This window comes from Suncus etruscus, chromosome 1 (genome assembly GCF_024139225.1).
Source record: "Suncus etruscus isolate mSunEtr1 chromosome 1, mSunEtr1.pri.cur, whole genome shotgun sequence".
NCBI lineage: Eukaryota > Metazoa > Chordata > Mammalia > Eulipotyphla > Soricidae > Suncus > Suncus etruscus.
The window spans coordinates 195,101,469-195,170,970 of NC_064848.1; the positions used below are offsets into that span (position 1 = coordinate 195,101,469).

Genomic DNA, 69,502 nt, shown 5'->3' on the forward strand with positions numbered 1-69,502 from the left:
GCATAGATCCAGGAGTAACCCCTGAGCTCAGTGTGACCCAAACAAACAAACAAACAAACAAAATAAACCAGGAGTGCAGCACCTGTGATTCAAGGACAGTTGGTTTTCCTCACAGATACCTTTGAGGCACAATGCCCAAAGCAGAGCTGATGAAAGAAATGCCAACAGGGGAGGAGAAGGTGAATTGAAAAGATGATCAGGAGGTGAAAAAAACTAAACCAAGGGTCTGGATGACTTGCTCTCTGCCTATTAAGTTCTTCCCTGTGTAAATCTCACTCAACTTGACCTTAGACTGACTTTCCATTAGAAAATGTCTTCTTGAATCCTGGTGAAACAGAAGACTTAGCAGCCTAACTTGGTTAAATGGATCGTTCAGTGGAGCATATTCACATTGGTGTGTGGCCAATCTCCAGCGCCATGACTGTGACTATGTGACGGGGTAGTCTGTGGTTTCATCTTGTAAAACCGAAACTGTTTCCACTTAATAACAACTCCCACCCCTGGCAACCACCATCCTACTTTCAGTCTCTGAATCTGACTACTCTCCGGACCTCTTAGGAGTGAGTAGGCATGAGCGGAATCAAGTACTTAGCTACTTAGCTTTTTGTTGTAGGCTTATGGGAAGGACATTTTTGTTTGTCTGCTTTGAGTTGTTTTGTTTGGTTTTTTTGGAGGGGTCACACCTGACTGGGCTCAGGGGTGAGTCCAGGAGGTGCTCAGGGGACCATGCGGTGCTAGGATTGAACCCTGGGCTCCCCTATGCAAAGCATGTGCTCCAGCCCTTTGCGTCACAACCCCCCCTCCCCAGAGCTTGCTTTAATGCCTCTGAATTAGAAATGGACCCACATTTAATCTCCTTTTGCTTCTCTTTTCACTGAGAGCTGTGAACACTTGTATTTCAGTCTTTGTAGTCACTAACTCAGTGGGGTTCTCAGATTTTACCTTAGGATCTTTTAACATATGCCAGGCTCCCACTCCAGACTAATGCAATCAGAAGTCTGGGGCCCTCAGGATGTGGCTCAAAGGTAGAGTGCCTGACTTGCAAGTGTGAGGCCATGAGTTTGACCCCAACACCACCTCATGTGGTTAGTGTCTCAATAGGCCTGATACGGGTGTTGCCCAGCAGAACACATAGCAAGCACCAAGACCAAGCTTGGATCCCCAAGCAGTGCAACAGCTGAAATGAATGGAAAAAAAAAAAAAAGCCAGAATCTTCATAAGTAAAAGTTACCCCAAGTTGATGAAATACCCCTCCCAGGTATTTCTCATCTGCAGTGAAGGTGATCACTGTTGATCACTTTCTATGAAGGTGAAAGAAGAGTTGAAACAGTGGATTACCCAAAGAATTTAGGGTCCAGAGAGATAGTACAGGGATGAGGCACTTATCTTGAATACAGCCTACCCAGATTCCAAGATCACATATGGTCTCCATAGCATGATCAGGAGTGATCCTTGAGCACAGAGCCAGGAGTAAGCCCTCAGCTCCCCTGGGTATGGCCCAAAACAAACATAAAAAAGGCAAAAAAGGCAAAAAAAAAAAAATGAGGATGACTTAAGTTGGTGTTTCTCAGTCTTTTCCTCTTTTTTTTTTTTATTTATTTATTTGGGCCACACCCGGTGACACTCAGGGGTTACTCCTGGCTATGCTCTCAGAACTTGCTCCTGTCTTGGGGGACTATATGGGACACCAGAGGATCGAACAGTCCTTCCTGGGTCAGTCGTGTGCAAGGCAAATGCCCTACCTCTGTGCCATCACTCTGGCTCCTTTTCCTAACTCTTGTTGCCTGTTTATAACCCCTCTGTCCTGCCAGTTGGCACTCTAGTCTCAAGCCACGATGCCTCCCCCACCCACACATTGACAAGATTTTCACTTGTGGTCCCCTTGGAATATTCTGGGACTCTCTGAACGTTTCAGAAAGATTAGGAGTTAATGCCTCGCATCGTCAAAAAATTAGTGATTTCCTCAAATCCTATTGGAAGAATAGTTACTTGGAGCAACTAAGTATTGATTTACAGATCAATGTTAATCAGGATGATTGGATATGAAAGCTAATGCATCAATTACCATCCTTTTCAATTGACTTGGAAAGAGAAAAAGATTTGAGATGGCATTGGGAAAGCAGCCTGTGTTGTGGAAACAAGTATCCAAACATCCCATCAGAAAACATGAAAGCCCCACGCTTCAGTGCAAAAACAGCTGCAGTTTGGTGAAGGCTGAGTGATGCCAATCACTTCCTTTTACTGCATCTCACCTAAGCCTGGAAAGAGGATTAGCTATAATTTCCATTTCACCAATGAGGAAGCTCATTGAATCATGAGCATAATCAAGTCACAATTTTTCTGATTCTTTCCCTCACTTTTTCTTAACCTGTCTCTTAGATCAAATTGCTCCCTGACCTCTGAAAAGCCCAGAGTGTTTGTTTGGATATGTTTGTATAGGATCTGCTTGAGGCCATGCGTTTGATCCTGATGCCATCCACGGTTCCAGGTGCCCCCCACATATGCCAAGGACAGTTTCAGGAGTTCAGGGACATCATGGGTTTCACCAATATGCGTTTTCAGGGCACAACCAGGTGGGTGTGAGCTCTGCCACTTAAAATGTGATGCTGTGTGTGTGTGTGTGTGTGTGTGAGAGAGAGAGAGAGAGAGAGAGAGACAGAGAGACAGAGAGACAGAGAGACAGAGAGAGACAGAGAGACAGAGAGAGACAGAGAGAGAGAGAGAGAGAGGTCCCTGCCTCCACTCTCAGTGTGAGCACTACATTGGCTACAACCAGATTGTGCCCGAGCCTTGTAGAACACGTGGGCAGACACTGCCACGAATGCTGGCCACCCTGTGGTGACCACTCTGCTGCCCCAGAGAGGCAGGAAAAGGGAGAAAGTGCCTGCAGGAAGGTCGCTCTGTTTTCTCTCACGTCTCTCTCGCTTGTGGGGGTTCTGCCTCTGCTCTAAATAGCCTGGCTGGCTTTCATTTCTTTCACCCTTGGGGGCCAGGTTGGGTGTGAGGGTGTTGACGGGGGAGGGAGCAAAGCCTCAGGTGCTGTATCAGGGTGCCCTGAACTAGAACTGCTTTGTGATCTGGAACCACAGTGGTGGGGGTGGATTCGGGGTGCCGAAGAGAGGCTGCATTCCAGAACGTCCTGCATTCCAGAATCCAGAGAGCCGGCTCAGTTATCTACCACTCTGAGACCCAAAGGATCCCTGGGACCCCCCCTCATTGTCTGCCAACCTAGTCCCGGCCCTGGCCTTCTCCCTGTGCCCCATAATAGAATTATTTTTCACAGACCATCTGATGCAATTTCTTTTTATTAGGAGCAGGACAGTAGCCCTTGAGGGGGTCAGGGGAGGCCTGGGGTACAGGTGGGGCACAGCAAGGCCAGACTAGAAGGTGCAGCTGCTCTCCACGAAGCGGCGGCACTTCATGACCCTCAGGTAGGTCTCGGCCTTGTGCAGGTCCTTCTTGAAGCAGGACAGCAGCCCATAGTTCTTGAGCAGAGCATCGTCACTGCGCAGGTTGGTGTCAAACTTGTCATAGGTTTGCTTGAGGATCTGGCCAGGCCGGGGGCTGCCGTCCTCCAGCTCCTGCAGAAAGGGAGAGAGGAAGAAGGAATGAGTCCTAGGGAGCTGTCTCACCTCTGCACCCACTTTGCCCTTCCAAGGGGGGTCCCTCAGGTACGGGGAGGTAGATCACCCACCCGCATCAGGGCCTGAATGCCCTCCTCCAGGTCCTTGAGCTTCTCGTAGAAGCGATCAGAGGTGCCAAAGGCCAGACTGTTGGTGAAGATTCGGCCGAGGAACTGCACGGGCCCCAGCCAGGACTGGATGAGCATCAGGGAGAAGCGGAGCAGCTCCATGTCCTGCGGGCAGCAGGAAGCCATGGGTAGTGGACAGCTGATGGCCTCTTCCCTGACACCCCCCAAAGAAGAGGGTGACCCTCTGAGAAAGACAGGGGCATTGATCCCCAACTCACGGATCGTTGCTGGGCTTCGTCCTTGCCTGTGGGGGCTGGGATGGTCTCCGAGAAACAGAAGGAAGCTTGAGCATTCTGGAGGGAGTATCTCTGGCCTTCGGGGATGTATGCACGCTCCTGGGGAGGGGATCAACACCCCTTTACTTGCAAGTCCTCCCATTCCTGACGATGCCCATCTGGCTTCCCTACCTGTGTTTGTCTCCTCTCACTGTGTCCCAATGAGGGGACCCTCCCTCACTCGTTTCATCTCTCCTGGCAAGCATCATGGCACTTACAAACTCTTTGCAGGTGTCGGATGCCAGCTGGTGCAGGTGCTGGGCTCTGAGCACGGCGTTGGCAAACAGGCTGGACAAGGGCATGGCCGGGAAGGCAGCCACCTCTTGAGGCCATGGCAGGCAGAGCAGGGTGCAAGCCAGGAGCACAGAGGTGCGCAAGCCTGGGGAGAGATAGGGATGGGGGTGATGTTGGGGAGCAACAGAGTTAGGCTGAGGAGCCTGTATCTCCCACTGCCAGAACCCCCCTCATTTGCCCACAGAGAGCTTCCCCTCCCTCTGTAGTCCGCCACCCTGCATCACCTAGAGAGTTTTAGGGGCGCTCACCTGAAGCCATTGCAGCAGGGTGAGCTGTCCACGGGACCCGGAGTGGCTCAGGGGAGCTGGGTCCTGGGATCCTGGAATTGGTCCCTTGTGGGGCCCTTTTTATACCCTGTCCCCTCCCTGCCCCCTCTGTCACCTTCGTGTCCCCTCTACATTTATGCACAGGGACCACTGCTGATGGGTAATTCAGAGCCTCCTCCCACTCAGCTGCCCTCACTGAGCTCCCCCAGGCTCGTCCCCTCCCCTCTGTTCCCAGCACTGTGCTGTACAGAGAAACCACCCCTGGGGACAGCCAGACCCAGAAGCTCTCTGGCAAGGTGGCCACTAGTGTGGGGGGCTAGTCTGACCCCCCCAAAGAGGGCCCTGCAGTAGCTACCCCTGAGAGCTGTGCACCCCTTGTTTCCTGCCTTTTCCCTTTCTGCCCCAGCTGTCCCCTCTAACCCCAGATTCTCCGATTGCCTCCCTCACTGCCCCCCACCCAGCGAGAGGCCATGCTGATGCTGCCTGCCCCTACACCACCTGTAAATGTAGCAATGTAGCCCCCCGGGGGACAAAGGGCTCACACTGGAGGTCCTTGGACAGGCCACTGAGATGTGACCAAATGGATAGAAACCCCAAGACTATGTGGGACCACTTTGATTCCTCCTGTGATCCAGAAACTTGGGGCACAGCACCCCAAAGGACATGCTATGTAGATATTGTCTTCTCCTTCACATTTGCCTAGACGTGTCAGTGTACATGGAGCACATTTAAGGTCCAGCAATGAATTATAGCAGCGTTTCTTACCAGGGGCCACATGGTCCCTGATGAGCCCCCCAAGATTTTTCCAAGGGGACAATAGATAAAAATTGCATAAATGGGGGCCGGAGAGATAGCATGGAGGTAAGGCGTTTGCCTTGCATGCAGAAGGACGGTGGTTCGAATCCCGGCATCCCATATGGTCCCCTGAGACTGCCAGAACTGACCCCTGAGCACTGCCAGGTATGACCCAAAAAAAAAAAAAAAAAAAAAAAGAACACAAAATTGCATAAATGGGGGCCTTAAACCATAGAAGAAAGTAAGAAGTGGAGAAAAGAAATAAGTGGCCAGGAAGAGAGTCAGGGAAAGTTTGAGAAAACACTGGTTCGGAGAACCTGCCTTGCAAGTGTATAGTCATGAGTTTGAACCCTGGGTGTCTCACATACATACAATCTGGCTGCCCAGCTCTTTCTTTATACTCCCTGGGGCCATGAGTGACTTCCAGCTGCATGGACACCTCAACTATAACTGTGTATCCATTTGTGAGGGGTGAGCCCCAGAGAGCCAGGGAGCAAGCACCCCAATGAAAGGAATACAAGACCACAGTGAGACACCCCCAAGTCTTCTTCATGGCTAAAAATAATGTTCAGGTACCACATCCAGGTGTGAGTGTGGGCTTGGGCATCTTCACCATCACCAAAAAAGCAGTGGGAAGGGATTGTAAACATTCAGTGCTTTTTTTTTTTTTTAATATGATGAAGGGGCCAGAGCAATAGCACAGTGGGTAGGGCATTTGCCTTGAGCACATGGCTAACCAGGGTTGGATCCCTGGCATCCCATACAGTCCCTGAGCCCTCCAGGAGTGATTTCTGAATGCAAAGCCAGAAGTAACCACTGAGCCTGCAAACAAAGATGAAGAGGCTTTTTCTTTCTCAAGCCCACTGTCTTCCTGGAACTCTTTCTCTCTCTCTCTCTTTCTGCCTTTTTCCAGTCTGGAAAAGCATATGTTCTCTCTTAAAACTTAATCCTCTTATTCCCTTTCACTATTTTTTGGGGGGGGAGGGGGTCACACCCGGCAGCTCCTAGGGGTTACTCCTGCTCTATGCTCAGAAATTGCTCCTGGCAGGCTTGAGGGACTATATGGGATTCTGATGTTCAAACCACCATCCTTCTGCATGCAAAGCAAACGCCCTACCTCCACACTATCTCTCTGGTTTTTACCCTTTTCCTAAGTAAACTTTAATTCAATAAAAATGATCTTGCATCACTAGTCAAAAATAGGATACAGCAAAGAGCATGCCTAGGTGGGCTCTGGGGCAGCCTCCCCTAGGTCTGGTGCAGGGCTCTCTCTCTGCTAGAGGGAAGGAATGCACTTTCTCCTTGGTCACTGAGATGCACCCAGACCCCAGCCCTTCCCAGCACTGCCTACCATGAGGCCAAAGCTGAGATCACCCCAATACACTTCCAGTTGGCTCAGGCATTGGGCCAAGTCCCATTCTGTGGGGATTCCCTCAGAGAGGAGCATTTCTCAGCATCCTCAGGGAGCCAGTCTGTGAGACCCCACTTCTACCAAGGATCCTCACACTCAGACAAAGGGGCTGTTTGCCCATGGTCACTCAGCTTCTGGATAGCAGCTGCTACTGTCCACTGGAGCTCTTCAGAAGCTTCTAGAAGGCAGTGGTGCTGCTGAGGAAAAGGTTATTTCCTGACTGCAGGCAGGGAGCAGAGACCTACTGAAAAGAGAGTTCATGGAGGTTGTGATGTTGGCATTTGATCCCCAGGAGAAGACCCACAGGCCCCCCAAAAAGTGCCTCCAATCTTCTTTGTGTGAATAAAGCAGCTACATCAACCCCCTATCTGGGACCCCCCCCCCACTTCATTTCATGTCTGTGACCTTTATGTCTGTGACTCTACATCTATGACCCCCCACATCACCTCATGTTTATGACCCCCCATATCTGTGATACACATCACCTCATGCCTGTGACCCCATGTCTGTGACCCTATATCTGTGACCCCCACATCACCTTGAAAAATGTGACCCCCCCCATCTGTGACTCTATGTCACCTTATGTCTGTAACCCTACATTTGAGACCCCAATACCTATGAACCCTCACATCTATGACCCCCACCTCTATGTCCATGTTTCAGTCTTTCACTTCCCGTCTCTCCTCAGACCCTAGAGTTGACCAGAGGTTTCTAACACAGGGAAGGACATTGAGGGGTGGGGTGCCGTGTGCTGGGGGTGCCTGCCCAGTGAAGACATGTGAGCAATCTGGAGGGCAAAGTAGTCCAGGGAGATGGGCATGCAGACCTAATTGTGATAGGAAGTTGAGGGGCATTCCTGGAGGTGTCCTCAGCTGGAAACGACCCCTCTCTCAGCCCCTGATAGGAATGGAGACTCTGAGGCTGGATTCTCAACTCTCTCTGCTCTCCCCTCTTCCTGTACTTATCTTGTGTGTTGTTGGGGGGGGGGCATGAGGAGGGATTCTGTGGTGGAGCATTTGCCTTGCATGTGGGAGGTGCCAGGTTCCAAGTTCCATCCCGGTAGTGCCAAAGAGGGTTGGGAAGAGAGACCACTACTTTGTCGGGCTCACCCCATGATGCAGAGCTGACAGATGGGTGTACAGTACGCTTTTGAGTGTTAGAGAGCAGTGGGGACTGCCTTGGCAAGGATGGGGCTCACCTTTGTCCCCCAATAACCTCCTCCCTGCCTCCCTCACTTATTCCCCTCATCATGCAGAATGGAGTCGACTCTGCACCTAGGACTGCTGCCTTCTCATGCCAACCTGTTCCCTGCAGGTGGGCGGATCTAGATGAGCCAAAGCAGCAGGGGTGTGCCTCTCTTCTGCATCACCCCACAAGGGGGAAGAGAGACAAGAACAAAGTGACCAGGACAGTATGGTGACATAAATATAACTAGAGCCTTCACTTTGCAAGAGCTGTCCTGGAGGATGGGCTGGAAGCCAGAGAGGCTGGCAGGAAGAGGGAAAACTAACAGCAAAACCCGGTCCGGTCCTGGGTCCGAAAACTCAATGAGCCTCTGCCAAGAGGGCTGAAGGCTGGAGGAGGGCGCTGGCTGGAGAGGACGAGGCAGCTGCTCTTTCTGTCTGTGCTCCTCCTGGGATATCCAGTTTAAAACAATATTCATGGGGCCCAAGAGAGGATAGCAGGGAAGAAGACACTTGCTTTGCATGCAATTCACCCATGTTCCATCTTTGGCAAGGCATTGGATTCCCTGAGCACCGCTAGGAGTGATCCTTGAGTGAGTAAACTAGGAGTAAGCCCTGAGCACTGTGTGGGCTCCCCCCTACCAAAAAAAAAAAATTCCACAGACATCTTCAGGGGTCAGGGAATGAGCAAGTACCATGTCTGATTATCATTGAGAAGGGTCTACATGTTGTTGAGGCAGGCAGTCTCCAAAGTCAAAAGCCAAACAATATTCAGGGGTTGGGAGGCTATGATAGTGGAATTCAAGCATGGCTATGGGGTCCATCACTGAACCCACAAGCCCCAGGCCTCATCACTGCTAGCCATAGCCCCTGTACAACAACACAGAATGGATCAAAATGATAGCACAGTGGGGAGTGTTGGGCTATATCTTATTTTACCTAAAAAAAATTTATTTTTTGGTTCACACCTGGCAGCGCTCAGGGGGTTACTCCTGGCAGGCTCGGGGGAGCATATGGGATGCCAGGATTCGAACCACCATCCTTCTGCATGAAAGGCAAACGCCTTACCTCCATACTATCTCTTCGGCCCTACCTAAAACAGTTTTTATATACAGTCTTTGTACCTGTTTGTTTTCAACTTGGTTTACCCAAAACAAAGTTTGTCTTGTAAACCTGGGTGGGTTTACTGCCCCACCCAGGGGTGATTTCTGCATTCAATAAAAAATGGTAGTTCTAGCAGGCAGCCAGGGCCATACTAGGTAGAAGACTGCCAGATTACATGTGTTTCACTTTCAGCTTAGTCTGGATTGTTTCTCGTGCGACCCTGATACAAATTCGTTCACCTGGGGCTGGAGATACGGTGTGTGGGGTGATTTTACAGGGAGGGCATTTGCCTTGCATGAGGCTGATGTGGGTTCGATTCTCATCATCCTAGATGGTCCCCCAAGCCCACCAGGAATGCTTCCTGAATGTAGAGCCAGAAAATAACCCTTGAGCACCTCTGGGTGTGGCCCCCAATCCAAAAACCAACCAACCAAACAAACAAACAAACAAAAAACACAGAAAAAGGACATGTTCCAGAAAATAAGAGGAAATTTTTTTTGTTTGTTTTTTTGGGTCACACCTGGCAGCGCTCAGGGGCTACTCTTGGCTCTATGTTCAGAAATTGCCCCCCGCAGGCTCGGGGGGGCCATATGGGATGTCGATTCAAACCACCGTACTTCTGCATGCAAGGCAAATGCCCTACTGCTGTGCTATCTCTCCGGTCCCAAGAGAAAACTTCTTTCTTTTTTTTTTTTTTTTTTTTTTTGGTTTTTGGGTCACACCCGGCGATGCTCAGGGGTTACTCCTGGCTGTCTGCTCAGAAATAGCTCCTGGCAGGCACGGGGGACCATATGGGACACGGGGATTCGAACCAATCACCTTTGGTCCTGGATTGGCTGCTTGCAAGGCAAACGCTGCTGTGCTATCTCTCCGGGCCCAAGAGAAAACTTCTAAGCTTAGCCATGAACACATTAACAAAGCAGACTAGAGAAGAGGAAAGGAAGGTGGCACAGCCATAGATGCTCTGAGCACACACAAGCTCACAAATCACACCCCTACACACACACACACACACACACACACACACACACACACACACACACACTATTACACACTGCATATATTCAATCTTCTATGACTGAAAGAGCCCCAGTCCTTGGTGGGACGTCCCACTGGAGAGAGACAGGAAAAGCAGGACCCAAAAGAAAAGACTTTTTTTTTTTTTAAATTAAAAATTTGAAAACTGGGGCTGGAGTGACACAGTGGTAGGGCATTTGCCTCACAAACGGACAATCCGAGACAGACCCAGGTTCAATCCCTGGCATCTCATATGGTCCCCTGAGCCTGCCAGGAGCGATTTATGAGCACAGAGCCAGGAGTAACCCCTGAGTGCTGTCAGCTGTGGCCCCCCCCAAAAAAAACAAAAATAAACAAACAAAAAAAAAAAAAACAAAAAAGAAAACGGAGAACAGCATACAGGTATTTGGACACTCTCTGCTCAAGATCCTGAATTCCACTGGTTCCCCTTTGCTCTCTGCTTACCTGTGGCAGCTTCTAGGAGGGGCTTTTTTTTTTTTTTTTTTTTTTTTAGTTTTTGGGTCACACCTAGCGGTGCTCAGGGGTTACTCCTGGCTGTCTGCTCAGAAATAGCTCCTGGCAGGCACGGGGGACCATATGGGACACCGGGATTCGAACCAACCACCTTTGGTCCTGGATTGGCTGCTTGCAAGGCAAACGCCGCTGTGCCATCTCTCCGGGCCCCTAGGAGGGGCTTTGGGCAGACATGAGTACCTGGCAATACTTAGGGCTTTCACCTGGCTCTTGCTTAGGGCTCCAGGGATGGAAGCCAGGTTAGGGGTGCACAAGGCAAATGCTCCGTACTACTGCTCTTGCCCCAGACACAGCTTTTACTTATCTTCTTTTCTCTCTCTCTCTCCTCTCTGATTCTGCTGGAAAAACACCCAAAGCCTGGGGAGCCACCAGGCTGAGCAGCACCTGCAGCTGGGGAACCGGAAGTAAAGCTTGAGCAGAGGAGGAAGCAGCCTGGGCCCCAGGGACCTGCTGGACTCCCCCAGGGGGCAGTGGGGCATGTGTCTGCCCAGGGTCCCAGCAGCTGCCTGGGGAGGGGCGAGCCCCAGGCCAGGAGCTGGGGAGGCTTCCAGGAGGGATTGCAGGTCTGAAAACAATGGGGGCAGTGTTCCCAGAATTCCCCCCACCTGGTTTGGTCTCCAGGCTTCACAGGGTCTAAGGAGCCACTGGGTTGGAGGGGAGCTATGGCCTGTGTACAGCTGTTGGTTATTCAGCCCCTCTCCCAATTTCTAATTTCCTCCCAAAAAGGAGGCACAGCTCTGCAGGGCTTAAATACATTCTGCAAAACAGACAGGGGGATGGACATAGGGCATTTGGAGCCCGGGGCACACAGGTTCCAAGGCTGTTTTCTACAGTGAGGGCGAGCAGACAAATACAGACACCTTTAACCCATATGGCAAAATCAGAGATGGGTCATCCAAGTAACATCGGTGCTGTTGTGGGCCCCCTTTTGCAGATAAAGCCGCTGAGACCCGAGGCCTATAGCAGCCACAAAGTTGTTCCAGGGCCGAAGTTAGTACTGGAGCCAGTTACCCAGAAGACAGACATAATGACCTCCTTAGTGCGAGCCCCTCCAGCAGAGAACTGGGCTGGGCTGGGTTCTAGCAGGAAGTCAGTGCCAATGGGGGTGTAGAGATACCTCAGGGGAACCTGCTATTGCGAGGTGTTAGGCATTTTCTGGGTAAACAGCCCATGGTGGGGGAGACCCTCTGTGAGGAGAAGTGACGACTCCCCCTTCCCCCCAGCCCTGCTCAGGGTCCCTGGTGGAGAGGACAGAATTAGCAGCACTATGCAAAGCAGTAGGAGTCTAGGTCTCCAGTTCACTGACTGGAGAGTCCAAAAACAGGTTCCAGGGGTGCAGCCCAAGCTAGGGAAGCAGCAGCCTTTCTGGAGAGTCTGAAATCCTATCCCAAGACAACCCCCCTCTTCTTGGGGTTCCCCACGGGTGCTGGAGGAGGAGATGCCACCTGAGTCCATGTACTGCAAAGGCAGATGGGTTGCTCCCTGTGGGCAGGGCCAGGTACCTGCAACCATCCCTGGTAGGGCTTGGGTCTATGTAGATGTTCATTGCTGGGAGTAGTTTCCAGAAGCCCCAAAGGGGCAGCTAGCTTACCCTCATTTGCAGGACACTAGGGAGCATTTTGTGGGATTCAATGACGATTGAGGGCTTCTGATATGGTGCTAATATAACCCCCAAACTCACCCCCAACCTCTCCCTTTGGAATCTTTTTGTTTGTTTGAGGTTACACCTGGAGAAGTTTGGGGACCACTCCTAGCTCTTCATGGAAAGCCCTGCAGTGCTAAGGATCCAATTGGAGCCTTCTGTCTGTGTACCCGCTAGGTCTGCTGAGACCCCTACCAGCTACCAGCCTCCTTCTTCACACCTTTCTCTTATACAGTTCTGGGTCAAACTTGAAAACATATTTTGAAAGTCAATTTCCAGGCTGGGCTTAGTGTGGGTCGGAAAATGAGGGTATGTGTAGTTGAGGTAGGGGAAGGAATGCCTACCTTCAGGGAGCTTGGAGTTTAACTGGTGGACAAGTCAACCAGGGCAGCACAAGACAGAAGTTACAAGAGCCTGGTCAAACAAGACTTAGTAGCCCAGGAGGGCTTCCTGGACGCTTTGAAGGACTGCAGGCTTAGAATGAGTGGGACTGAAACTGCTGCTGGGACTCGGGTGCCGCTGGTTGGCTGAGGGAGTGACAGGTGAGAATTTGTCTACCCAGCAAGGCTGAATTTCTCCTGTGGCCAGAACAGAGGGAGCAAGGAGGGCACTGGGATGAAGGGGAGGTATGGTCTTTGAGGAGTCTAGGTTACATTAGCACCTCTTGCCCTGTACCCCACGAGCCCACAGGTACCCACACCACCCAAATAAGCCCTCTCCTCCCCATATAGCATTGGCTTGTCTGATTTCTCTACACATTGTTTATTCCGTAGGTTTAGGGACCTGGATGGGCAAGCTTGGGAGGGCTGAAGCAGGCACGGGGTAGGTCGGGGCCTTTCGGCTCTGCATTGCGCTGAGTCCCTCCTGGTAGGCCCCACAAAGAGCCTGCTGGGCCCGACACAGCACTCCCAGAAGACTGTCTCGTCTGTGTCTGGACAACTCAGCCTTCCCCTCGGCATTGCCATGGGACCTGCCTTCTACTGCAGGCCCCTGGGAGAGAGAGGTGAGTCCAGGGCCCGGGGTGGAGCGGACAGGTCTGGAAGGTCAGATCCGGGGGCATCAGGTGGACCAGGAGCTAGGCAGCTCCGCATAATTGAGGCAGTGAGCACCCCACGGGGGTCCCAGGTTGGGCAGCTGCTCCTCACTCCTGGCCAGGGTGCTCGCCTACTGACCACTTCACCTCTCCTGTGCGCAGAGTCACAATGTCCTCATAGGTGGCCGTCTGGTCAATGTTTAGGCCCTAGAGACGAGGAGGGAGCTCAGTGCTGGTCACGTCCCAGATACCCCAACAGCTCACTCCTGGCAGTGCTCAGGAGACCATACGGGGTGCTGGAGATTGAACCCAGTTGGCCATATTCCAACCACCACCCCACCAATTCAGAGTGGGGCCCTCAGACTAGGTCCCCCTTACCCTAATCCTCACCTCATACGTGTGGTCTTCTTCCATGCCAGGCTTGCCATCATCCTGGTGGATCAAAATGGGGAGATGGAGGATTAGCTGGGTACACTGGCCTGGGGGGTGGGGTCAGGGGTCAAGGGTCAGGTACTCTGGGCTGGAGCAGCTGCATGGATGAATGAACCACTGAGGATGGCTATGGGGGTGGCTATGGAGAAGGAACACTTCATATGCCGTGTCTGTGCCATTCTTACCCCACCTTTGACCCCCTCACCTTGTCCAGCAGCAAGAAGATGGGCACAACGATGAAGACGATGATGAGCAGGGTCTGGATCATGATGATCCCATCCTTCAGCATGTTCCTTTGCTGAAGCTCGGCCACCGTGCTGAACCCTGGGCAGGAGGATGGCAGTGAGATTGGGTCTCCCCTTCCCCTGTGGGCCTGCTGCCTCCCAGGACAGCCTCCTCTCCAGTGTGGCCCTGTGGGAGCTGGAGTTGGGGGAGTGGGCGGGAACTCATGTGGCAGGGTGGTGGGTGCCCGTACCCATGACACGCAGCTCTGTGCCACAGCCCACATGAGAGGTCTTGTCTGGGCACTTCTGGCGACAGAAGTAGATGCCGTTGTCCTGGTACTGGATGCCTTGGATGATGAGGGTGATAATCGATTGGGTCTTGTTCTGGTAGATCCTTGGAGGATCTAAGGTCAGTAACTTGGGCGCCTGGTCCCCCTCTTGCTTCCAGAGCCACTCCACTTGGTCCTCTGTTTTTACTTGGCACCGGATCATCACCTTGGAACCACGTTTCCTGGCCACAAAACGTGGGTTCTGCCGTATCAGGGAACAAGGGCTGCCTGTGGACACCATAGCTGGGATCAAAATGCTGCTTTGCCTGCCAGCTGCCCAGGCCTCAACTGGTCTTAGCCCCCCCTCACTGGCCTCACTGCAGGGATCGGGGGCAGAACAGACAGGAGACAGAGGTGTGGGGAGCTGAGCCAGAAAAGAGGCCACAGACCAGACCCCCCAGGACATTCTTCCCTGACTGCCTTCACCTCTCTTTGGTTTTCCCTGTTATGGTTCTAGATTCTCCCCCTGCCCCTTCAGCAGCCTGGGCCCAGCAGCTCCTTCCTCCCTCTCCATGGGCTACCCTGTACCCTTAAAGCCCCCACCAGGAAATGAAGACCAGACAGACCCTTCACTGGCTCTTGACTCTCCTCCCTCCCCCACCCCCTTGCCCACCTCCCCCTGTCCCCTCTGCTCTGGACCTCCCTTTCTCAGCCTGGCACTCTTCCTATCCACCTGCTCCCAGAAATCTCTTGCATGTTCTCAGAAAAAGGCTTCTGTGCATCCCCAAGTCCCCAAAGATCTGGGCCCAGGTAGCTCCCCAGAGGGCAGAGTGTGAGCCCAGGACCTGGTGGCCTTGGCCCAGCCCCTCAATGGCAGATGGGACAGGGGCATGAGGTCTAAGGCGATAAGAGCTGGCATGGTGGCTGAGGGGAGCTGGAGAGGGAGACTCCAAGGAGACGGGGGTGGGGGGGTGGGGTGGGTGGGTGGGTAAGTGTGGTGACCTAAGGCTTGGACCGCACCATCTTGCCTACCTGTGAAATCCTCGTAGAAGCCTTCTGTATTGTTTGCGGGCACCAGCTCACCTGCAGGGAGGGAGTGAGGGAGTGGGCAGGGCAGGTCAGGGCTGGCTGCCCCACCCACAACACCAAAACCTCCGGGGCCCCCCTTGTCCCCCTCCTGCCCTTACCAGGGACATAGGACAGTCCCCTCCAGCCCTGCTTTGACTCATCAGAGGGTCCCTGGGTGAGATAGAGTGGTCACAGCTGGGAAACCTGGCCCCCCCCCCCCGCCCACCCCCTCCCCCCAGTCTCCTGGATCTGGGGCCCATTTCTGGAACCTGCAGGTCTGTTTGGAGATGATCTGTCCTGCCTTTCCCATGGGGACCAGTGAGAGGGATATGGTTTTCTGCTTCCACACCCCATGCCTGCCTAGCCTGGTGCCCTCGTGCAAGAGAGGGCTGAAGGCCACAAAAGACCCTTGGGCCTGTTCACTGGAGTGTGAACCCCAGCCCCAGCCCCCACCCCAGCCCCTGGGTAGACAGAAAGAGGCAGCAGGAGGCCTGGCTAGGACTGAAGCCTCCAGAACGGGGCTGGATAGAGCCGGATGGGCCGTGGGATCGTACCTGACAGCAGCAGTAACAGCAGCAGCAACAGCCAGTGACTGGCCACGGGCATCAGCTGTGGCCCGGCCATGCTCCCACTTCTCCCAAGCCCGACACAGAGATACAGACGTGGGGAAACAAATCTGTAACTGCCTACAGGGCCTGCAACCACCCCTCCCGCCTCTTCCTGCCATGCAAATGGAGGCCCAGGGGAGACAGGGGGCAGGGCCAGCTCTGTCAGCTGGGCTGAAAGGCTCTGAAGTCCCCCCAGCTGAGGCCCAGTTCTGACAACAGCTCCTGCTTCCTACCCTGATGCTTGGCCCAGGGGTGGTCTTGCCCAGGAGCTGCCAGTCCAGCCCCACATCTGTGGTCTTCGCCCCAAGCCCTCAGCTGGGAAGGACAGTGCAAAGATGCTGAAGGCATTTGGACCAGGCCTAAGACTGAGCACAGCCTCAGGGCTGGATTCTAGGATCACCCTGGGGTAGATAGAGAAGGTTTTGAAATGCAGCATAGGGGAGGGAGATTTGGCATTGCCTTGGGAGAATTTGCTGAAGGGGGTGGACAGAGGGCGGGAACAGCCTCTGCATTGGAACTCTCAGGGGTTCTGAGGGCTGGGCCACAGCAGAGGGGTCTCAGAAGAGGGCTGTGAAGTTGATTTGAGGAAGCCCTCACTTTCTTTTGTTTTGAGGGTGGACACATCTGCCTGTGCTCAGGGGTTACTCCTAGCTCTGTGCTCAGGGATCACTCCTGGAGGTGCTTGGGGAACCATATGGGATGCCAGGAATTGATCCCAGGTCCAATGCATGCAAGGCAAACATTTTACCTGCTATACTATTGCTCCAGCCCTTCAGTCTTACATTCTTTGTTTTGTTTTTATTTTTTGTTTTTGGACCACACCCGGCAGTGCTCAGGGGTTACTCCTGGCCCTGTGCTCAGAAATCACTCCTGGCAGGCTCAGGGGACCATATGGAATGCCAAAATTAAATCCAGGTCCGTCCTGTGTTGACTGCGTGCAAGGCAAACACACAACGCTGTGCTATCATTCCAGCCCCTGTCTTAAATTCTTTCTTTCTTTCTTTCTTTCTTTCTTTCTTTCTTTCTTTCTTTCTTTCTTTCTTTCTTTCTTTCTTTCTTTCTTTCTTTCTTTCTTTCTTTCTTTCTTTCTTTCTTTCTTTCTTTCTTTCTTTCTTTCTTTCTTTCTTTCTTTCTTTCTTTCTTTCTTTCTTTCTTTCTTTCTTTCTTTCTTCTTCTTCCTTCCTTCTTCCTTCCTTCCTTCCTTCCTTCCTTCCTTCCTTCCTTCCTTCCTTCCTTCCTTCCTTCCTTCCTTCCTTCCTTCCTTCCTTCCTTCCTTCCTTCCTTCCTTCCTTCCTTCCTTCCTTCCTTCCTTCCTTCCTTCCTTCCTTCCTTCCTTCCTTCCTTCCTTCCTTCCTTCCTTCCTTCCTTCCTTCTTTCTTTCTTTTTGGTTTTTGGGCCACACCCAGTGATGCTCAGGGTGTCTGGCTATTTGCTCAGAAGTTGCTTCTAGCTTGGGGGACCATATGGGATGCCAGAGGATTGAACCTCGGTTCTTCCTAGGTCAGCCATGTGCAAGGCAAATGCTTACCACTACATCATTGCTCTGGCCCCTGTCTTACTTTTTTTTTTATTTCCTAATAATTCCTTTTGTCATTCCTTTAATGTCTTACATTCTTTTTTTTTTTTTTTTTTTTTTTTTTGGTTTTTGGGCCACACCCGGTGACGATCAGGGGTTACTCCTGGCTATGCGCTCAGAAGTTGCTCCTGGCTTGGGGGACCATATGGGACGCTTGGGGATCGAACCTCGGTCCGTCTCCTAGGCTAGCGCAGGTAAGGCAGGCACCTTACCTCCAGCGCCACCGCCCGGCCCCAATGTCTTACATTCTTAAATGCAAAATCCCCCACCCCATCCCACTGACTTTATCCTGCCGGTCAGCAATGTTGGGTGGGCTCCAGGCCTTCCAGCCATACCCAGTGCTGACTCCCGCATGGTGTTCAACATGAAAATCTGCAGGGAGTGGGAGAACATGTCCAAGCCCTCTACTAGGCCTCTACTGAGATCTCTCCCAAACCCTCACTGGTCATCTCCCATCTGGCCCCTGGGAGAAGATGATACTGAGTGCTGAGTCCTCTGTCCTCTCTTCCCTTCCCTGCCACCCTCCTGTTTCCTGCAGCCCATGGGGTTGGCAGAGTTTGGAGACTGATGGCCCTGCCTCAGGAAAGGCACTAAAGATGCCAGGGATTGACACCATCCCTGACCCCATGGGGCCATGCCACCCCGGTGTGGAGTGTGGGGAGGGAACAGGTGTTAAGGTTCCACTGCAGGAACAGCTCGTTCTGGGCAGCCCCAGAGGTTCTTGTTGTTTCCAGATGTTCCAATGAAAAAACATTTCGGGAAGACCTCGTAGTGTGATGGTAGCACGGCTGACTCCCATGAAAAAACATTTCTCTGAAAAGCTGTCAGATGTTCTGTTCTCAGGACAAACAACCCAGGAATAAAAACATCTTCTGAAGTCATCGTGGGCATCCCAGGCCCCTGGCATTGGTTGGGGGGTGCTTAATGCCCCCAAAAAAGGGATGCCAATCTGGGAGTCTATTCCTTTAGCAACCCCACTGGGTGCTGGAGGCCTAGGCTAAACTTGGGGCCAGTGTGTTCTAAGATTGGGGTCCACATGAGTGTGTGTGTGTCTGCCTCTTGGGGTCCTATTGGCTTTGTGCCCCCCCAGACTGGGAATTACAGGTGTGTGGGGTGGTCACCCTGCAGACACAGATGTCACGTCCCCGTGGGCAGGACTGCCATGGTGGCCTTTGGACTTCATCCCCATTCATGCTGCGGGGGTGGTCAGGGCAAAGGGGGGTTAGGCCCTGTCCCCAGCAAAGTTATTTGTCACGGTGGGACCGCCTTGTTCTCTCCACGGTGACAACAGCACCGCACTCATTTTTCGGTCCTTGACGCCCTTTCTTTCCCAGAACAGGTGGCTCATAAGCCTACGCCCACCTCTGCCCCCCCACCCCAACAGCACCCACACCCACCTGCCTTTCCAGGAAGGCCTCGTGCAAACAATGGGCATGAGGGGAGGGGGTGAGGGCACAGGAGGGGGTTGAGAGGAAGGCGAACCTGGCACCCATCCTCTCATTCTAGAAAGAGGCTCAGCTGCACTGGCTGTGTAGTTATGGGCACCCTGACTCAACGAACACCCTGGGCCCCTCCACCTGAAGCTTGAGGAAAGGGGCCATGGGAGAAGCTGTGGGGGAAACAGACAATGGCCTGTGGGCCCTCCTAGAACCCCTTGGGTATTGTGAAACCCCTGGGTGCAGGGAAAGGGAGGCGCAGATACCCTGAAGAGAATTCCCTGCGACCTGCTGTGTAGGAAGGTGGCAGGGCCTTTGGAGAAAGACTTTTCCAAATGGAATTTCACCCCAGCGATGAGGGCTGAACTCCAGCCTCTTAGCACTATCCTGGCTCAGGGACCCTAAAGGGCAGCTCACACACACACTGAGGCACCTCGGGGGTCCCTGGTGGGGGGCAGAAAGTGAAGGGGGTGCCTGGAGGAGGGGTTGGGAGAGAGCCCAGCAAGGATCTCTGGATGTTGTTGGCAGTGGAGGAGAAGAGGCAGCCCTCCTTCCATCCTGAGACCTATGCACTTAGCGTGGAACTTAGAGCTGGGTCTTGTTAGCACCTGGAGGACAAAAGTTGGTTCGACGGAGGAGAACCCTATTTCTCCTGCCCTCTCAGGCTCCAGATGCCCACTTCCCCACCTGGCTCCCATCACCACCCACCCTCCTAGCTATCCCCCATCTACTTCTGTATCCAGAGGCGCAGAAGGAAGAAGGTGAAGCAGAGGCACCGGGAGGTTTATTATAACAACTGTACAAAGGAACTTTGCCTAGTTCCCCCAGATGACAGGTCTGTGCAACCCGCACGAGGTCCAGGGGACACTGAGCAGCCCAATGGGGGGGGCTACACCAGTGTAGGGGTGCAGGAACTGGGAAGGTGGAGGGCAGGGCACTGCTCAGAGAGGGTGGGAGTGTGTGATGCAAGAAGGGGGCTCTCCTTCCATGGAGCAGGTCCTGCAGGGGTGCAGGAGCAGGGTGGAGACAGGGGGTGGGTGGGCTCAGGAGGGGGGTGAGGGCATCTGCAGACACACACGTGTTGTTTTGGAGGTTTTACTGCTTCCTGAGTTTTAACCAAACTGTTCACGAGAAACAAGAAGACACAGAAGAGGAACTAAAGCCACCAGGGGACTATGCAAGTGCAACTATGATAACATATGCCACACTTGCACTCACACTCACACACACACACACACACACACACAAGCACACATGTGTGGGCGGGCCTATGCAGTGGACATGTGCTTTGGCCAGATGCAGGCTGACTGGCGCACCACAATACCCGCAGGCACATTCACACACATGTGCGAGCGTGAGAGGGACGTAGGTTCATGCATATGCACTCATACATGGGCACCACTAACATACACACAAAGATACAATATACATACATGTGTGGGCAAGAGGAACATAGCTGGCAGCACAACACACATAATCAAGTGCGCACGCACACACACACACACAAGTGACTTAGTGACCCCTGAACCTCCTCTGGCTCCGACTCTGTCTTCCAGGTACCAATAGAGGCCAGGGCTCAAGGAAGTGTCCCACTCCAATTTTTAGGCAGCAGGACATTAGGCAATGGGGTGAATAGTAGGAGAGGGGTAGACCCTTGACCCCATAGGGACCCCGAACATACTAGGGACAAGACTAAGGGATGCCCAGAGGGAGAAGGTTGAAAAGGGAGAGTGAGGTGGGGGTGCTGGGAAAAGGATCAGGAGCTCCCTGCATTCCAGGGTACAGATGGAGGAGGGGGTCCCCCTTCCCTGAGTGCTCAGCCAGAGATCAAATGGGCACCTGAATTGAGCCTCTCAGAAAGACAACTAACTCCTAAGTGGATCCCCTCCTGCTCTCCCAGAGGCCAGCCAGGGAACTGAGCCTAGACACTGGAACTTCAGGGGCCACAGCTCAGCCTACTGTGCCCAAACTCAGCAGCCACCCATGTTTCTGGAGCTGTGATATTTCTCTTCCTGGGCAATTCCTGACCTGGCAAGGGGCTCTGTGGTTTGGTGGAGCCTCACCCAGGGCCTTAGTTCTTAAAATTGTGATGGGTGTGGCCAGATCCTTCCCAGGGGCAACTGGGCACAATGCTGATATCTCCCCTTGCCTGGGCCCTCAAGGATGAGAAAACAACCTGAAGCTCCAGAAGGGAGAGGAAGCTCCCTTTCCTCCCACCCAGGACCCCATCAGACACTGTTCTCGCAGGCGCAGATTCCAAGTCTCTGCTGGCTTGCAAAGGCTGTGCCGGGAACCCCAGCCCTCCTCAATGCCCGCTACACCAGAGACTCCATGACACCGGGCCGCACTGTCTGTGCTGGGGGTGCAGCAGGAGGGACGGTGGTTTCTGCAGGGCTGGGGGCAGGCCCAGTGTCCTCAGCGGTGCCTCCATCCTCCACCGGGCTCTGCGCAGTGCTACTGGCATTCTCCGGGCCGTACATCTTGTTCATGGACTCAGCGATGAGACCCTCTTGCTCAGGGGCCCCACTGCCATCCAGACTGTGGCGTGACAGATAGGAGGCCTGCTTGACGGAGCGCCGGAGCAGATGGCGACGGTAGGCCCTCTGGATGCGGATGGCACACACCTCCTCCTGCTTCCTCTTGAGGGTGGTGGTGATGGGCTCGTAGGAGACCTTGGAGGGGTTGGCGGCCATAAACTTCTCCTCCATGGTCTGCTTGAGGGCATCCATCTCGCCTGAGTCACCCAGGACCTCCTTGGTCAGGGCAAAAAGGATGTCCAGGCAGTGGATCTTGTCCCCTGGCACCATGGGCAGGTCCAACGTGATGAGCTTGATCTTGTTGGGCTTGGCGATGCGCAGTGGCTCCTGCAGCGTGTCCACGAAGTCTGAGAGGCAGCTGTAGGCGATGAACTGCGTGGCATCAGGGTCGAATTTCTCCCACGTCTCATAGAACATCTCAAAGTCGTCCTCGCACAGGGGCTCCGTGCTCTCCTCCGTGGCCACGTTGAAGTTCTCCAGGATGATGGCGATATACATGTTGACCACGATGAGGAAGGAGATAATGATGTAACTGCAGAAGAAGCAGATGCCAATGGATGGGTTGCCACAGTCCCCCCGCACGCCGGTGCCCGGGTTCTCCAGCGTGGGGTCACAGTCGGGTGGCCCGCTGTTGAGGATGGGGTTCAGGAGCCCATCCCAGCCAGCTGACGTGGTGATCTCGAAGAGGCAGATGATGCTGTTGCCGAAGGTCTCAAAGTTGAACATGTCGTCAATGCCCGACTCCTTCTTGACGTAGGCGAAGTTGGACATGCCAAAGATGGAGTAGATGAACATGACAAGGAAGAGGAGGAGGCCGATGTTGAAGAGCGCAGGCAGGGACATCATGAGGGCGAAGAGCAGTGTGCGGATGCCCTTGGCCCCGCGGATCAGCCTTAGGACTCGGCCAATACGTGCCAAACGGATCACACGAAACAGGGTGGGTGACACGAAGTATTGCTGGATTAGGTTGGAGAGCCCGAGACCTGTGGGAGCCATGAGTGAGGTCTAAAGCCTCCAAGCAGGCAGGAGGGCAAGCTTGGGACAGGGCTGGGGATGGGGGTCAATGTGGGTAAGAGGGCCTAGCCCCAGGTACACTCTCTTCCCAAGAAAGGAGGAGTCAGCAGACTGTGGTGGTCAAGTCTGCAGCCTGGGCCCCACCTCTGCTGGTGAGCGGAGCCACATTGAAGGGAAGTAGGCAAGGCCCATCCTCAAGGTAGGGATCACTATTGTTATAATGAGGGGTGCAGGAGAACAGTTCTCTGTGTGTGTGTGTGTATGTGTGTGTGTGAGACTTGGGGCTAGCCACTTGTTTGTAACTCAGTTTCTATAATAGTCAGGTGACCCTTAACATCAGAGGTACACCCTGAAAAATGTATTTTATTTTTTGGGGGGGCCACACCTGGTGACTGTGAGGGATTACTCCTGGCTATGCGCTTAGAAATCGCTCCTGGTTCGGGGGACCATATGGGAGACCAGGGATTGAATCAGGTCCGTCCTGGATGGGCCGCATGCAAGGCAAATGCCCTACCGCTGTGCTATCACTCTAGCCACTGAGAAATGCATTTTAATTATGTAGGACCTAGAGCAAGATGGTAGGATGAGTGATAGAACAGCCCAATGGCAAAGCCTGATCCACACTTTCCTCTAGTGCTTGTACGATGTATGGCTATTCCTGCCCTGTGCCCCTGTGACCAATGACAATAGTGAATGTAAGCCTGATTGTAAGGGCCTTACCCAGGATTGGCTGATAGTAAATGCAGGGATCCCCAAGCACATGCCTTTGTGGGTTTGGTGTGGGCGGCCCAGGGTGAATTCCCATGTGGATATTCAATGTGGACATCCCATGAGGATGCCTGGTATGGATTCCCCATGTGGATACCCCATGTGCATCTGAGTGCATGTGCCACCCTGCTGGTCCAAGGGTCCCCACCTTTCCCAAGAGCCCAGCCCAGCCCTGCTTACCTGCAATGGACAAGATGACCACCACGAAGTCAAAGATGTTCCAGCCGATGGTAAAGTAGTAGTGGCGCAGCGCAAACATCTTGAGCACGCACTCACCCGTGAAGATGATGATGAAGACCAGGTTGATGTAGTATAGGATGTCTATCTTGAGCTGGCTCTGATCATCCGTCTCCACCATCATGGTAACCATGTTGAGGCAAATGAGAATCATGATGCTGATGTCAAACACCTGCTTGGTGACGAAGTCGTACACCATGCCCTGGATCTTGTTCTGCAGGCAAAGGGCACGGAGGCTGCTGTAAGGGAAGCAGAGGTCCCCCCATAGCCCCCATAGCCCCACAACACACATAGGATACGAATAGACATGGGCAGGAGACACAGGGAGATCTCGGGAGGGGTGGGGGAGAGGCTGGTGTGTCTAGTCATGCCCTCCCTTCTAAGGGCTTTCACCCAGATGTCCCCCAGACAAGGAGATCTAGGGGGTGGTGGGAAGGGCTTTGTTACCGGAACCAGGGTAGACCAGAAAGAGGCTTGGGATTCTCAGGCAGTACACATGAGGGGTCTTCAAGCAGTGGCAGGGGTGGGGTGTCTCGCAAGGGTGGGGACAGAGTCACACCCCCATATATGCCACCCAGCTTTCTTAACTCAGGGCCCCTGTCAGGTGTCCTGAAGGGATCTGGAGGGGGGCCCTGCATACCTGGGGCCGGGGTATAGGCTTCTGTGGCTTCTTGGAACCAAGCTTCTTCATGGCGTTGTAGTATTTCTTCTGCTCCTCAGTCATGAAGATGTCTTTCCCTCCAAAGTAGAGTGGGACAGGACCATAAGGTGGGGGTGTCCCCTTTCCCCAGGGACTCTCACCCCAACACCACCTCACCAGCAGCCTTCACTTCGGCAGGGGGTGTCTAGAGGGAAGCGGTGAGGGGATTTTCAGAAGCCAGAAAGGGGCAGTGGGAGGAGAATGGGGTGCTGAAGAGAAGGGACCTCCATAGCTCCCTGTGGCCTAGTCCTAGTGAGGCAGGAGGCTAATCGAGAAAGGAATGGAGGCCTGAAGAGGCTGAGCTGCCCTCTATGCCCCAGGTCACTATTGTGGGACCCAGATTCACGCTGTAGTGCAACAGGCCAAGGCCTGTGAGGTGAGGAGCATGCATGAGGCTAGAACTAGCGCAGCCTGATACTCATCTTCTTCTTTTGCTGGTTGAAGTTGTCAATGATAACACCGATGAAGAGGTTGAGGGTGAAGAAGGAGCCAAAGATGATGAAGATGACGAAGTAAAGGTACATGTAAAGGCTCTCCTCATACTTTGGTTGCTCCTCTTGCTGTCGGTGCCAAGCACACAGGTTACACTGGGAGTCTGGAGGGCTAGTCACCCCCTGTACACCTTTCTAAGGGCTCCAGGGACCAGGAACTCTGAATCCAGCCCTGTGACTTAGGAGCTGGGTAGATGTGCTCCCTCCCAGGGCCCATCTCCAAGATATCCCGCTCACCTCCCGGGAATCCACGGCCGCATACATGATGTCCATCCAGCCCTTGAACGTGGCCTGGGAAAATGTTTGCACTTCAGGAGAGGCTGTGCCCTGAAGTCCCTGTTCCAACCCCTCTACTTAGGCACCAAGTAGAGACCAGAGAGGTCCAAGCAGTCCCTTGGGATCCCACAGTTTAAATGTTGGATGGGCTGGAGGAGAACTGCCTCCCTATGGCCACACTCACCACCTGCAGGAGCGAGAGGTAGCCCAGGCCCACGTTGTCATAATTAACCTTGACATTGAGCCAGCGGACCTGACCCGTGTACATGAGGCTCTCACACTGGGACTTGTTGTTGACCTCGGAGATGTCGAACCTCTCGGACGTGGTGGTGTTGATGCAGTAGTAGAACTTGCCGGCGAACAGGTTGACGCCCATGATACTGAAGATGAGCCAGAAGATGAGGCAGACGAGCAGCACATTCATGATGGAGGGGATGGCGCCCAGGAGGGCATTCACCACCACCTGGGGTGGGTAAGGCAGGGTCATGGCCAGGCCTTCTCCCCACCATGGGGAAAGCTGCCCACCACCTCATGATCCAGGTGGCTGCCCAACTGAGTTGGGCCTAGAGGAGTAGCATTAGCTATGTGGGGTAAATGTGGGGAAGCCAGGGGTAGAGTTGGGGGGCTGCCAGCTGAGTTCTCTGATAGGTGCTGGACTTCTCTGGGAGCAGATTGGCCATGGCCACTAGGCAGGAGTCCCTCCTCAGCCATGAAGGAAACACAGCTCACACACCGTCTCACACAGTCAAGGAGCTGTGGGCCTGGCACCACTGGGCACCACTGTGTATCAACAGACATCACTGGCCATTTTGCCAGCTCATACTGGCATACTTACCCTCAAGAAGGGTAAGCCCTGAGGATTGGCCCTCTCAAGAAGCTGTCCTGGGGCTTCCAGAGAGACTGATGTCTCTAGCCTGGAGAGGCCCAGGGTCTGGGTTCCTGGCTGGACAGGGGGAGTGGGGCCCCAACTCTGAAGCTACAGGGTCTTGCCCTGACTCAACAGGAGGGAGTGGCCGGGCTGGGCCCATCCCATGGCCCTTCTTTCTCTGGGGATGCTCTACTGTCTTGCCCACATACTGTGTTTACATGATACTTCTATTCTTAAGGGCATGAGGGGGTCAAAGGTGGGTGGGGTTCGGGGTTGAGTTTGGGAAAGGTCACCCAGAAACAGCTCAGACCTGTCTGTCTCCCAGCCCCCGTCCTTCTTGAGCTGCTCTGCTGTCCCCTAGTGGTAACAGAGAAGTACCATAGAGAAGCACTGGGCCTTCTGCAGCTGCCTCTGGTTTAGTCTCTCTAGTGGAGGCCTGAGACTAAGAACACAATCAGGCCTTGTCTCCTGTTGAGTCCTTCAGCACCCACCTGCACACCTTCAGAGCTCTCAGCACCCACCTACACCCCCTAAGGCCCACTTACACACCCTCAGAGCCCCTTGACATCCACCCACACGCCCTCACTGCCCCTCAGCACCCACCCTCATGCCCTCGAATCGGGACAGTGCCCTGAGGGGCCGCAGTGCCCTCAGTGTCCGCAGGGATTTGATGGGTCCCAGTTCTGAGTAGCCCAGCCAGTTGGCCACCAAGCTGATGATGGAGACCTGTAAAGAGAGGGTGTTGTCGGGGAGCAGTACCCCCACCCTGCGTCCAGGACACAGCAGGAGGCCCGCGTGGTGTCTGCCTTGGGTAGAAGGGCATCCCCCTTGGGGGTGTGAGGTCAGCTTGGGTAGCAAATGGGGACTCGGATGGACTCACGTCGACGATGAGGAAGTCGAGCCAGCACCAAGCGTTGGTGAAGTAAACCTTGAAGCCATAGGCCACCCATTTGAGAAGCATCTCAATGATGAAGATGTAGGTAAAGACCTTGTCTGCGTACTCCAGGATGGTGCGGATCATGCGCCGCCGCTCGATGTAGATGTCCTCGAAGGCCTGGGGGCAGCAGCAAGTGCCTGGACGGCGCCCCCTGGAGACCCTCGACTCCCAGTACCCAGGACCTGATACTAGCAGCCCCCACAATGTGGCACAATCTCAGCCCTTCTCCATCACCTCCCAAATTCCCAGGGCTGGGGCTGGAGAGATAGCACAGCGGCGTTTGCCTTGAAAGCAGCCAATCCAGGACCTAAGGTGGTTGGTTCGAATCCCAGCGTCCCATATGGTCCCCCGTGCTTGTCAGGAGCTATTTCTGAGCAGATAGCCAGGAGTAATCCCTGAGCACCGCCAGGTGTGGTCCAAAAACCAAAATAAATAAATAATAAAAAACCATATTCCCAGGCCTCTCCCTACATAGGCTGCACACAGAGCCCACCTGCCTCTTTAAAATAGCGTCATCAAAAAATGGCGTCGTCACCACCAACAATACTGGTTAGGGTGTGGGACCAAGGCCCAGTGGGCTGGAAGGAATTTGAGCTTTGTGGTCCTGCAACCAGGTCTATGTGAGGCTCAAGGGATGAGTACAGAGATTGGGGGAGTCATAGCAATTCTCCCCACCCTGCGCCTGACTTCAGGCTCATGTTACTCTATAGCATCAGAGCACAGGCTGTGGTTCCCCCGCACCCCCAAGTTCCCCACTGTGGTCCCCATGTGTATCAGGCCACAGTCCCAGCTCCTACCAAGGCCCCGCTGCTGAGCAGGATCATGAAGACAATGAAGGTCTCGAACCAGTTGTGCTCGACGATCCTGAAGCAGGCCCTGCGGAGCGTCCACCACTGCTTCCCGCGGCCCTGGGAGGTGTCCAAGGCCAGGCACGGCCAGCGCTGCACACAGGCTGAGGGCAGGAGTGCCGGTCATGGGGGCCGGGCAGGGGGACCCAGCATGGGGCTGCCTGGACATGGGGCGGGGTAGGCTAATCCTACATGTCCCCAAGCAGAGGTCTCAAGCCCTGCCTCAATTCCTTCTCTGTGCCCGTGGGCACATGCGAGTGAGGGTTGACAGGTTCCGTTGCTGTGGGCTGGCACAGGCCCTCTAGGCCTTGTGAAATTTCTCCTGGAGACCTGTCTCTTGGGGGGGCTATGCACAGCCCTCATCCCCACAGAGGAGAGTTGTGGAGGATCCTACAGCAGTGTCTGGCCAGCTAACTCCTCCCCTCCAGGTACCTTCCTGAGAGCCCCAAAGTGAGGCAGCTGGGAGGTTCAGAGGGTGCAATTGGGTGGTTTTCTGTTTGTCAGCTGGGAGAAGATGAATTTCTGGGAGTGCTGAGCAGATTTTTCTGGAAGGGGGCAGTTGATCGAGTCATTTGGGGATCCTCTGCTAGTTGTAGTGATATTGGAATCCCTGGGGGCTATAAGGGGGCTAGGGGCTGGTGGTTCCTTGGGCCCTGGCAAGGCCTGTGCCCCTCTCAGGGTCTTGAAGGGGGCTTGGGGTGAGTCAGGGGGACCTCACCCTCAGTGAAACACTCCTCAGGCTCTTCCTCGGGGCTCTCCTGGGCCTGCTCCACAGGGTCCTCCTCAGGGGGCTTGTAGTCAGCCGTGCTGCAGACGGAGGAGGCCCCATCGCAGGGGGGCTGTGGTGGTTTCTGCAGGGGCCACAGGGTCACGTGACCCCAGTTCTCCAGCCAGCAGGGAAGAGGCAGGGTGGGAAAGCAGAAGGGAGGGGTCACTCAGTTCCAGGGAAACTGAGGCAGCGCAGGGCAGAGGCCAGCCAGGACATGGGGCACCGGAGGTCTGAGGGGCTCAGGCAGCAGGAAACGGGCTGGGAGAGCTGAACCAGGAACAAGGAGTCTGAGTGTAACTTTCCAGGGGGGCAGAAAAGGGAATCTGGAGGAAGCCATGACCCCACATTCTGCATGGTCTCTCAAGGAACTCAACAGGCAGGGGACATGTCCCTGATTGAAATTGTGCTTGAACCAGAGGCCCCAGATACAGGTGGGGTGGGGTGAGCAAGGCCTGGCCCTCCCATTCTCCCCTCCTCCAGCTGCTCGCCAAGGCTAGAGTCCATGGGCAAGGGGGCCTCTCCATGACCTGCATACAGGGTGGTGAATGGGCAATGAGGGGTGGGGAATCTCTGATCTCCATGTGCCCAGTGGCAAGAAAAGGAAACCGAGGCAGGAAGTGTTCCATCAGCCAGAGCCTCTCAGAGCTGCTTATCCTGTACACCTCAACTTCAATGGTCCCCTCTAAAAAGTTCCCTTACCCGCCTGCCTTCCCCACCCCCGCTCCTCATACCGAGGTTGGTGCCATATTTCCTGGGTATTTATAGCTTGGCAGACACTCAGCCCCCCCCCCCCCCCCGGGAAGTCAGCGTGCCACATATTTGGGGGGAATCAGGAGCCAAGAGCTTTCAGGGCAAAGTTCATTCAGGCCCCAGAGGCCAGCCAAGCCCAGGGTGGGCAAGTTGGTGGACAAGTCATGTCCAAGACCCTGTGCTCTGCCCAATTCTGCCAGAGCTGGAAGGGGGCAAGGGGCTCAGCTTCAGCCCAAGCTGCTCCGGGTCGCACCCCGCCCTTGCAGGGGAGAGGCAGGGGAGGGGCAATTCAGCCTAACAGTGTTCCCCTGCAGGGGGAGGGTAGGGCTTCTACAATGCTGGACCAGCTTTGCACCCTTCTCCAACTTCACTGACCCCTCGACCTCTGCATTAGGGGGTTCATACCACTTTGATTGGATCTTGGCAGAAACAGTGATGCCAAGGACTGGCAGGGAATTAGGAGCTCCCAGCCCCTATCTAGTGCCATCCCCACGGGTGAGGCCTTTCGCCCCCTGCTGTCTTTTTTCTCCTAGTGGGAAGGTGTCTGGACCTGGCTCCCACAGAATGCTCCACGTCTAAGGGAGGGATGCAATAGACACAGGGAGAAAATTGAGGCTTATAGATTTGGGGATGGGGGCTTGTTTCTGCTCACAAAAAGACTGGAGATCTTGTAGCAAGGGAAACGACTCCAAGTGCTATAGCACAAGCTTCGCTCCCCAGCACCACTGGGTCTCTGAACACTATTGGGAGGGACCCTCCCCCCAAACACTGTCTTGGAAATAGCCCCTGAGCACTGCAGGGTACCCCAGCTCCAGACCCACCTTGATTTCCTCGGCCTCTGAGAACGTGTCCGTCTCCTCCTCGGTGGGCATCTCCAGGTCGGACTCCTCAGAGGCGATGGGCACGTGGATGGTCAGGTAGGGGTCGTTGATGAAGTTGAGGTGGTCCAGCTCGATGCTGGGGGGCGCGCTGTCCACGTGGTTCAGGATGTGGTTGTCCTTTTTCACATCCTGCTCACCATCCTCCGGCAGTGGCTCCTTCTTCTCCTCCTCCTCGGCTGCACCCTCACCAGCATCCTCAGCTTCTCCGGGCTTCCCGAGGCTCTGCATGATGTCTTTGGGGTTCAGGACCTGACCGTGCAGCAACCCCAGCAAGAAGGCCTTGGCAAAAGCGATGCCCCATTTGATGCGGCCGATGGCAATCTGTAGGTTGTTCATCTCCCCGTCCTCGTCCGAGGCCGCCAGGCTGTCAGCGCTGAAGGAACTGAGCAGCAGGGCCAGGAATAGGTTCAGGACCTGGGGGCAGGGTGGGGGCACTCAGCTCAGTCCCCGGGAACCACTTTCACTGACAGAAGGGGACCTCCGGCCCTCTGGGGGGACATTGTGAGCCATCAGCCTATGGAGTCCTCCCACTGCTCCTCCTGACATTGTAAAGAGGGAAATAGAGGCCCAAGACCCCTGTGGACACTTCTGCCCAAGGCAGAGATAGAGGAAGAGGCCACTGAAAGGGACACTATTCTTTTTTTTTTTTTTTGTCCTCAGAGGGGCACACTTGGCAGTGCTCAGGGGTTACACCTGGCTCTATGCTCAGAAATTACTCCTGGCAGACTCAGGGGACCATATGGGATGCCAGGGATTCACCCCAGGTTAGCCACCCTATCCACTGTGCTATCACTACAGCCTCTAGGGACACTATTTTTTTTTTTTTTTTCGGTTTTTGGTTTGGGTCACACCCGGCAGTGCTCAGGGGTTACTCCTGGCTTTATGCTCAGAAATTGCTCCTGGCAGACTCGGGGGACCATATGAGATGCCAGGATTCGAACCACCCACCTTCTGCACGCAAGGCAAATACCTTACCTTAATGTTATCTCTCTGGCCCCACTATTCTTTTTTTTTTTTTAATATAATTTTTATTTTGATCATAGTGGTTTACATGTTGTTGACAATAATATTTTAGTTAAACATTTACATAACATCAGGGGGGGTTCCCATCACCAAATTGTCCTCCCTACACCTCCGTTTTTGTCCTATCTCCCGTATCCTCTTCCCTCACCCCCAGGGCTGCTAGAATATGTGGTCCCCTATGCACCTATCCTACTACATAGTAGTCTTGCATCTGATTGGTCTAGGTGCCTCCCTAATTTCCCCCTCTAACTGGGAGGCAGTCTTTTTTTTTTAATTAATATCTTTATTTAAGCACTATGATTACAAACATGCTTATATTTGGGTTTCACTTATAAAAAAAAGAACACACCCCTTTACCAGTGCAACCTTCCCACCACCAATGCCCCCCATCTCTCTCCTCCCCCACTCCCTACCTGTATTTGAGACAGGCCTTCTATTTTTCTCACTCACTACCATTGACATGATAGCTGTCAGTGCAGTTATTTCTCTAATTGAACTCACCACTCTTTGTAGTAAGGGACACTATACTTAAGACATGTCCTATTTCCATGGTGAAATAGGAAGAGAGAGGGTAGAGGGGTGAAGGAGGAAGGAGAACTCTGTAGTCTACGGTTAAGGGATGTTGTTCAGTGGTTAGAGTTCTTTTTTGTGGGGGGCAGGGACAGAAGCTAGGCATGCTATACCTGGTAGTGCTCAGGGTTACTCCTGGCTCTATGTTCAGGGCTAATTCCTGGCAGGATTTGGGGATCGAATCTAGGTCAGCTGAGTGTATGACAAGCACCCTACCCTCTGTATTATCTCTCATGTCCTTCAGTGGGAGCTCTTGCCTTGCATGTGTGAGGCCCTGAATTCAGTTCCTGGCACTGCCACGCCCCTTTGCCCCCACAAATAGAAGCTACTCAAGTTCCAGTCTCCAGGTTTCCAGAACTGACCAGGAGCCTCAATGCTCTGTGGCTCCTGGTTCTGTCTCAGTAGGTTTTGCAGTGCCAGGGATGGAAACAGAACTCACACCCTCCTTCTCAGTGTGCATCACCAATGAGCCCTGGCCCAACCTTTCAGAAGACCCCCAGATCCCCCTTCATAATGCAAGTCCCTATCACTCTGGATAGGGTGCTAGACCCATGTCACTTCCCTCCTTCCTCCTCTTGGGGTTCCTACTCGACTGCTCTTGGATCTTTCCCCATCATTAGAAGAAACTTTATTGTCCCCAGGACACAGTTGCTGAGCCCTGACCACCTGAGCAGGAGTGAGTAGCTTCTGCGATTCCAGCCAGGGAAACCGACTTCAAGTAGGTTCGTAGGCAATGCAGGGGGTAGGTACCACAGATCTACACTGCTGAGCTCCGAGCCCCGGTGCCCTAATGGCTGTATGCCCCGAGGTCAGCTTAGCATTTTACAGATGAGGAAACTACATCTTTGAGAGGTAAAGTGGAGTGACTTGCTTGAGGACACACAGTGCATGCAAGACTAGAGAGACTTTGTGCCATGGTTGAGCCATCATTCATTTAGACTAAAGTGTCAGTGGCTACCCAGGAAGTTATGCCAGGAGGTTCCCAACCCCTGCCTTCTGTTCCATTTGCAGTGAGGAGAAAGGTGGAGTCGAGCTGGGATGGGGGCAGTGGGTGCATAAAGGAGAGTGAACGGGAGCTTATCTGGGATCCAGCATCCCCCACACTCAGCATCTCTACCCTGTCTCAATCTCTCAGCTCCTCTGGGGCTCCTGTCATTGCCTGTATAAATGTGTGACTCTGTCTGCCCAGGTGGCCTGGATGCGGCCTCTGTTCTCTCTCCCTGAAAGTCTGTACGAAGGGGTTGGGAGCCTCTTAACTCTGCATCCCTCTACCCTCACTTTCCTGCCTTTGCCTGTCCTGAGACTTATATGTGTTTCTTTCCCTTCTCTGGCAGGAGGCATTGGGCTGCCAGAAGCACATCTGAGATGGGAATTAGCTGCTGCGGGTCAGCAGGGTTTGCACATGGCTCCAGCCTGGGACAGAAATAGCTGCCACAGGCAAGGCAGGAGGGAGGGCAAAGATGAGGGCTGTGGACACATGGACCCGGGCTCCAGGCCTGGGTCACCTGGACCACATCACTTCCTCTTTCTCCCAGTTATGCACAGGAAGTCCCCAGTGGGCCATGGGGAGAGAGAACAGAGGTCTCCACACTTGGGTTTCCACATTCCAGGCAGATGCCCTGGTGCCCTCTGGCAGAAACCACAAACCCTAATGCCACTTCTCTCAGTGGCTCTTCACCCCCTGAATACCATGCAAGAGCACCAGCTGGCTGGGAAGGGTGTGTGTGAAGCACGGACACGCAGGCATGTGTGTATGTGGACGGAAGCCCTTGGCTCTATGATGTTTGGGTTCAAATCCTGCACTGACCATTCACTTCCCTGCCTGGACCTTCACTCCTCCTGTACATCAACTCTCCTTCCACTGTGGGCTCCTGTCCGATGTGTGGAGACTGAATGTGACAAGAATGCGGCAACCAAATTTACTGAACTCCAATAACCAAAAACATTAATTCGAAATTAAGGGGCTGAAGCAGTTGCACAGCAGGGAGGGTTTTTGCCTTGCATTCGGCTGACACAGGTTCAATCCCCAGCATCCCATATGTTCCCCTGAGCCTTCCAAGAATAACTTCTGTAACCCTTGATTATCAATAGATAAAAAAAAATTAATTCAGCATTGCATATGAACTGAATCTGAATGCTCCTGCCAGCACTTGGTGGGACTATAGGGCATGACTCCATTACAGGAGAGAAACTGGGTGCTCTAATCTTCAACATAACCAGAATCGATGCCCCTTGCTGGGGTGGAGTGAATACCCGGGCCCCAAGGCTGATGAGCCATGCTCGGCAGCGGTCAGGCCCATGTCTGTTCTGGTGGGCTTCTTGTCCGGCTGTTTCTCACAAACACTGCTGTTTTGAGCAGCACCTCCCTCCTCCAGGATTACTTGTGGGAATGCCAGGACAATTAGGGATAACGCCCATCACTCCTGACACAGGATTTGCGCTCACAATCCCCCTTACATCCTCAGAGCCCTCAGTCACCATTGTCACCCCACTTTCCAGATACGCACCACTGAGGCTGTGGGTTCCTATCACTAAATAAGGCTGCCCAGGCAGTGAGTGGCTAGAAGGGGTACTTGAACAGACAGAAAGACCTCCCCTTCCCTCAGTCACTTCCAGTCACCCTCAGGTCCTTAAACATACAAACTTCTCAGAGCCTGCTTCCCCCAATTCTATCCTAAATTTCTGCCCAAAGCCCTTCTCCTTCCAGGAGCACCCTGGGGTCTCTGATGCCCCCCACCCCAGGCCACAATCTCCTCCTCAGGGCCCCTCCCCACTTCCCTGCCCCCAAGCAAAGCCTGGTGACATCTGAGAAGGGCTGATGCTGCAGACCCAGGACTGTCCCCGCCTCTGCGGATTCTCAGTGCTGCTGTCCTGGCCACGAGGACACCACAGGGGGCAGCTGGACACAGCTCTGGCAGCACTGAGCCCATCCCGCCCAGCAAGGAGGCAGCGGGGTGCTGAGTAAGGGGAGACCCTCTGTCTTTGCTGTAGCCACAGAAATGTTAGTCAGCTGGCCCTGACCCACGCCTGCTTTGCAGACTCAGTCCTGGCCCACCTGCTAGCCTGGACCACTGAGGGCAGCAGGGTGGTGCAGTTACACCATTTCCACCTTCTCTCAACATCCTGGCCTGATTCTTGGGGAGGGATGAGGGTCAGAGGCCAGGGTGTGTGTGTGTGGGAGATCAGGGCAGTGACCCCTCTATTCCCTTTCCTTCCAGAGAAGCCAGCCCCATGCAGAAAGTCAATAAGTTCAAGGTCACTCAGATGGCCAAGGAGCTGGGCTTGGAACCTGGGTTGATGTGACTCCAATTACCATGTCACTTTATACTAAACTCTAGGTCATACAACTTAGTGGCAGTCACAGCCCCTGGGGAAATGCAGACCCCTAGGCACTCATAACCTAGAGTTGCTGAATGAGAGGGGAGAGGGAACAGGAATGGAGAATTTAAGAAGATCCCAGGGGCTGGGAGAGATTGCAGATAAAGCAGATAAAGCATCTGCATTGCAGGTAACCAACCTGAGTTTGATCCCCAGCACCCCATAAGTCTCCTAAGCAACCTCAGGGTTGGTCATTGAGCACAAAGCCAGAAAGAAGCTCTGAACAGCCCTGAGCATGGCTCAAAACTCCCCAAAAACAGAAGTTCTCAGGTAAAAGTTCCAGAAGTACTGGGTTAACTCACATAATAAAGTCATGATGGGTACCGGAATGATAGCACAATGGTAGAATGTTTGCCTTGCAAGCTGCCAACCGGGGATCCCACGTGGTCCCCCAAACCTGCTAGGAGTGATTTCTGAGTGCAGAGTCAGGAGTAACCCCTGAGCACCGCTGGATGTGCACCCCCCAAAAAATAAAAAACAAATAAACAAAAGGCATGATGGGGCTGGGGGAGGGAGAGGCATCTCATTGTCTGAGTGCAGGCTTTGTGTGCAGGAGGCCTGGGTTCAATCCCTAGTAATGCATGGTCCTCTGAGCACAGAGACAGGAGTAGCTCCTGAGCACCTCTGAGTGTGGTCAGCAGAAAAAAAAATCACCATGGAGATGGGGGTGAGAGGCTATCAAATTCTATTTGATTTGATAGTCAAATCAACCATCCCATTTCCTACATTTCAAGGCCCTAGGAATAGGGCCTTGGGCGACTGACTACCTGGTTTACAGGAAATTAAGGGGCCACAGGTATCCTGCTTGTATACTTGGGTTTCCTGGTCAGGATGGGGAAGCCCCCTGCATCCCACCACCCTGCCTGTCCCACTCACTCACCACCAGGTTGCCAATAACCATGACCATGAGGAAGACGGTGAGGCACATAGGCTGGCCGGCCACCTCCATGCAGTCCCACATGGTCTCGATCCATTCGCCGCATAGGATGCGGAAGACAATAAGGAAGGAGTGGAAGAAGTCATGCATGTGCCATCGGGGCAGTTGGCAGTCGGAGGCAATCTTGCACACGCACTCCTTGTAGCTCTTGCCGAACAGCTGCATGCCCACCACGGCGAAGATGAACACGATGATGGCCAGCACCAGGGTGAGGTTTCCCAGCGCCCCCACCGAGTTGCCGATGATCTTGATGAGCATGTTCAGGGTCGGCCAGGACTTGGCTAGCTTGAAGACCCGAAGCTGTGGGGGTGGTTGTGAAGTGAGAATGTGATAAATGAAGCCAGGGGAACTCTGGCCTTCGCTCAGGAAACTGTATTTTACTGTAGAAGAGCCATCTCCAACAATTTAAATGTCCACTGACGGTAGCATCTGTGACCTTGGTCTGTCTTTCTGTGAAATGGGACGATTGACTCCTGCCCCAATACTTCCTTCTAATCTTATGTTCTATGTCTCACATAAGATCTGACAAGTTAGATTATAGTTTGGGGTTTGCTTTCACCTGCACCCCCTTAAAAGCTGGGAGAAGAGGCATTAAGATAGAAATTTGATATTATGTCAATAGTTGAAATAGAAATAAGGACATAGAGGTGATTATCCCTTTTACTTTTTTTAATTTTGATTTTGGGCCGCACCCAGTGACTCTCAAAAGTCACTCCTGGCTTGGAGGACCACATGGGATGCTGGGGGATTGAACTGAGGTTCGTCCTGGGTCAACCGCATGCAAAGCAAATGCCCTACCACTGCACCATCACTCTGGCCACTTATCCCTTTTACTTTTATGTCAGGTAGAAGGTCCCCACATGTAACTCCACCCTGGATTTAGGTGTAGCTACCTGAGACCCACCCATTTCTGGGAGGAGCCTTGGGAACCAGATATTATGTGTGACCTTACCTGCAAGACCCCGCCCATTTCTGGGAGGGGTCTTGGAAAAGGTAGATAAGCCTTTGAGCCAGGGAATTAGGGGTTTCTGCCCTGCTGGGCTCTCTGGCTTTTGGGTTTTTGGCTTTTTGGTCTTTGACCAGCATGGAGGTCAAAGGAAGATGGCTGAAAGGAATTAAGATGCAGGGTAGCTAAGAATGGCTGAATGCTTGAAAGGTTATGAGATAGGCCACACACCTGTGGTGGTCAGGGCATGAATAAAGTTGATGCTTCCTGATGCCTGCCTGTGAGTGAGTTCAATACCCGTTGCTTTCCTGAACCCCAGACCCGCAGGTTGATGGGGGATGAAGCCACATGGCTGGGGCCTAAGGACAAAGGCCTCCATCCTTCACCATCCAGCACCATCATTAATTATTTAATACAACACCCACAAATACCCCTATGATTTAAATACAAGATAAAGGGCCTGGAGGGACAATACAGGGACTGATGCCTGATTCAAAACTCTACAGTTGGGCCTGGAGAGATAGCACAATGGTGTTTGCCTTGCAATCAGCCGATCCAGGACCTAAGGTGGTTGGTTCGAATCCCGCTGTCCCATATGGTCCCCCGTGCCTGCCAGGAGCTATTTCTGAGTAGACAGCTAGGAGTAACCCCTGAGCACCACCGGGTGTGGCCCAAAAACCAAAAAAAAAAAAAAAAAAAAAAATACCCAAAAAAAACCCTCTACAATCACATGGACAAGAGGTCAAATTCCCAGAGTCCAACATATGCCAAGTATGCCCTCTCCAACACACATTGAAAAAAAGTATCCCTTAGATAGGGGGGCTCTGATGGAAGCCCCCAGCCTAGTAATGGAAATGAAGTCCCCAAACTTCAGTCTTCAGACCTACAAAGTATCAGACCTACAAAGGCCAATGTCAGCTTAGGTTTGTCACTTTCCCCCCAACCCTCTATCTGTTGAACTAATTTATTCCATAGGGGTCATACCCTGAGATGCGGGGGAGTCCTGCAGGGTGGGGACCAGAACCCAGAACCATGTTGGACTTGTGCCTGAGCCATCCCCAGCCGTCCTCCCTCCCCCTGCATTGGGTGTGCGCCCCCTTACCAGGCGGAAAGAGCGAAGCACGGACAAGCCTTGCACATTGGACAGGCCTAGCTCCACCAGGCTGAGGGTGACGATGAAGCTGTCAAAGATATTCCAGCCCTGCTGGAAGTACTCATAGGGGTCCATGGCTATGAGCTTCAGCACCATCTCGGCTGTGAAGATGCCTGTGAAGACCTGTGGGGGTGCCATTGCTCAGGTCCCAGGGATCCTCCCACCCATCCACACACACCCACTTCCCAGGACAGTATCTAGCAAAATGGTGCCTTCGGTGTGTGTCACAAGTGCCCAATGTCACAGAGACCTGCACCTCCTTGTATCTTGCCTGGGGAATGTGGGGGACACTGCCATTCTCCCCAATGACAGTAATACTTGATGCTCAGAGAACTTGGGGTTCCCATGATACTTTCTTGTGCTCAGATCTCTACAAATTTGGGGGGTTTAGTACAGTTGGTCCAGTCATGAGGAAATGAGGCTCAGTGAGCTCATGTGGGAGTGACTTAGCTCTCAGTCCAGACTTGGGGTGCTAAGTTCAGTCCCCTCTCTACACCAACAGTCTTGATATCCTGTGGGGCCACATTCATAGGATCCAGCAAATCTCATGGACTCGGGAATTTAGGGTTGAACCAGCAGGGGAGGGTGATGTTGAGAATGAGGGAGAAGAGCCCAGCTGCACCTCCAGAACTCCAGCAGGGCCAGAGTCTGAGGGTTTTAGAGTCCTGAGAGCTCCCTGGACGGGTCTCCTTCCTCCAGGCCACCAGCTGCCTGCAGAGTGCAGAGCCTGCCTGGGCACGTGTGAGCCCTGCCCAGCGTTTGTCTCTAGCCACAGCAGGTGGGTGCCCAGAGGGCAGAGATTGTGGGCAGGGGCTGGGCAGGTGGGGTCCAGGCCCGTCAGGCTTCGACACCCCAACAGCTGTGCCTTATCCTCACTACCACAAGGACTCTCCATAAAAAAAAAAAAGACTTGCTGCTCTCAGGGGAATTCTGAGATTCTGAGGCCCCAGCCACTGTCCTAATCTCCTCTCTGGGATAGGAACAGAGTTGGTGTTGTCATCCTGCAGAACAGGGGTTCAGGAAAGGGGAGGTGGCTTCCCTTTGTCAGACCCAGGGGGCAGCAATGAGGTGCTAATGCTCCTAATGGGCAGGGATCAGCAGGGATCAGTGTGTGTCAACAATAGTGGGGCAGCAGGAAGGACCTGCAGCTGGGAGATGGAAGACCTGGAATGGGCAGAGACTCCAGAGGTATTAGGTCCCAAGGCCTCAGAGGCCACAGGAGTGTCAAAGGCTAAATGCCCCTCATCTAAGTCCTTTGATGTCTCTTAAGCCCATAACAGCCCCCTAGAAATGAAGACTTGCCACCTAGCCCCCCTATCTGCATACCCCTCTTCCCATCTCTAGGGCATGATCAGAACTCAACTCCCAGGAGCCCTCACCAGAATTCTCTTGGCCTCTAACTACCAGGAAACCCCAATGCCACATCCCAAGGATGGATCCATGGAAAATTTTTCTTGTAGAATAAAACATGGCCCCATAGACCCTAAGAGTGTGCCATATTTTCTTTTAATTTGGGGGCCACACCTAGCAGTGCTTAGGGATTACTCCTGGCTCTGAACTCAGGAGTCTTTCCTGGCTCAGGGGACCATATGGGTGGGGATCGAACCCAGCTCAGTCATGTGCAAGGCAAGTGTCCTATCCTTTGTACTATCACTTTTGCAAGCCCAATATACCATATTTTCTACCTGCTCAACGTGGCTCGCCCCACCCACCCTACCCAAGCACTGCCCACCACACCACACCACACCCACCCAACTTAAGCACCGCCCACTATGCCCTGCGTGGGGACATCCTTCCCCAGCACTCTTGCCAGGTTGCCCTGTCCATGTCCTGTTCCACTGAGCCTATCACAGTGCAGCCTCTTCCCGCTCCCCTCCATCTCCCGCCACCCTACCAGGTTGCCCACGTAGAGCACGTTGTCAAAATGCTCAGTCATGGGGTAGTGCTCCATGGCCATGAAGAGGGTGTTGAGCACGATGCAAATGGTGATGCCCAGGTCCACGAAAGGGTCCATGACAATGAGGTGGATGATGTGCTTAAATTTCACCCAGGGAGTGCAACAGTTCCAAATGAGCACTTTATGTGCGCACTTGTACCACCACGGCGGGCATTTCTGGTGGGCCTCTTCCAGTTCTGGGGTGCGAGAAGAAACAGTTACTGTACCTAGATCTCAGGGCCCACCTTCCAAACCCCGCCTAGGCCATGCCCACCTCAGCGGCACCCCTTGACAGCCAGCCCACTGGGCACAACTTGCCCATTTCGGGCTCTAAGCCCATTCCCCCTCTCTCTCTGTGCTCCTCTCCAAGCCTGCTTCTTGGTCTGCCCTGCAGAGCCTCATCTCCCATCCTCTCTGCCAGGAACACAGGATCCCAGCTCCATATGCACTGATACTGATTTGGTTGCTGGTGAGGGTCTTGGAAGAGGGGTCTAGTCTGCGGGGATTTCTATGAGGAATGGACAAACATTCCCCACCCCAGCTGGTTCAAACTTCCGGTGCAAAGCAGCATTCTGGGATGATTCCAATGTGAAGCCCTGAGGTTTTGAAAGGCCTGGGGAAGAAGCTGCTTCCAGCCCTCCATTGCCTCAGGGATCCTCCCCCTAGCTATGACTTTCGGTCATTGCCAGAAATGTGTGGCAAACACTTCTAGTGTTTGCTTCCAGTGCAAAGAAGAAACTAGGTGGGGAACAGTTCAGGAGGCTGGTGCTGGAGACTGCGAATGGGGTGCCCAGGGATGGGGTGTCAGATTTTCACTCCCACCTGGAATTAGCAAACTTTACCTATTCTTGAAGGCTGTGGACTCTAGTCTAACTAATCAACAACAACCCCAAGATTGGAGGTCTTGGCCCCAAATGCTCACAGTGATGCTAGCAGGGGTGGCAATGAGTGAGCTCCTTGAAGCTCTGCCCAGTACACTCCAGCATGGCACAGATGCCTGGATACTTGTTACTGAAGGCCAGACAAATCTTCTGGGACCTCCAAGTCCTTCCTGGCACAAGGCCAGGCAGCCTGTAGAGGGGACCACTGTCTTTTATATCAGAATTCCCATCACCCCACTTCCTCCACACTTGCATATCCCCATCCATTCTTTTTTAATTTTAACCTTTCAATCATCCACCCATACATCCATCTGTCCATTTATCCAACAACCCACTCATTTATGTTTCCATCACCTATCTATTCATCTGCCTGTCTATCACCTATCTAGTCCTCCCATCATCCATCCATTTACCCATTCACCTTTCATCTATCCATCCAGCCATTCTTTCCTTCCACCCATCCATCCATTTGTCCTTCCTTCCTTCCTTCCTTCCTTCCTTCCTTCCTTCCTTCCTTCCTTCCGTCCTTCCTTCCTTCCCTCCTTTCTTCCTCCCCCCTTTCTTCTTCCTTCTTTCCTTACTTCCTCCCTCCTTCCTGCCTTCCTCCCTCCCTCCTTCCTTCCTTCCTTCCTTCCTTCCTTCCTTCCTTCCTTTCCTCCTTTCTTCCTCCCTCCCTCCCTTTCTTCTTCCTTCCTTCCTTCCTTCCTTCCTTTCTTCCTTCCTTCCTTCCTTCCTTCCTTCCTTCCTTCCTTCTTTCCTTCCTTCCCTCCTTTCTTCCTCCCTCCCTCCCTTTCTTCTTCCTTCCTTCCTCCCTCCCTCCCTCCCTCCCTCCCTCCCTTCCTTTCTTCCTTCCTTCCTTCCTTCCTTCTTTCCTTCCTTCCTTCCTTCCTTCCTTCCTTCCTTCCTTCCTTCCTTCCTTCCTTCCTTCCTTCCTTCCTTCATTCCTTCCTTCTCTTTCCTTTCCATCTTTCCTACCTCCCACTTGTCTTTCCATCTGTCCTACCTTCCACCTGTCCGTCCATTATCATCCACGAGTGTCTATCACTATCTTCTTATGACCTAATAATTCCAATCTCCTCATGAAATTCAGGGTATAATCATAGATATTTGGGGCACCTGTGAATATTTGGGTAGCAATTGGCCTTTAACTTTTACCCAGAAGCTCACTGAGGAGCAGGGGTCCAGTGTCTAGCTTCTTGAGCCTTCCCGGCTCGTCTCACTATCTCATCCTTCCTCTTGGCCCTTCCGGAAGCCCTTTTCAGACACAGCTGCCTGAACGGGACCAGATTGGCCTGAGACCATCTTTCCCGAGGCCAGGTTTTCTGTGCCAGTATGAACGGGCTGTCTGAGGCTGGGCCAGCTGGCCTCCCTTGCACCCCACAGGAGCGTGACAGGCAGAGCAGGAAGGCCTGGGGGTTCTGGCACTCACCTTCCATAGCATCTGAGATGCCGCTGTCCGCGCTGCAGCTCTGCCTGGGGGCTCCCTGCTCACCAGGGGCTGCGTCCACACTGCCATTGCAGTCTTTGCTGTGGGTGGGGTCCCCATCCTCCTCTCCACCTTCCAGAGCCTGGGCAGCCTTTGCCTGTAGACCATAACAGGGTGCTGAGCCGGGGGACCAGCTGCTGAGCTTCTGTGTTCCCCTTATTTGACCTCCAACACACCTACCACTGGCCAAGGAGCACCCTTGGCAGTAGGTAGGTGACAGAGTAAAAAGTAAATGGCTGAGCACCCTCATTCCTGAAAGCTCCCCAACTCTCTGAAGTCTTTTCTGTGTGTCTGTGTAAGGTAACACTTCCCCAATGCTCTTTTGAGATGTTAATCCCACCTGGATGATCAGACCCTCGATTGGTTCCTTTTGTTTGCATGTTAAAAAGATGTTTCCCCATTGCCTCCTCATTTCTTTTTGGGAGGTTCACATCTGGTGATATTGAGAAGTTCCTTCAGGCTCTGTGCTTAGCTCTTGGCAATACTTTGGGGACCATGTGGTGTTGGGGATCAAACCTGGGCCTCCCACATAACAAAGCAAATGCTCAACCACTGGGCCAAATTCCAGCTCTCTCTGGAGTCTTGACTAACTGCACTGAAGGGGTCCACTCCCCATTAGACCTTGGGGGTCTCCCTTTATGCCCAAAAAGAATCATAGAACCAAAGATATTTGAACCAACAGCCACTTTCAGTATAATTGCCCCTGCTTCCTGCCTACGGAGGGGAAATTGAGGTGTGGAGCTATGACAGAACCTTTCCACCACCAGATGCCTTGTGTCCCACACAAGAGCCCCCTATTTGGAGGCTCCTGCACCCCCTGATTCTCCTGTTTTAGTCTGCATCCCCACCCCCAGTCTCTATTCCCCCGAGTCAGCCCTGGGGAACCCAAAATGTGGGGACAGGAGACCCCCTGAATCCTGGGCCACCTCTCCCCAGGCCCAGACCTTCTCCATCTCCTCCTGATGCTTCTTGTACTTCTCCAGCATCTGCTGAAACTCTTCCTCCTTCTCCTGGGCCTCAGCCAGCGTGGCCTCATTCTGCTCTGCGTATGCCATGGCCACTACCGCCAAGATCAGGTTGATGAGGTAGAAGGAGCCCAGGAAAATGATGACCACAAAGAAGACCATGTAGGTCTTGCCGGCTGCTCGAAGGGTCTGGATATGGAAGGAGGGGGGAAATAAGAGGAAGATGGAGGGGTCACAATGCACTCTTTCTCCATACAGTCCCCCTTGTCCAGGTAAACCAAGAGCTGTAATCCCAGGGCGGGGTGATTTCAGGATCTTTGTATTGACCCTGGGAGAAAGAAGTCAATGGTTTGGACCACACACATATACTTGAGGTCGACCACAAGTATTGCATGGGCCCAAGTATCCTGGGCATCAGCCCCTGAGCACTGGGCCAGGAAAGTACAATTTGACACTCCTTAGCTGTCTTAGCCATATCTAGGGGACCAGACTCAGCCTCTCCTGGTTTTGGGCTTCCTCAGCATCCCCACAAGCTGGGGTCTAGTTAGAGCTCAGCTATGAGGCGGGAGGCTGAAGATGCTGCTGGACCAGGAGTTGCCACTGCAGAACTGGCTAAGCCTAATAAGACACACACACCCCAGGTTGCTGTTGCTGTTGCTGTGAGTGAGGTTGTCTGTGCAGGGGAAGGCAGGGAGTGGAGGGGTCTGGCAGGCAGGAGCATCTGTACCAGTTGGAAGAGGTTCTCCCAATAGTCCTGCGTCATGAGGCGGAAGAGGGCCAGGAAGGCCCAGCTGAAGGTGTCATAGCTTGTGTAGCCATAGTTGGGGTTCCGCCCGGCCTTTATGCATTCGTAACCCTCAGGGCAGCGCCTGGGGAAAAGATGAGTGTCTTAGGGGGGGCAGATGGTGTGAAGACCCCTGCAGTCATGAGTCTTGAACACAGGACTGTGTCTTTCCCCCATACCCTCTGTCCTTGTCCTTTATTGGACTAACGGGCACACCTCTCCATGCTCACCCAGCGTCACTGCTGTTCCCACAGAGTAAGGCATCATTGGAGCCCTCCAGAAAGTAGTAGTTCCCTAGGGGGCAGGACCACAGAGCACTGGTCAGCACCTGCATGTGTGTGTTCATGTGTACACACACACACACACACACACACACACACACACACACACACACACACACACGGCCCTAGATCTCTAGGGAGACACATTGCCAAGGCACAGAAAGGGATATGAGAGGGCATGTTTGCAAATAGGGGATCACTACACACCTACCCAGGATCCCCCAGGTGAGCCATTGCAAGGGGGCTAGAATCCAGGGTGCCATGTTGAAAAAGGGGACCCTTTCTCTACTTTGTCAGAAGGCACTGTGAGGCCTCAGAGGGCCCCTTGTGTGCTCCTGTGAGGGTGTAAGGGGACATGGCGTGTGGAGGCACCTCTGTGATCATGGTCATAGGGGCATGCACATTGGGGACCGCAGCCTTCCACAGTCACATTCACCCTTTGAGCTGTCTCGGCTTTGTGACTGGGGTTCAGGGGTTGCCCTGGAAGTGGTGCCTACCACACTGCCCATCCTCACCTTCATCGTTGATGTACGAGTCCCAGTCGAAGGTGGAGTTGCTGGTCCAGCTCTCATGGCTGTCCCAGGTGTCATTGCTAAACCAGGTGCCATTGCTGTTCCAGGTGTCGTTGATGAACCAGGTGTCATTGTTCAGCCCAGCAATGTCGAACCAGGTGTCATTGAGCCAGGTAGAGTTGGTGTCGTTGAAGGGCGGGGGCCAACGCACACATTTCTGCCGCAGGTTCCCCATGAAGAGCTGCAGCCCCACCAGTGCGAAGACGCTCAAGCAGAAGACAGTGAGAATCATCACGTCTGACAGCTTCTTCACCGACTGGATCAAGGCCCCCACGATCGTCTTCAGCCCTGAGCACAGAGGCCAGTGTTTGGGGGTCGGGTGGGCAGAGCAGGGGAAATGTTCCGCATCATGGTCCCCCCAGCCTTCACCTACTTATCTCCTTCGAGGTGTGGCTTCCCAAGGACCCCACCTGGGAAGCCTCCCAGATCATCCTTCTCTGATCCGCATCCCTGAGCCTCCCAGTACCCAGAGCCAGAAGAGCAGAAGATGGAGACTTTCTGGGCTATTCCCTGAATCACTCCTACTGCGACACACAGGTACATCGTGGAGCCTAAGAAATATCACCTGGGTAGGTGCTCAGAGTATGAGCACCAACCTCCAACTTCTGCTCTTAAAAATAGGGGTTGAGGGACCAGAGCAGTGGCACGAGTGGTAAGGTGTCTGCCTTGCCTGTGCTAGCCTAGGATGGACCACGATTCGATCCCTTGGCATCCCATATGGTCCCCCAAGCCAGGAGTGATTTTTCAGCACGTAGCCAGGAGTAACCCCTGAGTGTCACTGGGTGTGGCCCAAAAGCAAAAAACAAACAAACGATCAAAAATAGGGGTTGAGGGGCCAGAGCTATAGCACAGCAGTAGGGTGTTTGGCTTGCATGTGGTCAACTCGGAACAGACCCAGGTTCGATCCCTGGCATCCCATATGGTTCCCCAAGCCTGCTAGGAGTGATTTCTGAACTCAGAGCCAAGAGTAACCCCTGAGTGCCACCAGGTGTGGCCCCAAAACCAAACCCCCCCAAAAAGGGGTAGAGGGGCCAGAGAAAGAAATATAAGGGTTATTTTTGTCAGCCTTGCATGCAACTGAAACTGCAAGGATCAGGAGTGATCCCTGAGCACAGAGCTGGGAGTTGTCCCTGAGCACAGCTGGGTGTGCCCACACCCTCATAAGGGTTTGATAATGTTCAGGAGAGGCTGACACTATTGGGAAATCCTTGTGTAGTTTGTTCTACTCAAGTGCTGACAAATCCCATAAAAACCAAGATTTTTTTTTTTTTTTTTTTTGGTTTTTGGGCCACACCCGGCGGTGCTCAGGGGTTACTCCTGGCTGTCTGCTCAGAAATAGCTCCTGGCAGGCACGGGGGACCATATGGGGCACCGGGATTCGAACCAACCACCTTTGGTCCTGGATCGGCTGCTTGCAAGGCAAATGCCGCTGTGCAATCTCTCCGAGCCCGCCCCCCCCCAAAAAAAACCAAGATTTTTATTCCACACTTCCTCAAACTATTTGATCATGGAATCCTTTTGCATTTTTTGGGTGGGCTCTCAAGGGGAGTTTAAGGCGTCTGGGGGTTACTTCTGTTGATACTTGGGTAATAGGACTGGGGGTTCAATGTTTGGGGCAGCATGCTGGGGGGCTCTAGACTATACCTAGGGTAGTTGGTGGTACAAACAAAGCTGGGGATGAAATTGGGGGTCAATTTGTTGAAGAGCTCCAGACTGGGCTTGACCTTGCACTCTGTCCTTTTTGAGTGGACAGATTCTTGTAGGACCCCAGGGACAGATTCCCTTCATTACCCAAGACCCCCTTCTTCTTCCTGAACCTGATGAAATGGATTCTTCTATGTCAGTCTTTTTCTCTTTGCTTGTTTGCTGGTTTTGGTTTTTGGGCCACACATGGCAGTGCTCAGGGGTTACTCTTGGTTCTTTAGCTCTTTAGAAATTACTCCTGACAGGCTTAGGAACCATATGGGATGCTGGGAATCGAACCTGGGTTGATTGTGTGCAAGGCAAAACTTCTCTCCACTGTGCAATCACTAGGGCCCTGTCAGTCATTTTTTAATGGTTTTGGGACCACACCTGGTGGTGCTTAGGGCTCATTCTAGCCTCTAGGACACTCAGCTCCCAGTTGGGACCCCCTTATTCCCGCTTGCCATGGAACCACTTTGGGGTGAGTCCACACACGTGCCAGCCAAGGATGCCTTAGCCCTGCACCAGGCAAGGCCCCTGTGCCTCCCACGTACCTGGGATGACTGTGATGGTTTTCAGGGCCCGAAGCACCCGGAAGGTTCTCAGGGCTGATATGTTCCCCAAATCCACAAACTCTGTCAGGTATCTGGTGGGGTGGGAGAGAGGACACTTGTCTCAGAGATGGCGATGGGTGATAGGCCATAGAGTGAGTTTCCCAAAGGAACTTTGCAGTTGGGGTTCCCATAGGAAGCAGACCTGCACCCCAACATGACAATTGGGGTCGAGAATCAGGAGAAATCATGCAAAAGCTTTGCTGGAATGAGGGGGTGCTAAAAGTCACCCAGCTGTGTTTGGGTTGGGACAGGCTTGGGGACTGAACTCTGCAGGTCACTGGGGGGGGACAGGAGACCCAGCGGCATCGGCCCAGAACCTCACAGTTCATTGTCCACAACCCCGCCTGCAACCCTACAGTGCACCCCTCTGAGAAGCCAGGTTACCCACCACCTACTGGAAGACCTGGGCCCCAGCCGCCCACGAGGACCCTTCAGGGCCATGCTCACGCCATTGTGATGACGCTGAAGTCCAGCCAGTTCCATGGGTCCCTGAGGAAGGTGAAGTCGTCGATGCAGAAGCCTCGGGCCAGCATCTTGATGAGGGACTCAAAGGTGTAGATGCCCGTGAAGGTGTACCTGCAGGGGACAGGCGTGTGTGTATGTGTGTACCATCCCAGGAGCTCTTGGTCTTTGAGGTGGGCACCCAGACTGTGCTCAAGGGCCCAGGTAGGTGCAGGGCATGGTCCTGGGGATCAAAGCAGTCTTGGCCTGCACTACCTGTGTCCCAGCTCCCCCACACCATCTCCCTCTGGCCTCAGTCTCCAGAGGAAGACAGCACCCAGAGTGGCCTTGGGAGACTCGACAGTTAAGTCCTGGAGCTGGGCCACAGGGCGGGGCACTCACTCCACATCCTTGGACCAGGAAGGCGGGTTACTCATGGTCATGAACACGCAGTTCGTCAAGATGGTGATCATGATGAACATGCTGAACAGCGTTGGTGGCGTCAAGGAAAATGCAGGAGGAGGGCCGGGGAAGAGGCTCCCAGTTGGGCCCCACCAGCCCACCCTGCACCATGCCCCCTGACAGGATATGCGTGGATGAGCACCTTGATGGCGCCTCGCCTGATGATGCTGAATGGGCTCAGCAGGTAGAGTGCAGGCGTGGCGGAGAAGCGGAAGATGGCCTTGCTCTTGTTCAGCACTATGAAGGTCTGCAAAAGGGAGAGGGCAGTGAGGTCAAGCTGGCTGGACAGGAGAGGGGCAGGGGACACCTCTTGGACCCACACCTTCTTGTCACTGTAGTAAGGGTCCAGGTCCTCCAGGGGTATCCCGATGACCTCGGGTGGGGGGTCCCCGTAGATCATTGGCAGGTTCTTGCCGGCCTCGAGGTCACTGCGTGGCTTTCTCTCGGGCTCTTCGATCTCCATCTGCTTGTTCCGTAGCAGCCGGGCCTCCTCCTCCACCGCCCGCCGTTCTATGGCCGCCAGCGACTCGGGGGTGAAGGGGCGCAGGCTCTCGGGGCCCAGAGGCACCAGGTTGGGCAGAGACGGGCTGGCCATCCTGGCATCCTGGGCTCAGGGGCCGGGAGGGTGGTGGCAAGCAGACCCGGGATGCACCCTGCCTGAGTCTGCTCTGGACTCACCTCCTGCCTGTCCCGTGGAGCCAGGTGCCAAGGCCGGGGTGCAAGCCCTGCCGGATTTGAGCCAAGAGCCCACGAGGCCGGGGAGCTGCTGCAGCTTCTGCACAGATGCTGCAGACAGGTGCATCCCCCGGGCCCCAATCCACTCTCAACAGGGCTGCACACCAGCCCGATTCTCTTTGGCCTGGTGTCTGGAACCCTATGCCCTCGATGGCTTCTTGGGTCCCAACTCCAGAAATGAGGTGGCTTCGGCCTATGGGGAAAGAGAGAAGCTCGGCTTGTCATGGAGTCCCTGTGGCCACACTCTAGCGAGGTACAGCCCAGGACCTGCAGGCAGCCACACATGTGCATGGCAGCCACCTAGGGTTCATCTTGAGGGCTTCACATGGGGGCCTGTTGGCTGTCTGCAAAGATGGGCTGAGACCTGGAGACCCAAAGTTCCGATGAGAGATCGAGGGGAGGGGCAAGGGGCAGAGTCTTGTTTGCCCCTAAAAGTCATCCTGAGGGTCCAGAGCGGTTTTGCAGTGGTAGGACGCTTGCCTTACACACGGCTGACCTAGGATGGACTGCAATTCAATCCCCCGGCTCCCATATGGTCCCTCAAGCCAGGGGTGATTTATATAGCCATATATAGCTATATATGCATATAGCAGGAGTAACCCCTGAGTGTCACCAGGTGTGGCCCAAAAACCAAAATAAAATAAAATAAGAGCCATACTGGGCCTGAGTTGAGGGGGAATAAGATACAGCCTGAGGGGCTATTTGGGGCCTTTTCTGTGCTGTGGGAAAAATAGTATAGGATTTGAGGAAGAAGGAAGGACTAGCTGCAGATGGAATCCTAGGACAGGCTGGCGCAGTGGGGGCAAGTAAGTGCCTGCTGCGTGCCTGGAGTCACCTCATAAAAACCTGCAGCTTTGCTGGTGAGGGCTGGGAGGGGGTTCCCTAGAACCTTTCCCTGCTGATGGTCTGTGTGACTGGTGCCCCAGCAGGCACCCCAAACTCATGAGAACTGCAAAACTGCACGTATGATGGTGCCTGGGCAGGCTGCTCGGCCCCCTGCACCTGCCTACCCTGGGGGCTGGTGGGTAGCTGACTGTGGAGGCCCTCAGGATCAACCCACAGGAGCAAGAAGGGTCCTGAGCACCTGTAGCCTGCAGGCGGCTACTTCAAGGCCTGAGACTGAGAGACCCGTCAGACATGCAGCCACGGGCACTGGACCGAGGAAGCACAACGGCTGGCCAGCCCCAGTAACAGGTGGGAGGGTGGGGGAGAGGACCGGCCATTGGGCAGAGCAGGCCACACCCCCACCCAGCTGCTCCCCGCCTCACCTCCCCCCCCCCCAGTTGTGTTTCCCGGCATGACTCTGCTCATTCCCGATGACCCGGCTGCCTGTCAGCTGCTGGGAGCAAACACAAGCCCAGTCCTGTACTCTGAACACCCACCGCAGACCCCACGCTGTCCCACACTCACATACATCTTCTCTCCTTTCTCCCCTAGGCCTGACCCCTCCTTTGTGCCTCTGGTCCCCTCCACGAAGCCTGGGTAGTATGGGGAGCCCAAGAACCAGCTGGATGGAACTGTGCTGGCAGTGGGCACAGATCATGGCTTCTTCTCAGGGGCTCTGACCCCCAGCGCTCCTCTGCCACTAGACTCCTGTGCTGCTGGGTTTGATCTCCCCACACAGGCCAGCACCTTCTCCTGGGACGCCAGCTCCTTTGAGTGGCAACTGTTTGGTTTGTTTGTTTGTTTGTTTGTTTGGAGTGGGGGCACACCCGGTGATGCTCAGGGGCTACTCCTGACTATGCACTCAGAAATCTCTCCTGGCTTAGGGGACCATATGGGATGCCGGGAATTGAACCTGGGTCTGCTATGTACAAGGCAAATGCCCTACCGCTGTGCTGTCGCTCTCCTCCGGGGCCCATCACCTGACCTTTGCTTTCTCCCTGTGCCAAATAACCCTCAGAGCTCTTGCTCACCCAACCCATTGGGCTGTGCTCAGAAGGTTCTGCTGAGGGACTTAGGTCATTGCTTGAATCCAGTGCCCTATTTCTTGCCCATTTCAGAACCTCACAGCTTTGCACATCCTGCTATCCCCTACTAGCCCTAAATGCACTTTCTATCCTCTGCTTGTCCTAACACCACTCTGGATTCAAAATCTGGTTTGGGGCTTTTTGTCTACTTTGTGTTTTCTATTGAACACATGTTTATTTCTCTTGCTTTATATTTCTCTAAGTAAAGTTTTGATAAAAAGTATTTGCTTTGGGTCGGAGAGATAGCACAGAAGTAGGGTGTTTTCCTTGCAAGCGGCCAACCCAGGACCAATGGTGGTTCAAATCCTGGCATCCCATATAGTCCCCCATGCCTGTGTGGAGCGATTCCTGAACAGAGAGCCAGGAGTAACTCTTGAGCCCAACCCCCCCCCCCAAAAGTATTTGCTTCATTAAAAAGAAAGCCCAGGGGCTGGAGAGATGATAGCACAGCAATAGGGCATTGCCTTGCACACAGCCAACCCAGCACAGATGGCGGTTCAAATCCCGGCATTTCATATGGTACCCTGAGCCTGTCAGGAGCGATTTCTGAGCATAGAGCCAGCACCTCTAGGTGTGACCAAAAACAAAAAAACAAACAAACAAACAAACAAAAAGAAAGCAGTTTGGCAAGGACCAGTCCTTCCAAGTAAGGGATAGGCCTCCTTGTGGAACATCTGTCCTGTTTGGGCCTCCTGACTGTATCCTGTTGGTTAGTGTCCAAAGCTGGCTTGTGCTTTCTCCTGTGCTGCTGCCTCTGTCCTCTGACTACTGGACTACTGGCCCTCCCCCTCAGCTGCTTCCAGCATGGGTGCTTCTCCGTCACCGTGTACACCCTAACTCACACACCAGCCTGTCCCTCCCACACTGTGCACCCCCTAGTTTACCTCCCTTACCCTACCCATGCATATACTCTGTGCTCCAGCCTTCAGTGGCCTCCCTTTGCTATGGTCTGTTTGCCCCTGGAGCATTTTTTTCTCTCCCTGAGAGCCTCACTGACCCCCAATTCAGCCTGAGGATGGGTTTGAAAGTTCTCTGGCCACTCTCTGTCACCTCTGTGCCTAGTGCTGACCTCAAGCTTATCAAATGAATGAATGAATGAACGAATGGGTGACATGCTCCACCTTCGCTCTTTTCTCCTGCAACATGCCCAAACCCGAATCACTCCCAGAAACAGTGCTGCCGAGATGTCCCTCGCAGTCTCTTCCATGCCCCTCTGGGTTCAGTGCTGGCTTTTTGGTACCAAATTTTGTCCTCCAGCCCTATGACCCTGTTCTTCCCCACTCTTCCCCTGCCTTTGCCTTCACATCCTGCCTTGCCCAGCATCCTACAAGGGCCACTTTCTTTCTTTCTTTCTTTCTTTCTTTCTTTCTTTCTTTCTTTCTTTCTTTCTTTCTTTCTTCTTTCTTTCTTTCTTTCTTTCTTTCTTTCTTTCTTTCTTTCTTTCTTTCTTTCTTTCTTTCTTTCTTTCTTTCTTTCTTTCTTTCTTTCTTTCTTTCTTCTCTTCTTTCTTTCTCTTTCCTTCTTTCTTTCTTCTCTCTCTTTCTCTCTTTTCCTTCCTTCCTTCCTTCCTTCCTTCCTTCCTTCTTCCTTCCTTCCTTCCTTCCTTCCTTCCTTCCTTCCTTCCTTCCTTCCTTCCTTCCTTCCTTCCTTCCTTCCTTCCTTCCTTCCTTCCTTCCTTCCTTCCTTCCTTCCTTCCTTCTTTCGTGTCACACCGGGCAGCAAGCACTTAGGGGTTACTTCTGGCTCTACACTTACACTTAGAAATCACTCCTGGCAGGCTCAGGGGACCACATGGGATGCCAGGATTTGAACCACCATCCTTCTGCACACAAGGCAAAAGCCCTACCTCCATGCTATCTCTCTGGCCCCAAGGCCACTGTCTTTCTTTTTTTTTTTTTTTTTTTTTTTGGTTTTTGGGCCACACCCTGTGACGCTCAGGGGTTACTCCTGGCTATGCGCTCAGAAGTTGCTCCTGGCTTCTTGGGGGACCATATGGGACACCGGGGGATCGAACCACGGTCCGTCCTAGGCTAGTGCAGGCAAGGCAGGCACCTTACCTCCAGCGCCACCGCCCGGCCCCCAGCCACTGTCTTTCTAATCCTACTCACACCCTCCACACGCTCAAAGGGCTGAAGCACATGCTCTGCAGGCGGGAGTCTCAGTAGATGCAGGCACTACATGGTTCCCTGTGTCCCCAGTGCTGGTGGGCTGACACAAACCAGGCTCTGGCTCCTGTCTGTAGGGATGCAGCTGCAGGATTGTGGGGTGCAGGCAGGGGTTCTCACTCCTGCTTGTTGGAGAACCTTATCCCTCCCTTCTTTCCTCAATATCCCCAGGATCCAGCTTTTCAGGGAGAAAGTGGGAGCAATCCCATACTCCATCACAAGCATTCATATCTTGGAATTCTAGAAATACCCCAAAAACACAGGAAACAGAGCATTGGTACAGTGTGTAGGGTACTCGCTTTACATGTGGCTGATCAGGGTTCAATCCCTTGCACCCCTTATGGTTCCCTGAGCCCTCTAGGAATAATTACTCAGTGCAGAGCCAGGAGTAACCCTGAGCATCACTGGGTATGGCAAAGCAACAGCAATAATGACAACATCAACAACAATAATAAGTCTTGGGTTTTTCCCAAGAACCCCATTCCTGAGTCCTCTCCATACCCCACCACACCCCACAGCTCCAGGGACCATTCCCAATGCTGAGTCCTGAACCTGCTTTTTTCACTGGCCCCCCAAAGTGACCCTCCCAGCCTTACCCCTTCCTCTGCTGTTCTTGGAAAGTTCTATTCCAGCCTGTCTTTACTTCCACACCTTTTTTTCTCTCTCCATCCCCTTCCAACCCGATTCCTGATCTACACACACACACACACACACACACACACACACACACACTTTCTCTCTCTCTCTCTCTCTCTCACTCACTCACTCACTCACTCACTCACTCACTCAATCAATCAATCAATTGAGGATCTTTGCTAAATCCTCACACCCTCCGACTGCCAACATTCTTCTTCCCTCACTTTAGCCTGTTAGAAGCACTCAGACCAGTCAGTAGCAGTCCCTCTGGAATGCCCTCAAATTCTCTCCTGAAAGCACTCCTGATCTCTGACCTGCCTCCGTGATTCTTCTTTATTTCCTCCACATGTCCCCTCCCTTCCATCTCTAATCATCACAGAACCTATTTTAGGGCATTTGCCTTGCATGTGGTTGATTGGGATTTGCCATTTGGCACCTCATATTGTTCCCTGATTCCTGAGTGCAAAGCCAGGAGTAACCTCTGAGCACCGCCAGGTATGGCCCCCAAATCAATCAATCAACCAACCAATAAATATAAAAACTACCACTTTATCACACCTTTTCTGCCTAAATTTCTTCAGCAACTTCCAGATGCACTTAGAATAAAGTGGGCTCGGAGAGATAGCACAGTGGTGTTTGCCTTGCAAACAGCTGATCCAGGACCAAAGGTGGTTGGTTTGAATCCCGGTGTCCCATATGGTCCCCCGTGCCTGCCAGGAGCTATTTCTGAGCACATAGCCAGGAGTAACCCTGAGCACCGCCGGGTGTGACCCAAAAAACAACAACAACAACAACAACAACAACAAAAGAATAAAGCTATAGTGTTATGTGTGTGCTTGTATGCATCATTACATTGAGGAAATTTCCTTCTATTCCTTGTTTGCTAAGATTTTGAATTTTCTCAAGAAATGTTCTGGTCTTTCCTTTCATGTATGAGACTCTGGATTCAATCCATGGCCTCAATGAATAAAATAGAATCATTTCTATTAAGGACCAGTGAGACAGACAGGGTAAAGACAGTGGCCTTACATGCCACTGGCCCACTTGGATCCCTGGCACTGCATGATCACTTAAATACCGACAAGAGCAATCCTTGAGCATCATCATGTGTGCTCACACCCCTACACCCCAAAGAAAGCACTAACTAAATCTCTAGCCTGGAAAGTGGTTCAGCTGCAAAACATTTGCTTCATATGCACTAAAATTGGTTCAGTCTCTGGTACTACACACACACTCTCAAAAAAATGTAAAAAAAAAGTTTTTTTTTGACTTGGGCCAGGGATGTGGCTCAGTGGTGAAGTACTTGCCTTGCCTATGTGAGGCCCTGGGTTTAATTCCCAGCATGGGTATACACACACACACACACACACACACACACACACACACACACACACACACACTTTTTTCTTGCCTTTCTTAATAGGATCATTTGTCTTTTCTTCTTCAGCCTGTTGAATTACATAAACAAAATTTCTTCATTTTTAATTCTTTTTGTTTATTTGGGGGCCATACTTGGTGGTACTCAGAGGTTACTCCGGGCTTTTCCCTCAGAAATTACATCTGGCATGCTCAGGGGACCATATGGGATATCAGGGATCAAACCCGGGTCGGCCGCATGCAAGGCAAAAGCTCTACCCACTATGCTATTGCTATGGCCCCCTAAACTAAATTTCTTATAGTGAACCTATCTTATGTACTGAGAATAAATACTACCTCATGAAGAAATTATCTTAAAAAGAGGCCAGCGAGATAGCATGGAGGTAAAGGCATTTGCCTTGCATGTAGGAGGTTGGTGGTTGGAATCCCGGCATCCCATAGGGTCCCTCGAGCCTGCCAGGAGCAATTTCTGAGCGTAGAGCCAGGAGGAACCCCTGAGCGCTGCCGGGTGTGACCCAAAAACCAAAACCAAAAACAACAACAACAAAAAGGAATTCTCTTAAAACATTATTGTAGGAAGTGTATTGAGCATTTACCTTGCATACAACCTACATGATTTGATCCTTGTCACCCCATATAATTCTCTGAGCCCATCAGAACTTATTTTTGAGAGCAAAGCCAGGAGTAAGCCCTGAACATAGCTAAGGGAGGTCCAAAAAACATTGAATCAATAGATAAATAAATAGAACATTGTGGGGGCCAGGGAGACTGAATACATGCTATGTACCCAGAGGCCTAGGATCTCCCACAGGGCCCCAGAGTCCGTCCTGAAGTGATCTCTGAGCACCAAGCTAAGAGTAGTTTCTGAGAACTGCTGAATGTGGCCCATAAGACAAACTATTGAATTCAATTTGCTAACAATGAACATTCTGTTGAAGTCCACCTGGATTTGAAAAAGGAAAAAAAAAAAAATCCAATGCATAGTTTCTATGTCTAGAGGGAGGTTGGGGTAGGCTGGGGCTCAAGCTCCCCCTCGACAGAGGGACAAGGAAAGAGCTAATACCACCTTGGATGAATGGGCTTAGGGGTGCTCAGATCGAGAGAGAAGCGGACCTGTGGTTAGACTATATCTGGATTTGGGTTTTCCGCTCTGGCAGCCCGGAGGAAAATGCTGCCATTCTGGGCCAGCTCCAGGCCCAGCGGCTTGCCCTCTGGCTTCCTCCCCTCTGTCCTGGCCTGTAGCGGCCAGCTGGCCCCAAGGGGCCCCCACCCTTCCTCCCAGACTCCTCAAACTCCCCTGCCCACAGCTTACCCCCTCTGGGCCCCCAAGAAGACCTGGCTTTATCCACCACTTTGCCCAAACTTCCGTTTGGACGGAGGTGGCCTGCGATGGGGCTTCTCACTTACGGAACGGCCCGGGCCCTGGCGCCCGGGAGCGGGTTTTAGTCCTGGCTCAGCCTCTCGTTTCGCACTCTCTAAAATTATCCTATTTGTTTCCCTCTTTACTGCTGCCCCACCCTCTGGAATGAAGCTGTGTGAGGACAGGGACGTGGCCCGCATAGGGCAGAGGGAAGGGTTTGTTAAGTGACTAAGAGTGAGTTCTGCGGAAGCGGCTCTTCCTCTGGGCCTGTCTCCACATTCCCACGTGAGACACTGGAATCCCCCCCCACCTTTCCCAGTCCTGAAGCTCTGGACCACTCTCTGGAAGGAGTCAGGAACAGGGGAAGGCTGGAGAGGAATATTTTGGTGGGGGTGAAAGTGAGCCCAGCTGGTCTCTGGGTCCCCTTTATTCTAAGTGATCATTGGAGGAGCATATGACGCTGCCTGTGCAACCTCCAGTCCAGGCTTTGGGCACTGTTGATGGCCCTGGCCTGAGGGAACACTGCAAATGCCTCCCAGGTGACTTTGCCATAATCCCTACAAGCTTATGGGAAATGTATTCCATCTGTCTAACTCAAAGAAAGGCTGGAGAATGTAGGTCTGTGCTTATCTGGGGGCAAATCTAGTCTCCTAGACCAGCGGCCTAACCCAGTGCCCCCAAATTCTTAACTAGATTCTGAGCCCGGTAGACTGGTCCAAGTAGAGCTCCCTGTGTCTTGACTTAGGCATGCTCTTGCCTCCTCCCTGAAGTGTCCTTCACCATTTCTCGTTTCCTCAATTCACTCATCCAATGTGGTGTGTGTGTGTGTGTGTGTGTGTGTGTGTGTGTGTGTGTGTGTGTGTGTGTGTGTGTAGTGCCAGGGACCGAGCCCAAGGCCTCGTTCATCCAAGGCATCTGCTCTACATCATATCCCATGCCCAATGGACTCATCTGTAGAGGCCCCATGGGAAAAAGAAAGACTCTTTCTTTCCCCAACCAGAAGTGACTCCTCATCTGCCTCAACTTACTTCTCCAGGATGGTGTTTCATTCTCCTAGGTGGGCCATGTCCAGCTGCCCAACTCTGTCTGGCTAATCCTCTGGTACTGAGTGGTGAGAACTAGAAACTTTCTCACTAAGATAAAGAACATGGCAGGATGTCCTGTTCTGTGCTTCTTCAACGCTCTACTGGAAATCTCTGCTAGCGCAATAAGATAAGAAAAAGAAATAGGGCGGGGCCGGAGAGATAGCATGGAGGTAAGGCGTTTGCCTCTCATGCAGAAGATCAGAGGTTCAAATCCCGGCATCCTATATGGTCCCCTGAGCCTGCCAGGAGCAATTTCTGAACATAGAGCCAGGAGTAACTCCTGAGCACTGCCAGATGTGACCCAAACCGTCCCCCCCCCAAAAAAAGAAAAAGAAATAGGGCTCCAGAGGTGGAATAAAGTGTAAGATACTTGTCTAGCATGTGACTGTGGCCCTGACATAGGTTTAAATTTTGCCATAAGCAGTCAGGCTCATGAGTAACCCATTCCCCCCTCTAAAAAAAAAAAAAAAGAAAAGAAAGGAAAAATATATAAAATGGTCTTCGTTATCAGATCATATGACTAATAAATACAAAAATCCAATTAATTACAAACCTAAAATTCAACAAGCAGCACTCAGGAAACTAATAATGGTTATGGTAAGAATCTAGACTGGGGGCCGGGCGGTGGTGCAAGAGGTAAGGTGCCTGCCTTGCCTGCGCTAGCCTGGGACGGACCGCGGTTCGATCCCCCGGCGTCCCATATGGTCCCCCCAAGCCAGGAGCAACTTCTGAGCGCATAGCCAGGAGTAACCCCTGAGCGTTACCGGGTGTGGCCCAAAAACCAAAAAAAAAAAAAAAAAAAAAAAAAAGAATCTAGACTGTGCGATCAGTAGGAATCTAGATGCAGAAATTTACAATTGCCTCTACTGAAGTTCCCCTTGCTCATTGGAACCCCTTTGCCTCCTCTCTTTCAGAAAGCCTGTTGGATCTTGTTTTTCCTTTTCCTTTCAGAATCTCAGCTCTGTGTCTATAATCCCAAATGTCTTACATTATTGGTCTAGCTAGGCTGAGAATAGATACCATTAATATTCAGACTTCTCTGGGGGTTGGAGCAATACAACAATGAGTAAGATGCTTGTCTTGCATGCAGCCAAACCAGGTTCTATCTTTGGCATCCCATAAGGTTTCCCTAGCACTACCAAGAGTGATTCCTGAGTGCAGAGCCAGGAGTAACCCCTGAGCATCGCCAGGTGTGACCTAAACAAATAATTAAATAGATCCAACCTTCTCTCCTGGTACACCTCTGTCTTCCTCAAGGGAAGATCCTTCCAGCATCCAAAAACTAACCATTCCATAGTGGTCCCTGCTCACTCTGGGGTTCAGTTCCATGGATGCAGGGAGGATGGGTGTCCAACAGATGGGGACTTGCAGGTCTTGTTCAAGTGAGCCATCACCCCTCTTATCACCCCAGCACACCCTTCATTTTTCACAGTGCTGCTGGCCACCTGGAAGGGTCTTGCTACTGTTTCTCTGGCATTTGGAGACACAATTGACTCAGCTGCATGAGGCCAGTAGAGACCCCTCCTCAAACTTCACCCATAGTGGGGAACTCAGAACTTTCTGGGAGATGGAAACAGATCCAACTTTTCCTGTCCTGGCCAAAAACCACAACAGGCATCCGGGTGACCTGATCCCCAATGCTTTTATTCCTCTTGGGGCTCTGCTCCAAGAATGCAAACTGGATCCCACATTCCCTTCATTGGAAGCCTCAAGCCATGGCTCTTTCTCAGTCAGTGTGAGCAGGATGGTGCAGGTGGCTGGGATTCAAAAGGGGTGACTGTCTTCTTTCTGGCTACTGAGGTGCCCGGAGGAAGTCACCCCAGGTGGCCCCCCCACACCCTGTCTGACTCAAGGAGGCCTTGGAGTATGGCCTGGAGCCCGGAGCCCAGAGCCCAGAACGGAAGTCCAGGGACAATTGGGATCACATGGTGAGGGCGCTATTGGGTGAGAGATGGGGGAGTGCTACGAATGGCACTTTCCATGTTGGGCTGCCCCCCTTTTTGTTAGGTGCCTGATTCAACCATTCTAAACGTGTGTCTATACACACACACACACACACACACACACACTCACACACACACACACTCACACACCAGAGGTAGGCAGGCAGGATCTTCCCGGCCACATTCATTTTGCACCTACTTTATGCCAAGCTGGGTTTCCTGTTCAGGAGCGACTGGCAGCCTCTCTCCCCACAATCACTCTAATCTCTGCCAGTCCCACAGCTCTCGAAGAACATCAGGCCATTCCCCCTGCTGTAGGTGATGAGGGTTCGAGCAAATCAAAGGTCAGGATGGGCCATGAACCTTCCTGTTCCCAGTGCACTCAGCCCTGGAAGGCTTTTCCTCCCTAGAACCAAAGTCTCAGAGTCAGGGGCCTTGATAGTGGGACCCTCGACTGAGGGGAGTCTCAGGGATGCTCTCTCTGCCTTCTCATCTCAGTGTGCTGGCTATACCACTCATAGGGTGGAAGTGAAAAGAAGCTTTTAGAAGTCGTGTAGCTATGGAGACCTTTCTGGGCATTCGGCACATCCTCACCTTCCAGCAGCAGAGACATGACCTGAGGTAACCAAAGGCACTTGGAGTTCTAGGAGTCATCTGCACCCCACCTACCTCCACCCCCTGTGCAGGGCACACCTGGTGGAGATCCCATTCAGCTTGTCCCCAAGTTCTCTGTCTCCTTCAAAGGATGGGGGTCCTGGATAGTGGAGACTGGGTTGTGGGGATGTCAGGCCGAGCCTTCCGGGTCTCTAGCTAGGAGATGTAGGTAGGCAGCACCCCACAGGGAGATGGTTTGATCAGGAGCCTTCCTTAAGCACTAGCTTTTATGTGCTTGGATGAACCCTCAGAGGCCTGCCCAAGCCTTCTGCAGACACAACCACTCACTCACTTGCTCACTCCTATGAGTCATTTTTTCAGCTGCTCCAGCAGGCAAAGAGGCTCATGAGTCTATGAAGGCCTGGAGCCTTCTAATCTCCAGGGCTCAACATTTTCCAAGGGGCCTCAGCAGGAATATGTTGCACGTATTCCTGTGTGCAACGGTGACTCCCCCGGCTTGCTACTCCTATTCACACAAGCCTCAACCTGCTCCCAGGGCTGCCCCCATTCCCAGACCTGTCTTGTCCTCTTCCCACCCCTCCCCAGACATAGGCCTTTCCCTACCTGGGTCCCCAGAACCAGACTGTTCATCCCCCTACACCCCACCACTGCCTTCCATTCTCCCACCAACTCCCTTCCACCCAGTCCCATAGTCTTTGAGGTCCCCACCAAACCTCCTCCAGGCCCTGCAAAGTGCAGTCCCAGACCAACCCCACCAGGCCAAGTGGCCCTGGACCCCACTGCAGCCCACCCCCCGGCGCCGAAAGGCAGAAGAGTGTCTGGTCTTTGCCACCCCACACAGCCTGCCCCTGCCACCTCACTGTCTTCTCACAGCCACTCAGGTCCTAGATCAACCCCCTCCAAAGCAGTGCTCAGGTTAAGAAGAAATAGTCAGGGGGAGATGGAGGGACCCTCTGAGCTCTGACCGGTGCTGGTGGGAACCCGCCAATAGCAGAACCAGAAGGTGCTCCCTTCCCAGTTCTGCAGGGTCCTCCTGGTCCTGCTTCCTGTCCTACTAACACCTACTAACCCCCCCCCCCCCAGAACCTCCAGAGAGAGTAGGAGAGAGACCAAACACAGCTCAGTAACCAAATGAAGTTTGGGCTCAACTGGCCCCTTGCCAAGTACCCCCCCGGACTCTAAAAACCCCTTAAACCACCCACTACTCCATCTGCCCCGAGAAGGGCAGGATTCTCCTCCGAGGGCTGATCCCATGCAAGGTTGTCAGAGAGGCCTAAGCCCAGCTTAGGGGAGCCCAACTCTCCCAGACAGGGCCCCTTTTTGCACATCTCCTGGGGTACCACCTCTCCTGGGCTCTGCACCTCCCCTTTAGGACAGGGCAGCCTGAGTTTCCAGTGTTCTCCTCCCATCCCCTCCTGCTGTCCCCCCTTCCCCCAACAAGAGCTGTTGACTGAAATCCTCAGGGAACAAAAATAGCCACTGCTGAGGGGGCAAAATGGGGGTCAGAGGCCGTGGAAGAGCAGGGCCGGGGAGGTAGAGGTGGAAGGAACCTGGGTTTCCCCATCACTGAAAGCCTGGAGGGAGCCATACCAGGAAGAGCTGGGGTGCCCTGTGGGAAGGGGATCCACGAGCCCCCAAAGTGATGGTCTCTTTCTGCGGGCAGTAATCCCCCCTTTGAATGCCTTGTGTGGGCTTCTTGCTCCATACTTGCTTTCCTGGATTTAGGGGTACACTTCACTGTGGATTCCTGGAGCAACCCCAAAGCCCCCTAGTCTGCTGACCCCTCCTCAGTGCCCACCCTCCATGCCCTCACCCTTCTGCATTCTGGAGGCCAGAGTGGCTCCCAACGGTAGGATCTTGTGGGTTCCGTCTCCAGCAGGGAACTCAGAGCCTCCCCAGGACTTGGTCTCAGTTTGGGGTGCAGGAACTGAGGCAAGTGTACACCTGAGCTGGGGCCACCCCAGACTAGCTCCCCCAAACCTCACTGCAATGGTGAACCTTGAGAGATGGGAGTGGGATGGGGGGCTGTAGGAGGGGGGCAGTGTGGCCTCACGTGTCTGGGACTCTACTTTGATGCCACATACGTGGGGGGTCCAGCACTGGGGTTATGTCAGGCCCCTCATCACCTTTGCAGGTCACAGGGCTCCAAATATCAGAACATCGACCAGCACGACCCCTCGGGGCTACACAGCAGTAGACAAGTTGCGTCAGGAGGTGTGAGCTGGCCAGGGAGAAGCCCCCCTCTGACCCTACAACCCTGCCTTGAGATCAACCCTGCTATGGAGGGGGTCCCCTTAAAGCAAGTCCCAGCAAGGGACAGTCAGTGACTCAAGGGCCTCCCCACCCAGCTGGTCCCCTCAGTTGTTCCTTTCTCCTCTAGGGCTGCTCAAGGCCCCAGTTTCTCTGGACTCACCCTCAGCCTGTGTCAGTATCTCCATCAGACTCCCCTCCAGATAAAACTGTTCAGTTTGGGGGCAGGATGAGAAGGTGACTGGTATAGACTGTACCCAGAGGTCCATGGACCCCTATAACCTCCCCCTTACAGGGCCCCCATCACCCAGAGCCCCAGACAACCCAAGACCAGAGGGACTTGGGCCATTCTCAGACCCCCCAAGCAACCACACCCCACTCTCAGACCCCTGATCTTTCAACAGATGCCCCTACACCCCTTCAGTTCTGGGGGTTTCCCTCAACCCTTCTACTTCCCCTGCAACCTCCCCCCACCTGCCAGGATCTGGACCCAGCTGACCTCAGTGCTGTGGCTCAACTCTCCTGGCTCTGAGTCCCAAACCTGTACCTCTCAACTGTGTGAGGACAGTCCTGGCCCCTCCAGAAAAGAAACCAACAGTGCCCAGCGGGTGGTTGAGGCAGAGGCAGTGGTGGCCCTGCGTGTCCTCTGCTGGCATCCTGCATAGACCTGTCTCTGCGGCAAAGGCACTGCCACCCCCAGCCCTGTCGCACCCCTTAAATAAGCCCTACATGACACCCTGGGGTCCCCTTTCTTCCTGAAGAAATGGCCTAGAGCCTGACTCTGGGTCACCCATGCCCATCTGGACCTGGACCCAGGGTTCTGGCTGAAACCTGGTAGAACCAGGGCAGGCAGGCAGGGGGCATAAGGCAGGGGCAGAGAGCAGGGGGCATAGGGCAAAGGACAGAGCCAGCCTGGTACACTGAACAGACATAGGGAGCTGGGTTGGGGGCAGGAGGACCAGGTGCCCGGGCCGAGTCCCTGATAGCCAGCCTGGGCCTAGGGCCAGGACGCCTGCCTCTGGGTGGCTGCCCTGGGGGAGCTGGGCCGGGTGGGGTATGGGGGCACAGTACTTACGGCTGGCAGGGAGCTCGGTGGTGGCTGACGCGGGCCCAGAGTACTGGGCCCACCTCAGACTGGGCTGGGACTCCGGGGGACTTGGCCGGGGGGCCGGGCCGGCAGGGACAGCTGCTGCGCTGATGTCACAGGGTCATGAGTGAAACCTGAGGACCGGGCCAGTCTTCAGGTGGGAGTCTCAACCCTGCCCGCTACAGGCTGGCATTCAAGGCTATGCTGGGGACGTGGCAGCGCCTGGGCCTTGATGGAGACATGCACCCGCTCACACATGCACATGGGCACACCTACAACCACACACACACACACACACACACACACACACACACACACACAGTCATTTGCACCCTCCATATGCACTCCCATACTGACATATAGAGACACCCCTAGATCCACACACTTACACTCTCACGGGGCTCATCTATACCCTCCCTCTACACACACACATGTGGTTACTCCTAGATCTGCTCATGCACACACAAAGGCATTTCTCTACCCGCACACTCACTCCCTTACACACTCATAGTGCACTCCTCCATTTGCTCATAAACTCATATTCTGTTTCTACATGCAGGAACACTTCTCCACCCACCCCCCAATACTCATACCAGTGCACTGCCCCAACACACCTATACCCACTGTCATAGGCTCACAGCCACACACACTTACACACATGTTTGTCGGTGCACAGGATGAGCCCCACACAGGCATTTTATTTCCCTTTCAGGCTCCATGCCAAAGGCAGATAACGGACTCACACTTTCCTACTCACATGTGCCCCACAAAAGCCAAATTCACAGTCAACCTGTGAAAATACCTTTACAGGCCAGAGTTCACACACAGAGAGTTTGGGAGAGAAATATGGGGTGAGGGGGCCCTTCCAGAGAACTCCCCAAATTAATTTTGCCAGTGGACTCTTTTTCAGAAAAAGACAATAGGGGGCTGGAGTGATAGCACAGGGGTAGGGCAATTACTTTGCAGGCAGCGATCCAGGACAGGACCTGGGTTCAATCCCCTGCATCCTATATGGTCTCCTGCCAGGAGCAATTTCTGAGCTCAGAGCCAGGAATAACCCTTGAGCACTGCCGGGTGTGGCCCCAAAACAAAACAAAAACAAACAAACAAAAGACAATCACTCGGAACCCCTGGAAATCTACAGTCTTTGATTGAATGAGCAGAAAGTGCCCGTAATCACCCCAAGCCCAGTGCAGGGTGGGGAGATCCCATGGGCTTCAAGGGAACCCTGGTGTATGGGGATGTGGTGCCCCCTAGTGGGACTGTTGGATCACATCCCATCTCAGGACTCGAGACTAAAAAAAGACTATTCATTAGTCAATCCTGCATCCAAAGGAACCTCAAAGTTCCCTGAGGTGTTTCCCCAGGCTCCTGTCCTCCCAGTCACCATCTTTTCTGGCTATCAGTTTCTTGTCTGCCTCCTGCCACCCCACAGCCCCTACAGAAGCTGCGTCCAGGATGGTGGCTCTGAAAGGGATGCGGGGGACCCCTAATTCTGAGATGAGTCTGAAGGAATCTCACCCCCCAGGAATTCCATGCTACAGCTTCAGCACTGCCTCTGTCTTGAGAACTTCTTCCCTGCCTCCAGTCTGAGGCCAATTTGGGTGTTCTTGCTTCATTTTCTTTTCTTTCTTTCTTTCTTTCTTCTTTCTTTCTTTCTTTCTTTCTTTCTTTCTTTCTTTCTTTCTTTCTTTCTTTCTTTCTTTCTTTCTTTCTTTCTTTCTTTCTTCTTTCTTTCTTCCCTCCCTCCCTCCTTTCCTCCCTTCCTTCCTTCCTTCCTTCCTTCCTTCCTTCCTTCCTTCCTTCCTTCCTTCCTTCCTTCCTTCCTTCCTACCTTCCTTCCTTCCTTCCTTCCTTCTTTCTTTCTTTCTTTCTTTCTTTCTTTCTTTCTTTCTTTCTTTCCTTTCTTTCTTTCTTTCTTTCTTTCTTTCTTTCTTTCTTTCTTTCTTTCTTTCTTTCTTTCTTTCTTTCTTTACTTTCTTTCTTTCCTTTCTTTCTTTCTTTCCTTCCTCCCTCCCTCCCTCCCTCCCTCCCTCCCTCCCTCCCTCCCTCCCTCCCTTCCTTCCTTCCTTCCTTCTTTCTTTCTTTCTTTCTTTCTTTCTTTCTTTCTTTCTTTCTTTCTTTCTTTCTTTCTTTCTTTCTCTCTTCTTTCTTTCTTCCTTCCTTTCTTTCTTTTTCTTTCTATTCTTTTTTTCTTTTCATTTTTTGACCACACTCCGCAGTGCTCAGGGCTTACTCCTGGCTTTGTTTGCATTCTGGAATCACTCCTGTTGGGCATGGGAGAAGCACATAGGGTACTGGGGATCAAACCTAGACTGCCCACCTGCAAGACAATTTCCCAACCTGCTGTACTATTGTTCTTGTCCCTCTTTTGGTTTGTTTTTGGGAGCCTAGCCAAGCAGTGTTCAGGGCCTTCTAGCTCCACGCTAGGGGTAGCTTCTAGGAAATCTTGGGATGCTGGGAATTGAAACTATGGTTCCTACCAGTCAAGCACACACCAGCCAAGCACACATTTAGCCTGTTGAATGATTCCTACCCTTCCCTTCCCTTTTCTGGGGTGTCTTGGGAACACATCACGCAGTGCTCAGGCATCTCTTGGTTCTGTGCTCCAGGATCACTCCTGGCTGGCTCAGGGACCATATGTGGTATCAGAAATTGAACCTGGGTCAGCTGCATTTAAGGCAAACACCCTCCCTGCTGTGCTATTGCTCCGGCCCTTCTCTGCCCTTCTTTATCCTGCTTTGCCTAGTGAGCTTGGGGCAGGCACTTGTGTGCAATTTGAGGAGAGAGAAAGTGTGGTTTTTAGTCACACCCAGCTGTGCTCAGGTCTAACTCCTGGGTCTGTGTTCAGGGTTCTCTTCTGCTGGGGCCATATGGGATGTTGGGGATTGAACTCGGGCTGACTGTGTGCAAGGTAAGCGCCCTCCCTGCTGCTCTATTGCTCAGTATCAGACTTCCCTGTGCTTTCATTGCTTGCTGCAGCCTGGAACTGAGCTGCATCTTCCTACTCTTCTTTGCGAGGCTCTGGTTCTCTGAGAGTCAGTGAAGGACTTTCTGTCTCGTCCCCAGTTGTCGCCCGAACTTGCTCCTGGTCCTCTTTCCCAGCCCCTGTCCCATTGCTGCCCCAGTTCTGTGAAGTTTGTTCTCTTTCTCTTTTGTGGCTCTGCCTCTCTCATCTCTGTCTCTGTGAGATAAGCTTTTCTTTCCTTCCTTCCTTCCTTCCTTCCTTCCTTCCTTCCTTCCTTCCTTCCTTCCTTCCTTCCTTCCTTCCTTCCTTCCTTCCTTCTTTCTTTTCTTCCTTCTTTTTTTTTTTTTTTTTTTTTTGGTTTTTGGGCCACACCCGGCGGTGCTCAGGGGTTACTCTTGGCTGTCTGCTCAGAAATAGCTCCTGGCAGGCACGGGGGACCATACGGGACACCGGGATTCGAACCAACCACCTTTGGTCTTGGATTGGCTGCTTGCAAGGCAAACACCGCTGTGCTATCTCTCTGGGCCCTTTTCCTTCCTTCTTTTATCCTTCCTCCTCCTTTCTTTTCCCTGATCCCTTCCTTCCTTCCTTTTTCCTGCTCCCTTCCTTCCCTTCCCTCCCTCCCTCCCTTTCTTTTTCTTTCTTTTTCTTTCTTTCTTTCTTTCTTTCTTTCTTTCTTTCTTTCTTTCTTTCTTCCTTCCTTCCTTCCTTCCTTCTTCCTTCTTTCTTTCTTTCTTTCTTTCTTTCTTTCTTTCTTTCTTTCTTCTTTCTTTCTTTCTTTCTTTCTTTCTTTCTTTCTTTCTTTCTATTCTTTCTTTCTTTCTTTCTTTCTTTCTTTCTTTCTTTCTTTCCTTTCCTTCCTTCCTTTCCTTCTCCTTCTCTTCCTTCTTTCTTTCTTTCTTTCTTTCTTTCTTTCTTTCTTTCTTTCTTTCTTTCTTTCTTTCTTTCTTTCTTTCTTTCTTTCTTTCTTCTTTCTTTCTTTCTTTCTTTCTTTCCTTCTTTCTTTCTTTCTTTCTTCTCTTTCTTTCTTTCCTTCTTTCTTTCTTCTTTTTTCTCCTCTTTTCTTTCCTTTTTTGGGCCACATCCAGCAGTGTACAAGGGTTATTTCTAGCTCTGCACTCAGAAAATTACTCCTGGAAGGCCTTGGGGAACCATTTGAGATTTCAGGAATCAAACCCAGGTAGTCTGTGTGCAAGGCAAATTTCCTACCTGCTATGCTATTACTCTAGCCCCAAGACAAGCATTTCTTTTTTGTTTTGTTTTTGTTTTTGGGCCACACCTGTTTGACGCTCAGGGGTTACTCCTGGCTATGTGCTCAGAAATCACTCCTGGCTTGGGGGGACCATATGGGATGCTGGGGGATCAAACTGCGGTACGTCCTACACTAGCGCTTGCAAAGGCAGACACCTTTACCTCTAGCGCCCATCTCCCCGGCCCCCCCCCCCCTTTTTTTCTGGCATTTTGGGCTGCACCCTGTGACACTTAGGGGTTACTCCTGGCTATGCGCTCAGAAGTCGCTCTTGGCTTGGGAAACCATATGGGACGCCGGGGATCAAAAGTGGTCCATCCTAGGCTAGCAGCTGGCAAGGCAGACACCTTACCTCTAGCGCCACCACCGCGGGGTCCCAACAAGCATTTCTTAAATGAGGGCCAAAACCATTGAAAGAAATTAGAACATAGTAGGAAAGGGTGGGCTGCTGTTTCAGTAGTGAGTGTTGTGCACTGCACACCCCTGGGCTTAGTCACCTGTGTTTCCCATAGTATCGGGTACATGTCTAGAGGAAGAGGCACATCTTCTAGCTGGTACGGGGCCCCTTCTGAACCTGGCTGGAGCTGCTTAGAAATCAGAAGCCCACACTAAACTCAGACTTGCTTTGGTGACCAAAGGAATCATCGATGGTTATTATGATGACTCCAAAGCTGAAAGTGACTCAAGCAGGGTTTGTTGAGAGCCCTTCCCCAAATGCCCCAGCATCACCTCCAAAGAGACAGCACGCTCCTTTCTCTGTGGGACTCTCTTAAGGGGGTCTGCAAGGGTCTGAAGTTGCCTGTGTGGTACCTCCAAGGAGGTAGAACCCTGTTTAGAAGAGGAGGGCTGACGCCCTTGAAAGAGGGTGAAAACATAAGTCTCCAGCTAGTGAGCAGTCCTTTCATACCTGAGTTTCAGGGGTTCTACAAAAAATCCAATAAGTTGTGCAGCAGAAGCAAACCCCCCTAGGAGATCAGCTCTGGGAGCCCCTCAACCTAGTCTCCCACTTCGTTTGTTCCAAGGACCTTCTGAGAACTTCAATGGCTGCCCCCTGGTGGGGTGGCGCCCCGATTCCATGGAGCTGGAAAGGTTTTCTTCTGTGGAGCCTTGAAACCAAGTCCCCCATCAGAGACATGTAGCTGTTGTGACCCTGTGGAAAGCGCCCTCAAACCCTGGCAGGGGCCATGTCTGCTAGGTTGGGGGAGGTCAGTAGAAGCAAAGGGGCATGACCCAGGAGCCAAAAGATGGCGCAACCTCGCTACAAACAGCCCCATACCCAGATCCCCACAGCCACACAATTCTGCATGGCTGAGCCCCCTGCTCTTGGCTGGTCTTCTAGCTTCTTCCCAGTGGTGTCATTTTAGGAACTGACACCAGAAAGGAGCCCTTACGGTTGGTGTCTCTTCCTGGGCACCCACTCATCTGTACTCAAAGCAGGTCTGTTTCCACTTGAATTCTTCAGACAAGCCCCTCTCTATTACTGGGTGAAGCAAGCACGTATTAAGGAAAATCATGTCCATGTTTCTCTTCTCCCAGACACTCATTGCCCCAAAACCTAGCAGGGATCACCCTGGGCACAAAATGGTCTCGGAAGATCTAAATGAAAGAGCTCTGTCCTGTCCTGTGCATGTGACTGACTGCAATACACGAGGGAGGTGGCTGGACGTGAAGTGTGAGAGCCAAAGCAAGCAGCTCCATCTCCTCAGCCACCCCTGGAGCCCACTTGTCTGCACAGACTTGGGACAGAGCCCTTCCAGTAATCTCTTGGGGGAGGATTGTGGATTCAGGCTGGAGTGAGGGATTGCTCTTTGCAGGAAAGTTTCCCTATAGAAAAGAATTTCAGCAGGGGCCAGAGTGATTAGCACATTGGTAAGGTGTTTTCCATGCATGTGGCCACAACCCAGGACGAACCTGGGCTCGATCCCTGGCATTCCCATATGATCTCCTGAGCTGCA

At 52.9% G+C, this 69,502-nt stretch overlaps 3 protein-coding genes across 3 annotated transcripts; all 3 read right to left on the minus strand.

Annotated features, from left to right (window-relative positions):
* Positions 1-3,380: 3,380 nt before the first annotated feature.
* LOC126001118 (somatotropin) lies at positions 3,381-5,058 on the minus strand. The gene is made up of 6 exons (XM_049768300.1): positions 5,044-5,058; positions 4,569-4,592; positions 4,245-4,475; positions 3,970-4,086; positions 3,695-3,856; positions 3,381-3,581 (listed from the first exon to the last, which is right to left on the minus strand). Exons 1-6 carry the CDS (start codon positions 5,056-5,058, stop codon positions 3,381-3,383), a joined length of 750 nt encoding a protein of 249 aa, XP_049624257.1.
* Positions 5,059-13,414: 8,356 nt separating this feature from the next.
* Positions 13,415-15,923, minus strand: CD79B (CD79b molecule). The gene is made up of 7 exons (XM_049768314.1): positions 15,854-15,923; positions 15,264-15,314; positions 15,077-15,155; positions 14,214-14,608; positions 13,944-14,062; positions 13,697-13,738; positions 13,415-13,513 (listed from the first exon to the last, which is right to left on the minus strand). Exons 1-7 carry the CDS (start codon positions 15,921-15,923, stop codon positions 13,415-13,417), a joined length of 855 nt encoding a protein of 284 aa, XP_049624271.1.
* Positions 15,924-21,234: 5,311 nt separating this feature from the next.
* SCN4A (sodium voltage-gated channel alpha subunit 4) lies at positions 21,235-48,702 on the minus strand. The gene is made up of 24 exons (XM_049778844.1): positions 48,430-48,702; positions 48,236-48,354; positions 48,048-48,137; positions 47,652-47,780; positions 47,145-47,236; positions 44,851-45,195; positions 44,285-44,348; positions 43,998-44,139; positions 43,250-43,459; positions 42,249-42,402; positions 39,897-40,135; positions 37,952-38,125; positions 35,847-36,203; positions 29,936-30,409; positions 28,314-28,446; positions 27,545-27,699; positions 26,691-26,864; positions 26,414-26,536; positions 25,127-25,405; positions 24,904-24,957; positions 24,598-24,735; positions 24,116-24,220; positions 23,419-23,689; positions 21,235-22,439 (listed from the first exon to the last, which is right to left on the minus strand). Exons 1-24 carry the CDS (start codon positions 48,700-48,702, stop codon positions 21,235-21,237), a joined length of 5,499 nt encoding a protein of 1,832 aa, XP_049634801.1.
* Positions 48,703-69,502: the final 20,800 nt, after the last annotated feature.

Coding starts and splice junctions, on each gene's coding strand:
- SCN4A (XM_049778844.1), bottom strand. CDS start 48,702: ATGGCCAGCCCGTCTCTGCCCAACCTGGTGCCTCTGGGCCCCGAGAGC. Junction 48,355..48,429: donor CTTACTACAGTGACAAGAAG/GTGTGGGTCCAA, acceptor TCCCTTTTGCAG/ACCTTCATAGTGCTGAACAA. Junction 25,406..26,413: donor CCCGATTCGAGGGCATGAGG/GTGGGTGCTGAG, acceptor TACCCACCCCAG/GTGGTGGTGAATGCCCTCCT.
- LOC126001118 (XM_049768300.1), bottom strand. Junction 4,476..4,568: donor CCCTGCTGCAATGGCTTCAG/GTGAGCGCCCCT, acceptor GGGTTCTGGCAG/TGGGAGATACAGGCTCCTCA. Junction 4,087..4,244: donor CCGACACCTGCAAAGAGTTT/GTAAGTGCCATG, acceptor TCCCCTCCCCAG/GAGCGTGCATACATCCCCGA.
- CD79B (XM_049768314.1), bottom strand. CDS start 15,923: ATGGCCGGGCCACAGCTGATGCCCGTGGCCAGTCACTGGCTGTTGCTG. Junction 15,156..15,263: donor CTTCTACGAGGATTTCACAG/GTAGGCAAGATG, acceptor AGCTCCCCTCAG/CCACCATGCCAGCTCTTATC. Junction 13,739..13,943: donor TCTTCTTGCTGCTGGACAAG/GTGAGGGGGTCA, acceptor TTGATCCACCAG/GATGATGGCAAGCCTGGCAT.